This window comes from Tursiops truncatus, chromosome 9 (assembly GCF_011762595.2).
Source record: "Tursiops truncatus isolate mTurTru1 chromosome 9, mTurTru1.mat.Y, whole genome shotgun sequence".
NCBI lineage: Eukaryota > Metazoa > Chordata > Mammalia > Artiodactyla > Delphinidae > Tursiops > Tursiops truncatus.
In genome coordinates this window covers 9,854,668-9,926,756 of record NC_047042.1, presented here as the reverse complement: position 1 = coordinate 9,926,756, position 72,089 = coordinate 9,854,668, and the positions used below count along the sequence as shown (strand labels likewise).

Sequence of the window (72,089 nt, the reverse complement as noted above, 5' to 3'; positions counted from 1 at the left end):
GTTCTATTTTTAATTTCTTGAGGAACTTCCATACTATTTTCCATAACGCTGTATCAACTTACATTTCCGTCAACAGTGCACAAGGGTTCCCTTTTCTCTACATCCTCACCAACACTTGTTATCTCTTATCTTCTTGATAACAGCAATTTAGCAGGAGTGACTGATATCTCATTGTGGTTTTGATTTCTATTTCCTGATGATGAGTGATGTTGAACACCTTTTCAGGTACTTGTTGGCCATTTGTGTGTCTTCTTTGGAAAAGTGTCTTCAAGTCCTTTGCTCATTTTTGGATTGGATTATTTATGTATTTTTTGCTATTGAGTTGTATGAATTCCTTGTATATTTTGGATATTAACTTCTTATCAGATATATATGGTTTTAAAATATTTTTCTCCCATTCTGAAGGTTGCATTTTCATTGGTGGATTGTTTCTTTTGCTGTGCATAGTGATACTTAAAACAAATTCACCGACCCCTGTTGGGGTTGTTAGGGCACCCACAAAGTATTCTGTAAACAGAATAGAAATAAATAAGCATTCACCTGCCTTTTCTCTACATATTATATTTCAGCTGAAGAGGGGAAATTCTTCTGAATAGAAGAATTTCAACTAATGAACACAAGAAGAATGATAGGTTTAGGAAATCACCTGGAATAAGATAGGCAGTTGGGCATAGAGGGTTGGAGCTCAAGAGAGAAATGAACCCTGGCAGTTCACATTTGAAAGTCATTAGGATATGGTGTATGACAAAAGCCTTGGGAATCTGTGGGACTCCAGGATGGACTAAAAGAGAACCAAGACTATAACTGATGGTATTACCTATATGAAGGAATGGGTAGAGGAAAGATAACTAGTGAGGACAACTGAGCTGAATTGGTCAGGGTTGTATGAAGAGAAACATGCAAGAATAGATTAGTGGTACTAAAGTCAAAGGGGAAGGGAAAATGAGAAGTTGAGGGACCACCCTTGTCCTTTAAGGAAATGATGTGGAAATTGTATGGATCACATCCTTCCAGCTAGAACTTAATCTCGTGGCCACATCTTGCTGTAAAGGAGATGTGGTAATGTGGTCTGTTCTGGGCAGCACGTGCCCAGCTAAAATTTGGGGCACCAAAAGCAGGAGAGTAGATATTGGGTTGATTAGTAGTTTCTATCACAGTATTCGATTTAAGGCCAATTATGATCACTGGGTGGATATCTACACCAAACAATTAAAGAAAAAGTGGTAGAAAAATCCATTTTCCCAATGCAAGTGATAGGAGATAGATGCGTTTCCGAATGTGGCTTAAATCAAGATTAAGATTTGAGTTTGGAAAGACAAAGACTAAAGCTAAGAGTTAAATGAACAAAGTCATAAAAATCATGAAGAAGTTAATACTTTACCGCATCCTGACATCCTAGAATTGAGGGGTAACCTTGAACCTTAAAGGAGATCTAGAGTGGAACGGTGGGTGGGGGTGACGGGTAAGGCAGTTAGAAGAACAGCGCCAGAGGAGATTTGCCACAGTCTGGTCTGGAAGGCTGGTTGGATACACAACCAAGAATTTGAAAGCAGAGGGAAGAGCAGAGCGTCTGCCCTCATGACGTCAGCACTCTCACTAGAGCCAAAAGGGAAGTCTGAGTCAGGGGACGGAGGTGCAAGACACAACAGAGGTAGCTAATAGGAGGCATCGTCCTCAAAACTAGTGTATGAACACTTAGTGTTTCTACCTGCCCCAAACTCTTTTCCCTTGCTCTCGATACTGTTCCTGTTTCTTGAGAAAGCCCCCTCCCCTACTCAGTCCACATTCCTTATGTGGCGCATAAGACCTCGTCCTCCCAAATCAAATCATTGCATTCCTCTGGAATAGAGATTGACACAGAGGTGGGTATGTAATCTACTGAGAATCAAGGAATTTATGGAGCTCGAAAAGTAAAGCAGGGGCTCTTAGTCACGGGTCTTGAACTTGGGAGGATATGAAAAACATGCCTTCTATAGCCGTCAGGGAGATTCTGTCTAAACATTGAGCCAACAAGGAGTCGTTGATTGATGTAGACAGAGAAACCAGGCTCTGGAACATTACTCACAGCACTGAGCCTGGCGCTGCCTGAAGCCAATGTTACCTTTGGAAATCTGTTATTGTCACAAGCCAATACACGCTCTTTCTGTTTAAGCCATGGTAGATTGAGTTTTCTCCCACTTTCGACAGAAAAATATCTAATGCTGCTAGACAATTTAAATACATCATATCATTTAATTTCACAATGTGATTCATTGGTATTATTATTCCCATTTTATACAAACGAGGTCACTAAAACTTAGAAAAAATTTGGAAACTGGCACAAGACGCACAGCTCATTGAACCACGTTTCGAACTCATATCTAGTTCCAAACCCTCTACAACAATACAGCTGAGGTCCTCTTACTCATGTAGTCTGCGTGTAAATGACCAATTAATCAAAAGAATCAAGGCAGAGAATTACTTTTAAGTGATATACATAAATGTATATTTGTTGGCCAGTCTTTTCTATAGACTCAAGGCGTTCATTTGAGTATATGACTGATGACTAGAGCTTTATATCATCTTTCTTGCATGAACCACACCAGGCATCATGAAAGATTTGTTTTTAGCAATTTGAGGGCAGAACCCTACATTTTTTTCTTCCAGTAAATTACAGTTGTTTCCCCACATCTAATTCAATAGCAGGTTTTTCAAAGACTCACTTCTATCAAGTCTCTCAAAGCATTCAGCTTACACCTTCTTGCATGAATTCTTTGGTTGACACATTTAATTAAATTACGTAATTACAAGAACTTATAACTGGCATTGGTATACGCAGACTGTAGTAGCTTTGTATGGGCTGCCATCACTAAATATCGCAAACTGAGTGGTTGAGAACAATACAGATTTGTTGTCTCACAATTCTGGAAGCTAGAAGTCTGAAACCAAGGGATCAGCAAGGCCTTAGAGGAGGTATTTTTCCTTGCTTATTACTAGCTTCATATTGTTTGCTGGAAATCTTTGGTGTTCTTGGCTTGTAGACACAATGCTACAATTCTGTCTTTACATGGCCATCTTCTTTCTGTGTACATCTGTCCAAATTTCTCCTTTTCATAAGAACATTGATGATATTGGCTCAGAGCCTACTCTGAGGACCTTATTTTCACTTGAATACCTCTGTTGTTGAGACTCTATCTCCAAATAAGGTCACGTCCTGAGGTACTCGGAGTTAGGACATCAACAGTTGTTTTTTTTGTTTTGTTTTGTTTTGTTTTTGCGGTACACGGGCCTCTCACTGTTGTGGCCTCTCCCGTTGCGGAGCACAGGCTCCGGACGCGCAGGCTCAGCGGCCATGGCTCACGGGCCCAGCCGCTCCGCGGCATGTGGGATCTTCCCAGACTGGAGCACAAACCCGTGTCCCCTGCATCGGCCAGCAGACTCTCAACCACTGTGCCACCAGGGAAGCCCTCAACAGATCTTTTTTAGGGGACACAATTCAACCCATAACAGTCCACCCACTACCCTGATGCTTGCCCAGCTGGTGGGAACAAAAGCGGGTCTGCCATACCAGAGCTGCGAGTATTTAGCATTGCTAATTACATTTTGCAGGGAGAAAAGAAAATGTGGGTCAGCAAAAGGAGTCAATAAAGAAATCCCAAGGTAGGTTACAAAGGAAGACGAAGCGGGTGGAGAGGTAAATTGATGGGGCAGTAGTTGAACCATTTTTCTGGGTAGGCAATTTAAACAGCATTTGAAATCACTGCTTCCTTTTACAGAAAGGTGGTAGGTTTTCCTAAGCAGTATCCTCTGGGAAGGGAGGAGTCCCTCCAAATCTTAAAGGAGATCCAGATGGACACAAGGATTTTTTCTGATATAATGGAAAATATGGTAATCCCTTCCCAGCTGTGTGTTCCCTACATCCAAAATTTTAGAAGATGTAGATCTATTTCTGATGTCCTCAAACGTCTCCTGCCTGTGTATAAATACGGTCACATTTGCACTTACTCTCCGTGTTTTTCTAGCTGACCATTCCTACCTACACATGCAGGACCCTATGCAGTGTCCCCCTCTTCAGGTGGTATCTCAGAGGGGTTCATAACAGGTCAATGCATGCAGGATACTGCAATCTCCTGCCTCTGAGATTCTTCCAAAACTACAACGTCCTCAGAGCAATGCCATCTAGAACTGTTTCTTTCACGTGTTTTCCCAGTACTTTGTATCAACGCCATACAGCATGTACTCAATAAATATTTGTAGAATGATGGACTCCATTATGCCCTTAGATGGCAGAGAGAGTAAGACCCACCAAACATTCCATTTGGTTCCCCATATTTCCTAGCCAGTCATGGAGTTAGATGGAGGCGTGAGACTAATTCTAACCAATGGGTTATATAAGGCCTTAAAAGTGCACTCAGGTGTCCTTGGGGAGAGGGAACTGGAGCTTGGAGCCAATGTGTTTTGATCTGCCCTAAAATGAAGTTATCACAGGTTGGGCTAAGGCTACAGGGACCTTTGTATTGGGAGAGGCTCAGGAAAATATAAAACTGAGTAGTTTAAATAGAGGTTTCTTCTGAAAACTCTAACCACTCTGGTAATCTCAGTGATTCTGCACTTCTGGTAAGGGACCAGAAGTAGAAGTCATTATCTCTTGAGTCTTAAAATCAAATAGGTCTTGACATTTGGATGGAACAAAATGCAGGGGAAAAAAATACCTCTCACTTGCAAACTTTCTCCAATAGAGTAAAATGAATTTACAAGCAACTTGCTGATTCTGTGAAAGAGAGAGATCCTGAAACGGTTCTGACTGGCAAGGAATAAAAAATGGAACCTAACTGAACAGTTCCTATTAGAAGATTTTGAGACATTACATACATGATCTTAATTTCGGACTGGGATTTTTACAAACTCTTTGGAGGGGACCTTCACCAAGGACCTCTCTCCAGAAATTCTCCTGCTCTAGGCAGATGTATTGTAATTCCTTCCTCAGTCCCTACAAATCTGACATTTACCTCCAGCTTCTTCCTGAGAGGATCCCTCTGCCCCTCTAGGCAGCTTTATTGGACTGGAAGCAGGAGGACTGTCTCTTCTGAATGTCCCACACCTGACCGTGGAAAACATGAACGCACCCTATGAACCAACCCTCTGTGTGTGCTGACCAGCTCCAGTAGAGCGTCACACTGCTACCTCTGCCACCCCAGCTGTCCACAGCCTGTCTTTCCCAGGTGAGAGGAGATGACAGTCCAGAGAGTTCTTCAAGTTACTGACACACTTATCAAGTTCCCCAAGTGGTCTTCTGGAAGCCTGGAGGCATGACATGAGGGAAATAGGCTGGCTGCGGCTTCCCTCACACAGGGAGAAGGGGAATTCACAGCACAGCAAGAACTCATCAGAATTTTCCTCACCAAATCATCCCTCCCCTTTTAGTCCTTCTTATATCCTCGGAGATCTGGTCCTAGAATTTCACATCTACGGTATCCTGATGTCTTACTCAAAATCTGTACAAATTGATACAAAATCTGTCATTCATAGGGGGAAAATAAAAGAGCAAAGCGGATGACAGAGAAATGGAGCTGGAGCCCTAACGCAGCTCCTTATTGTTTAATGCTATTTGAGTGCGGGCTTCCTACTACTTGTGGCCTGAGGCAGCCTGCTACTGTCCCCTGCAACCTATCACAAAGTCCTTCAGGTTGGAGAAGGTTACTACTTTGTATCATGGGAAGTTCTTACTCAAGAAAGGAGTAGAAGTCAGGAGTAGGGCAGGTGATAATTAAGGAAGTCAGGAGTAGGGCAGGTGATAATTTTGAATAAGGTGGCAAGGATAGTTCTGAGATGGAATTTGAGCAAAGATCAGGAAATGGGAATTAGCCATGCATTCCAGAGAAGGCCCAGCTAGTGCAAAGGCCCTACAGCAGAAGCCTGCCTGCCTGTTCAAGGAATAGCAAGAAGGCCAGAGTAACTGGGTCAGCCAAGGAGAGGACAGTAGTATTCAGGTTGCAGGAGTGATGGAGGAGCACATCGTCTAGGGACTTGACGGGCGTTGTGAGAGTTCTGGCTTTTACTCTAAATTAAAGGGGAAACCACTGGAAGCTTTGAGCAGAAGAGGGACATGAACTTTCATTTTTTCAAGGTCACCCTGGCTACTGTGTGTGGGGATAAACTACAGGAAGGCCAGGAAGGAGAAGACTTCAATGACTCAGGTGGGAGATGAAAGATGTATGGTAGGAAGTAGTCAGACTGTATATGCTAGGAGACTCTATCCAACAGAATTTCTTGGCCCATGGATGTGGGATGTGAGAGAAAGATGAGTCAAGGATAACACCAGGTTTGGGAGCTGCAAAACTGGAAGGATGGAGTTGGTAATAATATGGGAAGAGTAATTAGGGAAAAGATCAGGGGCACAGATTTTGACGTATTGAAATGTATTTCAGATATCCAAGAGGAGATATTAAGTAGACCACTGATGGAGAAGTATGGAGTTCAGGACACAGGCATGGGCTGGGGATAAAAAATTAAAGTCAAGATAAAAAGACTTGCCTTCTCTCTTCTCACTTAGTTAAGCAGACTTGCCAGGTCATAGGATAAAGGATGAAAACTCTTTGTTGAGGGAAATACCAGTCAACCTAACAGGTCAGAGTCCTGATTCTGGGAAGATAGTGGAGCAGGAAGCACCAAGAATCTGTCTCCCCACCTAGAAAGAAATTATATTGTCAGAATCTGTCTGAGGTAACTATTTAGGAACTCCGAGGTCTGCTGAAGGCTTTCAACTTCCAGGGGAAGATTTGGATGGTCAATAGCGGTTAATTTCAGTCCATTTCAGCTCTTAGCACAGTAGCAGCTACCCATCCCCCATCCCCAGCTGCACGGCAGTCAGCTGTGTACATGTTGCTGGAGCAGCTCACACACAGGTTGCAGGAGTCACGAGCCTGTCCTCCAAATATCTGTGCTCTGATCACTGCCGCTTATGATCACAGAGATGTAGTCAAAGAGGTGGGCAGCCGTTGTCGTTTCACTGCCCTTCATCGTGGTAAGCCCCTCCTCCCCAACTGAAGCGATGTCCAGGGGTTGAAAAGGGCCAATGCCCTTCCCCCCGCCCCTGCCGTTTTGGCTTTTTCCCACTTTGGGAGCCAGACATTAAAGACTAGGACATAAAAAACAACTGCATATAAGGGGGAAAATTGTCATGTGAGCACACATGCCCAGGGAAAGGCTCACGAAAGATCTGGGAAGACCTTAAATTTACACACCTTAGGCTGATCCTCACAACACAGACAACCTACAACAATTAAAAAATAAATAAACAAAAACAACGACAATAAGAGAAATCAGTAAACCCTGGGGAAGGGGGAAGATCTGATTTACAGCATTACTACATTATTAGATTCAAATAATCAAAGTTCTACAGAAAAATCACAAGGCATACAGAGAAACAGAAAAGTATAGCCCATTCAAAGGAAAGAAATCCACAGAAATTGTCCCTGAAAAAGACCTAAAGACAGATATACTAGACAAACCTTTAAAACGACTGTCTTAATGATGCTCAGAGAACTCAAGGAAGATGTGGAAAAAGTCAAGAAAACAATGTGTGAGCAAAATGGAAATACCAATTCACAGAAAGCCTAAAATGCAATAAAATAGAAATTCTCGAGCTGAAAAGTACAATGACTGAAATAAAAAGTTCATGAGAGGGATTCAAAGGCAGATTTTAACATGCAGCAAAAAACAGTGAACTTGACAGGACAATTAAAATTATCAAGTATGAGGAACAGAAAGAAAAAATTGAAACGCAAACATAGCCTAAGGGACATACAGGATAATATCAAGCAGAAGAATATATGTATGTGGGAGTCCAAGAAGAATAATAGAGAGGGAAAGGGGTAGAGAGAATATTTGAAGAAATAATGGTTGAAAACTTCCCAAATTTGTTGAAAGACGTGAATATAAACATCCAAGAAATTCAACAAACTCCAAGTAAAATGAACTCAGAGAAATCCATACCAAGATACGTATAATCAAACTTAGAAAAGCCAAAGAGATCATCTTAAAAGCAGCCAAGAGAGAAGAAAATCATCACATACTAGGGATTGTCAAAAAGGTTATCAGCAAATTTCTCATCAGAAAACTTGGAAGCCAGAAGTGGGCTGATATATTCAAAGTGCTAAAAGAAAAAAAAGATATCAATAAGAATCCTAAATCTGGCAAACACTATCTTCAAAAGTGAGGAAGAAATCAAGACAATCTCAGATAAACAAAAACTGAGGGAGTCTGTAACCATTAGATCTGCCCTGCAAGAAATGCTCAAGGGAGTCCTGTAAGGTGAAATGAGGACACCAGACAGTAACTTGAAGCTGTATGGAGAAATAAAGATCTCAGTAAAGATAAATACAAAGGCAATCATAAAAGCTATATCACTGTAACAATGGTTTGTAACTGCACTTTTTGTTTTCTACATGATTTAAAATAATTATTAGTTTATGTTTTGGGGCACATAATGTATAAAGATATAATTTTCCGACATCAACAACTGAAAGAGGTGGAGATAGAGCTGTAAAGGAGCAGAGTTTTTGTAGTTAAGCTGGTATAAATTAGAATGTTATAACTTTAGGATGTTAAATGTAATCCCCACGGTAGCCACAAAAAAAAAATAGCTATAGACTATACATAAAAGGAAATGATAAAGGAATTTAAACATTTCACTATCAACTAAACACAAAAGCAGATAGTAATGCAGGAAATGAGAGACAGAAGAGCTACAAGGCATATAGAAAACAACTAGCATAATAAGAAAAGAGCCTCGGGACTTCCCTGGTGGTCCAGTGGTTAAGAATCCACTTTCCAATGCAGGGGAAACACGGTCAATCCCTGGTCAGGGAACTAATATCCCACATGCCGCAGGGCAACTAAGCCCATGTGCCACAACTACTGAGCCCACACGCTCTGGAGCCTGCGCACCACAACTAGAGAGCCCACATGCCACAAGTACTGGGCCCGTGTGCTCTGGAGCCCATGTGCCACAACTAGAGAGAAGCCCTCACGCCACAACGAAAGATCCCGCTTGCCACAACGAAGATCCCACGTGCCGCAACTAAGACCCAATGCAGCCAAATAAAGAGATAAAAATCAATATTAAAAAACAAACAACCACTCCCAAACCCAAAAGAGCCTCATTATCAGTAATTACTTTCAATGTAAATAGGTTAAACTCTCCAATCAAAAGACCCAGATTGGCAGAATGGATAAAAAAAAAAAATGATGCAACTATATGCTGTTAACAGGAGATGCACTTGAGATCCAAAAACACAAACACATTGAAAGTGAAAGAATGGGAAAAGATAGTCCATGAAAATAGTAACCAAAAGAGAGCAGATATGGCTGTAATAATATCGACAAAATAGACTTTAAATCAAAAAAGATTATAAGTAACAAAAAGGACATTAAATGTTAATACAAGATTCAGTAAAGCAAGAAGATTTAACAATTATAAACATATACACACCTCGTTACAGAACATCAAAATATATGAAGCAAAAACTGATAAAATTGAAGGGAGAAATAGACAGTTCTACAACAATATCAATAGTTGAAGATTTCAATACCCCGCTCACAATAATGGCTAAAAAAAAAAGGCAGAATATAACTAAGGAAATAGAGGACTTAACACAATAAACCAACTGATCTAATAGTTATACACAGAACACTCTACTCAACAATAGACTACGCCTTCTCAAGTGCACATTGGACATTTTTCAGGATAGACCATATGTTAGGCTGCAAATTAAGTCTCAGTAGGTTTGAAAAGGTAGATATACAAAATATCTTCTCTGACCACAATGGACGTAGTTAGAAATCAATAAAAAAAGAAAACTGGAAAATTCACAAAACTGTGGAAAGTAAACAATATACATTTAAACACCCAATGGAACAAAAAAGAAAATATAAGGGAAATTAGCAAATACTTAGAGATGAATAAAAATGAAAACATTACATACCATAACTTATGGGACTCAGCAAAAGCAGTGCTAAGGGGGAAAATTATAGCTATAAATGCTTACATTAAAAACAAGAAAGATTTCCAATCAGCAACCTAACTTTACAGAAGGAACTGGAAAAAGAAGAACAAACTCAAAGCTAGCAGAAGAGAGGAAACAATAAGGATTAGAGCAGAGATAGATGAAATAGAGAATATAAAAACCATAGAGAAAATCAATGACACCAAAAGTTAGTTCTTTGAAAAGATCAGCAAAATTGGCAAACCTTTAGCTACATGGACTAAGAAAAAGAGAGAAAAGACTCAAACTACTAAAATCAGAAATGAAAGTAGTGACATTACTACTGATTCTACAGAAATAAAAAGGATTGTAAGAGAGTACTATGAACACTTTTACAACAACAAATTGGAGAACCTAAATGAAATGGACAAATTCCTAGAAACACAAAACCTCCCAAGACTAAATCATGAAGAAATAGAAAGTCTGAACAGACCTATAACTAGTAAGGAGATTGAATCAGTAATAAAAACTCTCCCCACAAAGAAATGTCCTGGACCTGATGGCTTCACTGGTGAATCCTACCAACGTTTAAAGAAGAATACTAATTCTTCTCAAATTTGCAAAAAGAAAGAATGAAAGAAAGAATGAAAAGGAGGGAATACTCCCTAACTATGAGTCAACTATTTCCCTGATAACAAAGATAGACAAAGGCACCCTAAAAAAAGAAAACTGCAGATCAATATCCCTTATAAACATTGTTGCAGAAATGCTCACCAAAATACTAGGAAAACAGAATTCAGCAGCATATTGAAAGGATTATACACCATAACCAAGTGGGATGGTTCAACATATGAAAATCAGTCAATGTAATGAAGGGGGAAAACCACATGATCACTCCAATTGATGCAGGAAAAGCATCTGAAAAAATTCAACATCCTTTCATGATAAAAATACTCAACAAACTAGAATAAAAGAAAACTACCTCATCATAATAAAAGCCATTTATGAAGAACTCACAGTGAACATCAGACTCAATGGTGAAAGACTGAAAGCTTTTCCTCTAAGACCAGGAAAAAGGCAAGAGTGCCCACTTTCACCACTTCAATTCAACACAATACTGGAATTCTAGACAGTGCAATTAAGCAAAAAAAAAGAAAGAAAAGTCATCCAAATTGGAAAGGAAGAAGTAAAGTTATTTCTGTTCATGGATTATATGATCTAATATATAGAAAACCCAAATCCACAAAAAAATACTGTTAGAACTAATAAATTTTCAGCAAGGTAGCAAGTTATAAAGCCAACACACAAAAATCAGTTGCATTTTTATACACTGACAATGAGCTATCTGAAAAGAAATTACAAAAACAATATATATAACACCATCAAACTGAATAAAATACTAAGGAATTAACTTAACCAAGGAGGTGAAAGATTTGTACAATAAAAACTACAAAACATTGCTGAAAGAAATTAGATGAGATCGGGTATATTCAGGGTGGTATGGCCATAGACTGAAAGAAATTAAAGAAGACAAATAAATGGAAAAGCATCCCATGTTCATGGAGTGAAAGACTTAATATTGTTAAAATGTCAATAATACCCAAAGTAATCTACAGATTCCAAACAATCCATGTGAAAATTCCAACAATGTTTTTTGCAGAAATAGAAAAACCCACCTTAAAATTAATGTGGAATTTCAAGGGACCCCAAATTGCCAAAACAATCTTGAAAAGGAGCTAAAGCGGAGAAATTTACCCCTGATTTCCTGATTTCAAAACTTATTACAAAGCTACAGTACTCAAAACGGTGTGGTACTGGCATAAAGACAGAGATATTGACCAATGGAATAGAATAGGGAACCGAAAAATAAACCCCTGAATGTTGTCAAATGATTTTTAGCAACAGAGCCAAGGCCATTCAATGGGGAAAGGACAGTCTATTCAACAACTGTTGCTGGAAAAACTGGTTATCCACAATGAAAAAGAATCATAGGGAACTCCCAGGTGGTCCAGTGGTTAGGACTCCATGCTTCCACTGCAAGGGGCACAGGTTCAATCCCTGGTCAGGGAACTAATCCTGCATGCTGTGTGGCGCGGCCAAAAATAAAAAAGAATCATATACAAAAATTAGCTCAAAACGGATCAAGGACCTAAATGTAAGACCTAAAACAATAGAAGAAAACATTTCATGATGTTGGATTTAGTAATGATTCCTTGGACATGACACCAAAGGCAGAGGTAACAAAAGGAAAAATAGACAAACTGCACTTCATGAAAATTTAAAAATTTTGTGCATCAACAGAGTAAAAAGGCAACCCATACAATGGGAGAAAATATTTGCAAATCATATATCTGACAAAAGATTAATATCCAGAATATATAGAGAACTCCTAAAACTTAACGACAAAACTTAACAACCTGATTCAAAATGAGCAAAAGACTTGAATAGATACCGCTCCAGAGAAAAGATACAAATGGCTAATAAGCACATGAAAAGATGCTCAACATCACCAATCATTAGGGAAATGCAAATCAAAACTGCAATGAGATACCACCTTACACCCACTAGGATGGCTACTATCAAAAAAATAGAATATGAGTGTTTGCAAGGACATGGAGAAATTGGGACCCTGGTGTACTACTGGTGGAAATTGGTACAGTCACTATGGAAAACAGTATGGTGTTTCCTCAAGTCATTAAAGACAGAATTACTATATGATCCAGCAATTCCACTTCTGTGCATATACCCCGAAAGTAGGGTCTCAAAGAGATATTTATACACCCATGTTCATAGCAGTATTATTCATAATAACTAAACCATGGAAGCAACTCAAGTGTCCATCAGTGGATGAACGGATAAGCAAAATGTGGATATACATACAATGGAATATTGTTCAGTCTTAAAAAGGAAAGAGATTCTGCAGTATGTTTTCAACATGGATGAACCTTGGGGACATTATGCTAAATGAAATTACCCAGTCAGAAAAAGATACATACTGTATGATCCCACTTATATGAGGTACTTAGAATAGTCAAAATCATAAAGACAGAAAGTAGACTGGTGGTTACCAGGGGCTGGGGGCAAGGAATACGGGGAGTTATTGTTTAATGGGGATAGAGCTTCAATTTCACAAGATGAAAACAGTTACGGGGATGGACAGAGGTGATTTTTGCACGAGGATGTTAACATATTTCATACCACTGAACTGTACACTTAAAAAATGGTTAAGATGGAAATTTTATGTTATGTGTATTTTACGACAGACAGAGAAAGAGAGAGAGAGGCTTCTCTGCCTGTTCCACCACGGCGGGGGCTACTAACCCAAAAAGGATATGGCGGGTTCCACGTGGTGTGAGTGGGGCCGGAGGACTGGGCTGCGATGCGCACCACTGGTGGACAGGGCACACCCGAGCACAGCCCCAGACGCCTCTACAGGCCCGGGAGCACACGCCTAGGGCTCCCCCTCCCCTGTGGACGCGCGCCCTCGGCCCACTCGCGCAGGGACAGGGCAGGAGCTGGGTTGCAGACACTGCCCGGACAAGTTCACAGCCAGTCCTGCGGGTTCCGTAAGCCAGCGGAGTGCTGGGGCCGTGCAGTCCCCGGAGCAGGCGGAAGGCGGAACTCCTCCCCTCACCCCACTCCGCCGCCCCGTTTCTCCTCCTCCTTCCCCGGCTCCCTCCCTCCGCGCCCCCGAGTCCCGCAGCCGGGCAGCCAATCCCAGCCGCGCTCCTGCCCGGCTGCTCAGGGTGGTGGCACGGAGCCCGCAGGCGGCTTGGAGAGCTCGAGCTTTGTGCCCAGCGGCAGGTAAGGTGCGCGGCGGGATCTGGGTCGAGTCGGGCTTTTCTAAAACCGTCAAGCAGGAGCCTGAAAACTGATGCTAGTGCGAGACCCGGCGCGCGCCCCGCTGCCGGGCCCACGAGCCCTCGGCGCCGCCCACCTCGCCCTGCCCGGGCCCGGCGCGGAGCTGGCGTTCTGGAGGCTCCGCTGGCCCGGGGTCCCGACGTGCTCCCCAGGGAGGGCCTGTCTCAAGTAAACAAAGACCAACTACTAAAAACATTATATCTATGTTTCATTTGTAAAATGATGATGGTTTGGGTTTTTATGCAAAGGTATTCGGCTCCTGCTGCTGGCTCGGCCGGAAGGGAATCCGGGAACCCGCCGCGCTGGGGTTGTGCTCCTTGGTAGGAACCCTGCGCAGGTCCCTTAAGCTCTCCTGGCCGCGCTCTCCTCTTTGGAAACTGGAAAATCTTATTATTTCAGATGTTGTTCTGAGGGTTACATGAAGTAAGTGCACTCTTAAAAAAAAAACTAAGGCTGAGCTCGCAGCAACAACAGGGTTACCTAGACACAACTATTTCAAAGTACTGATAACCCTGAATTGTTCCACAAAGGAACTAAGGTAGTTTGCAACAAAATCACGTAGAATAGTAACAAGTCAGCATAGAATAAATATAACCAGATATTGGGAGCAGAGGTAATGTAAGACAGAAAATAAGTCCAGGGGAAAAAAATAAAGTGTGAACTTGCTGTGAAAATGGAAATGTTCTGTATTTAATTAATTTACACTTAAATAGTGTGTCTATATGGAAAACAATATGGAGGTTCCTCAGAGAACTAAAAATAGAATTATCATATGATCCAGCAGTCCCACTCCTGGGCACATACCGGGACAAAACTATAATTCAGAAAGATACGTGCACCCCATGTTCATAGCAGCATTATTTACAATAGCCAAAATGTGGGAACAACCTAAATGCCTATCGACAGGTGAATGGCTAAAGATGCGGTGCATATATACAATGGAATACTACTCAGCCTTAAAAAAGAGTGAGATAATGCCATTTGCAGCAACATGGGTGCAACTAGAGACTATTAGACAAAGTGAAGTTAAGTCAGAAAGAGAAAGACAGATACCATATGATATCACTTATATGTGGAATCTAAAATATGACACGAATGAACCTACCTACAAAACGGAAATAAATTCACAGACATAGAGATCAGACTTATAGTTGCCAAGGGGGACGGGGAGGGGGAGGGATGGACTGGGATTTTGGGGCTGGTAGATGCAAACTATTACATTTAGAATGGATAAACAACAAAGTCCTACTCTACAGCACAGGGAACTATATCCAGTCTCCTGGGATAAACCATAATGGAAAAGAATATTTAGAAAAGGAATGTATTTATGTGTATAACTGAGTCACTTGGCTGTATACCAGAGACTGGCACAACCTTGTAAATCCACTGTACTCCTTCAATTTTTAAGAAGTGTGTGTCTAGTGGCTGCCTTATAGGACATTGCAGGTCTATATTGTTTTTCTACTTGAGTCTCAAATTTGTCTCTAGGAAAGTGAACTTGGTCATTTGCATTGTTCCTGTCATTTGAAACATACGTCCTTCATTCATTCCTCAAATATGAATGGCCTTGGAGGAAGTAGAGCCATTCCTTATAAATAGCTAGAAAGACAGTTTTCTGTACTTCATTATTAGAGCACCCTGATATATTATCATGTGAAAGTTTACTCAGTTGAGGAACTGGGGCTGGGACGGATGGAGTCAGTGAATATGGCATAATTTATAACTTTTTTTTAGAGTTTTGAATAAAAATGTTAACTTACCTTTATAGGAAAATTTAAAATATATAGATACGCAAAAAGAAACAATCACTAAAAATTTCACCACTCAGAGACATAATTGCAGTTAAGATTTTGATGTGTATATTTCCAGACCTTTGCCCCATGTAGCCATTTTATTTTCCTTGGTAGGCCCCAAAGTATCAGCTCCCTCCAAGAAAGGAAAATCCAGTCTGGGGGCAAGGGTCGCTTTTACCTTAACCTTTGGACCTCTCAGGCCAGCACCTGGCCCCATCCAACAAGGTCACCGTCTCCCTAATCCTTCTCTCGTACTTCTGCCAGTGGCCTGGCTTTGGGGCAGTGGTTATAGGCATCTGAGAGAGCATTTCGGAGAAGAGGAAAGTCACAGCTGTGGTTCATTCCGCATGAGGAGTAATCCAGGGTTTCTCATCCTTGGCACTGTTGATATTTGGGGCTGGATAACTTTGTTGGGGGAGGGCCGTCCCGTGTATTAGAAGATGTTTAGCAGCATGAGGGCTCACACGCCCCCCCCCCCCCACTTCTCATCATGACAATCAGCAGTGTTGGTTGAGACCACTTGGGGTAACGGAAATTGCTAAATTATTCATGACGTGCACTAAAGAGGTTCATATTCCAGTTTGCACGTAGGAGAAGGACTGAGATCGAAAGAGAGGCATAGCTTAAGCTAAGGAAGCTGTTTAGTCCTGGCTGTACGATTCACTTACGGTGAGATTTTGGTGGGCAGGTATATCAGTTAGGATGGAAACAGGAAAAAACCACAAAAATGCAAGACACTTTTGAGGGGATTCCATAGAAGAGGGGGTAGGATTTGGGGAACCAGCAAATGACAGTGCGACACCCGGGGAGGACGGCCGGTGGGATGCCATCCCCACGCTGGCCGGAAGGGGCAGGGAAGGGACTGGGATACCAGAGCTTGGAAGTGGGGGCCGGGTGGGTGGGTGGGGGCCGGGTGGGTGGGTGGGAGAACTGGAGGAGGAGCCGCCCTCCAGGGCTGCTGTGGCCCTGGCAGATGCAGACACCGTCAGAGCAGCAGCCCAGCAGATGGGGAATAAGTTCACCAGCCTCTCCCTTTGTTACGAGTCCAAGTTCGTACTGCTCAGCCGCATGACAGGCCACTAAATTGAGAGAGACAGTGTTAGGGCAAGGAGTAGCAGCTTTTTTGGAAAGCCAGCAGACAGAGAAGATGGTGGACTTGTGTCCCAAAGAACCATCTTACCCCCAAGTCAGAATTCAGGCTTCAGAGGGGAGGGGGTGTAGCAGATTGTTGCGGACTTCTTGGTGGGCCAGACCAGGAAGGGAATGTTCTTGCAGCGGTCCAGGTAGGTCTGCTGTAAACCTCCAACAAGAGGAATGTGATTCTCCGTTGTGCAACTTTTTATCTCTGTATGAATGAAAATTGTTATACCTTTAAAGGTCAAGCCTGGGAGGCAGAACCTTGAGAATGTGCTCTCATGTATATTTCAGGCTGTAGGCAACATTCTTTTACAAAGAAGTAGAGCCAGCATAAGGAAGCACAGGCAGCAGAGTGCAAAGGTGAGCGCTAAAGGAATAGATCCAGTATGGAGTCAGGTTTGTTCTTCTCTGTTACACCTTTCCCCTCCTGTACCCACGGAGCTCCTCCTCTGGCCAGTCCCTAGTGGAAGCTGGTGGGTGAAGCAACCCAGGTGATGCAGCCTGGGGAGGTCAGCCAGCTCCCGAGGGGGTGGGAGCAGGGCCGGTGGAGAGCCCCCAGAACCACCAGTAGCGTGTGATCTAAAGTCTTCTGCCTCTGTAGAATGAAAGTTTGAGGGCTCTAACTCTTAAGGGGGAGGAAAAGGAGATAGGCAAAAAATGTTTTTGAAAATTAAAACATATAACACACGCAGGGCACTGCTGCTTCTGACCTCTGACTCTGTTTCAAGCACTAAGGTCAAGTCATGCTGTTTTAGCTACTGCAGGATTTTTTTTTCCAGCTTTACTGAGGTCTAATTGACCAAAAAATTCTGAGATAAACTATACAGTGTGATGATTTGATATACGGATACATTACGAAAGTATTCTCTCCGAGTAAATTAACACACATGTTTACTGGTTTTGGTTTTGGTGAGAACATTTAGGTTCTACTCTCAGCAGATTCCAGTTATTCAAGACAGTGTTATCAACTATAGTTACCATTAGATCCTCAGACCTTATTCATTTTGTAACTAAAAATTTGTGCCCTTTTATCAGCCTCTTCCTATTTCCCCAATACCCCAGCCCCTGGGAACCACTTTTCTAATCTCTGTTTCTGTGAGTTTGGTGTGTTTTTTTTTTTCTTTTAGATTCCACATATAAGTGACACCATGCAGTATTTGTCTTTCTCTGCCTGGCGTATTTCACTTAGCATAATGCCATCCGGGTTCACCCATGTTGTCAAAAATGACAAGATTTCCTTCTTTTTTAAGGCTGAATAATATTCCATATGTTGTCATCCCTTGGTATCTGCAGGGGATTGGTTCCAGGAGCCCCCGTGGATACCAAAATCCTTGGATGCTCAAGTCCCTTATATAAAATGGTACAGTACAGTGAATATAGTTGGTTCTCCCTATCTGTGGATTTCACATCCTCAGATATGGACGGCTGACTGTATATGGGTCACATTTTCTTTTTCCTTTCATCCGTCAACACTTAGCTTGTTTCCAGGTCTTGGCTGTTGTCATAATGCTGCAGTGAACGTGGGAGGACATATATCTCTTCAAGATAATTATTTTCTTCCCTTTGGATATATACCCAGAGGTGGGATTGCTGGATCATACAGTAGTTCCGTTTTTAATTTTTTGAGGAATCTCCATGCTGTCTTCCATAGTGGCTATACCAGTTTCCATTCCCATCCACAGTGCACAGAGGTTCCCTTTTTTCTACACCCTCACCAGCATTTGTTAACTCTTTTCTTTTTGATAATGTCCATCCTAACGTGTGAGGTGATTTCTCTTTATGGTTCTGATTTCAGTTTCTCTCATGATTAATGATGTTGAATGCTGAAAACCTTTTCGTGTACCTGTTGACCCTTTGTATGTCTTTGGAAGAATGCTTATTAAGTTTCTCTGCCCATTTAAAAAAAAATTTTTTTGGCTGCAGTGCGTGGCATGTGGGATCTAGTTCCCCGACCAGGGATCGAACCCATGCCCCCTGCAGTGGAAGTGCAGAGTCTTAAGCACGGGCCGCCAGGGAAGTCCCTCTGTGCATTTTAAAATTGCGTTTGTGGTTTTTGCCATTGAGTTGTATGAGTACCTTGTATATTTTGGATATTAACCCCTTATCAGATATGTGGTTTGCAAATACTTTCTCCCATTCCGTGGCTTCCTTTGCTGTGCAGAAGCTTTTTACTTTCATGTAGTCCGACTTGTTTATTTTTATTTTTGTTGTCTTTGCTTTTGGTGTCAAGTCCAAAAAAATCATCGCCAAGACCAATGTGAAGGAGCTCACCCTTTACGTATTCTTCTAGATTTACAGTCTCAGATCTTAGGTGGCGCCGTACAAACTTTAGGATTGCTTTTTCTGTTTCTGTGAAGAATACCACTGGAATTTTGATAAGGATTGCTTTGAATCTGTAGATCACTTAGGGTAGTGTGGACATTTTAATAATATTCATTCTTCCAATCCATGAGCACAGAATATCTTCTCATTTATTTGGGTCTTTTTCGATTTCTTTCATTCACGTCTTACAGTTTTCATTGTAAAGATCTTTTTTTTTTAATCGAAGTATAGTTGATTTACAATGTTTTGTTGATTTCTGCTGTACAGCAAAGTGATTCAGCTATACATACATATACATTCCTTTTTTCTGTATTCTTTTCCATTATGGCTTATCACAGGATACTGAATACAGTTCCCTGTGCTATCCTTGTTTGGTCCAGCCTTTCTTACCTGTTTTGATGTAGATATTTTCTCATTCACCAGGTATGTGGGAGTCGCTAAGCTAGTTTCTGGATCTCTTTCAGAAAGGATTGCTCCCAGGGTAGCTGTACATTCAGTGTGTCTGTGGCAGAAGGGGAGCTCAGGAGCCCTCTATGTTGCCATTTTGGTCAAATTTACTGCAGGATTTCTTTAAACTTCTTAATCCTGCATATTCCAACTCAGTTGTGCTGTTTGGTGCACTCTTATAAAACATATCTTTGCTGGTGCCTGAATAAATAGTTGGATATTTTCTATATATCTTGTACAGAATGATTTTTCTTGTAGCTTAACTGTTTACTTTTTTTTAATCATCACAGAAACCATATTATAATACCTCAGAGTTTGAAAAGGCCTTACAGTTTCTCACCTGATACCTGAGAATTTGCAGCATCTTAAAATAAAAATTCATGAAAAAAATATATATGTATCAAATTATCATAGGTACAGATTAAACTTATAGGATGTTATCTGTCAATTACATCTCTATAAAGCTGGAAGAGAGCGGCATAGGAAAAGAAAATAGGCACAAAACAGCAGAAAAGCATCATATGCTCAGTGTGGAGCATAACATGATTTATGCAGTTAACATCAAGGTCACAAATAACACACTGTGAAATCTTGCTTATAAAAAAAAAATCTTGACTGATCTGCTAAGGAAAGAAAATATTCTTTCTAGCGAGCTTTTCAATTGTTAAAGACAAAAGTTACATTTACAGGGATTCCTTCTGGGTGGAAGATTTATATTCCTTTGGCCCCCACCACACACACTTGTCATTTGTGCTGTGCTCGGATGTTCCAGCAGTTTGTCGTTTCCAAAAGCACTTGGCCAGAAAGAACTAGTCTTTCAGCAACAGGAGACCAAGGTTTGGACCTGGACTTTCTGGGGGATCAGTGCCTAACGACATGTATGGGCCCCCCTGGAATGTCCTGGTCTCACCCCACTTTTAAAATTTAGTTGCACTGCAGTTGCATTGTTTGCAATTATTTGAGTTAATAAGCTGCTCTTTTAAAGAAGGGACACACCCTGGTAAGCCTAAATACAGGATACCAGATGTTCATTCCTTAGTAAGAGTGCTTTGACTCCTGGTATAACCTTTCTCTTCTGTTATATCAAGCACACTCTCAGTAAAAGGCAAAAGGTTTTGAAATGGCCACGAGGAGGAACAGAAGGTACATGGGGCAGGTGGGAGGGGCTTGAAAGTTGGGGTGGGAAGGACAGTGGCTTCTGTTTGGAGACAGTGCCGCGGAGAGCTTCACCTGTCCAGCACTGTTGTGCCTGGCGTCTCAGGGCAGCAGCTTTACTAGCTCTGATAACCTGAGCTTTGTCCTAGTTCACGTGTGTCTGTCTGCCCCTGAGAGAACCAGAAGAGAAGCTAATAACCTCCAGTTAACCAAGCAAAACAAGGAAGACAGCTAAAGCAAAGGAGAAGAAAATAATAGAAGTGAGTTAAAATTTATGGCGAATCAGCACCGGAAGAGTGTGTAGGGGTCATTTAACTTTGTCTGAGCTCATCCCCCCCGACCCCCAGCTTTTTCAAGGTGCAGGAACCAAGTTGCTCAGAGACCATGTGCCCTGGCCTCTGTCACAGAGCTAGTGGGTACCCAGGCCAGGTTTAGAACTAGTCTCTTTTTTAAAAAATTTGTTTTATTGAAATATAGTTGATTTACAATGTTGTGTTAATTTCAACTGTACAGCAAAGTGGTTTAGTTATACATGTATGCACATTCTTTTTCATATTCTTTTCCATTATGGTTTATCACAGGATATCGAATATAGTTCCCTGTACAGTAGCACTGTGTTTTTTATCCATTCCATGTATGCTAGTTTGTATCTGCTAACCCCAAACTCCCAATCCATCCCTCCCCTACACCCTCTTCCCCTTGGCAACCACAAGTCTGTTCTCTATGTCTGTGAGTCTGTTTCTACTTCGTAGATAAGTTCCTTTGTGTCACACTTTAGATTCCACATATAAGTGATATCATATGGTATTTGTCTTTCTCTTTTGAACTTACTTCACTTAGTATGATAATCTCTAGGTCCATTTCCCAGAGGGTAGCTTGTCTGCTGCAGGAGATACGGGGGAAGGAGAAACCTATTTAAAAACGCTTTAAACAGGTTATTTATGCAAAAGTGTTGACTTTTTTCCTTCAACTTTCTAGTGAACCACTGCAGCCTGAGCTGTTGTTTGTAATTATGCAGTAATTCAGGAACTAACTCGAGATTCTTCTTTTTTCTTTAAGTGGCTTCCCCTAGAGAGGCACACCATATATTTCTGGGTGGGAAGGCTGAATCCTAATTTAATTTACAAATTTGATGCAATCATAGGCACAGTTCCTATGGAAATTTTTTTTTTCTTTAACTTGACAGCTGTTCTAAACTTCATCTAGAAGTCTGAGCAAGCAAGACTAGATAAGAATACTGAACAAGTTAGTGAGAGAACTTGAACTACCAGATAGCAAAACATATTGTAAAGCTACAGTAAACAACATATTACAGGCACGGGAAGCCGGGTCAGTGGCACAGCCCAGAAGGTGAAAGAAAGAATAACCATATGCATAAGAATTTAAGTATGAGCCATTGGGGGAAAGAATGAAAGAGTCAGTAAATGATGTGAGAACAACTCAACTATTTGGGAAGATTACAGGAGAGTCTTATATCATGCCATATACCAAAATATAATTTAGATTAAAACTAAACATGTAAATAAAGGGAAAAAAAGTTAAAAAATCTAAGTGAAAATTAAAATGTATATGTCTTTCTAAACATAACACTAAAAGTCAGAAACTTAAAGCCTTTTAGGCTTTTAAATATTATTAAAAATATTTTCAATATTGTTAAAAATATTAAACCCTTGAAATAAAAAAAAAAAAAGTAAATCTTCTTGCACCCCAATGTTTATTGCAGCACTATTTACAATAGCCAAGACATAGAAGCAGCCTAAATGTCTACCAACGGAGGAATGGATAAAGAAGATGTGGTACATGTATACAATGTAATATTACTCAGCCATTAAAAAGAACAAAATAATGCCATTTGCAGCAACATGGATGGACCTAGAGATTATCATACAAAGTGAAGTTAGTCAGAGAAAGACAAATATTATATGGTATCACTCATATGTGGAAGCTAATTTAAAAATGATACAAATGAAATAATTTATAAAACAGAAACAGACTCACAAATTTCTAAAACAAACTTAACGGTTACCAAACGTCGGGGGAGGGATAAGTTAGGAGTTTGGGATTAACATACACACACTACTGTATATAAAATAGGTAACCAACAAGAGCCTACTGTACAGCACAGGGAACTCCACTCAGTATTCTGTAATGACCTATATAGGTAAAGAATCGAAAAGAGAATGAATATTTGTATGGGTATAACTGAACCACTTTGCTGTACACCTGAAACAAATACAACATTGTAAATCAACTCTACGCCAATAAAAATAAATAAATAAAAATAAAATACACTAGAGTACAGGGGAAAAAAGTAAATCTTCTTGTTATAGGGTTAGGTCTTAGATCTTTTCTTTTCTTTTTCTTTTTTTTTTTTTTGCGGTATGCTGCCCTCTCACCGTTGTGGCCTCTCCCGTTGCGGAGCACAGGCTCCGGACGCGCAGGCTCAGCGGCCATGGCCCACGGGCCCAGCTGCTCCGCGGCATGTGGGATCTTCCCGGACCGGGGCACGAACCCGTGTCCCCTGCATCGGCAGGCGGACTCTCAACCACCAGGGAAGCCCTAGTCTTAGATCTTTTAGAATGTATTAACTGTAGAATAAAGTTCTCCCTGGGTTCTGTTCAGACTTTAATGGGTCTTGGCAGGACAGTGGGGAGGAAGGGAGAGATGTGTGATGGGCAGGGAGGGTGCTGAAAGGTGGCCTGGGGTTGCTGCCTACCCCAACAGTGCCATCTTATTACAAGGGAAGTTGAAAGCTGGAGAAGGAGTATGGAAAGAATCCTGGCCAGGATACCCCTGTTGAACGTGCTTTATAAGTAATAATGCAATTCACCCTTGGTAATTGACCGCTGGTGCCTAAGGTGGTAAGGTTTCTAGGTGGGGTCCTTTCTCAACCATGTGCATCTCTGCAAATTGGTTTGTTTTGTTTTGCATTCCCCAGATTCTGTGGGAAAGGTAGTAAAGTTCATAAGTAATGTTTTATTGACTTTTTATAGGAAACCTTTTCTGGAAGTTGTTATTAGAAAGGGAAGGCAAGCAACAGTAATGTTTCTACAAGAACAAAGGACTCAGGGCAATTTAGTGATTTCTCCTGTGGGGACTGGAGACAGAATTGGAAAGCAGTGGTTATTACAAGATACTGAATATATCAAGAAGAAGATGTGGCACATATATACAATGGAATATTACTCAGCCATAAAAAGAAACGAAATTGAGCTATTTGTAATGAGGTGGATAGACCTAGAGTCTGTCATACAGAGTGAAGTAAGTCAGAAAGAGAAAGACAAATACCATATGCTAACACATATATATGGAATTTAAGGGGAAAAAATGTCATGAAGAACCTAGGGGTAAGACAGGAATAAAGACACAGACCTACTGGAGAACGGACTTGAGGATATGGGGCGGGGGAAGGGTGAGCTGTGACAAAGCGAGAGAGAGGCATGGACATATATACACTACCAAACGTAAGGTAGATAGCTAGTGGGAAGCAGCCGCATAGCACAGGGATATCAGCTCGGTGCTTTGTGACCGCCTGGAGGGGTGGGATAGGGAGGGTGGGAGGGAGGGAGACACAGAGGGAAGAGATATGGGAACATATGTATATGTATAACTGATTCACTTTGTTATAAAGCAGAAACTAACACACCATTGTAAAGCAATTATACCCCAATAAAGATGTTAAAAAATAAAAAAAAAATAAAATTAAAAAAAAAAAGAGTTCCCTGTGTTCTATAGGAGGTCCTTGGTTAATCTATTTTACATATAGGAGTGTGTATCTGTTGATCCCAAACTCCTCATTTATCCCTCCCCACCCATTTCCCCTTTGGTAACCATAAGTTTGTTTTCTGTGTCCGTGAGTCTATTTCTGTTTTGTAAATTAGTTCATTTGTATACTTTAGATTCCACATATAAGTGTGATATCTTATGATATTTGTCTCTCTCTCTCTCTCTGACTTACTTCACTTAGTATGATCATCTCTAGGTCCATCCATGTTGCTGCAAATGGCATTCTTTCTTTTTTATGGCTGAGTAATATTCCATTGTATCTATATGTACCACATCTTCTTTATCCATTCATCTGTCGATGGATGTTTAGGTTGCTTCTGTGGCTTGGCTGTTATTTATATATATATATATCACATCTATGTATAATATATATATAATATGTATGTATATGTGTATATATAACTAAATCACTTTGCTTTACACCTGAAACTAACACAGCATTGTAAATTAACTGTACTGCAATTAAAAGGTTAAATCTTGAAAAACACATTTTTAATTAAAGAAAAATGGGAAGCAGTGGAATTGCTTGCTTACATTTGGAATTTTAATAGATGTTGCTAAACTGCCGTCTGTAGAGATGATACCTACCTATAGTTCCCCAGTAATAGGTAGGAGTTCCCTGGTGGTCCAGTGGTTAGGACTCTGAGCTTTCACTGCCGGGGCCTGGGTTCATTCCCTGGTTGGGGGACTAAGCTGTGCGGCAAGGCCAAAAAAAAAAAAATCAGAGATATTTGACCAACATGTGGCAAATGTTTTTTTGTGTGACAGGGCATCTAGGTAAAGTCATTTCACAACTGAGGTTGAGCACTGTTTTAAGAGTCACCAGATTTTCCTTTTTTGGGAATCAGAGAGCATTTTAGAGCTGGAAGAGACCTTAGAGATGAGGTCCAGCCATTCAGCCTACACATGGAGAACCTCTTTGGCTGTGGTCACCTGGTTGGTCCGTGACTGAAGCCAGACCAAACCCTAGGTCTTTTATTTACCATAAAAGCTCTCCGGGTGTGTGTAAGACAGCCCTGGAAAGGTCTCTGGGGCAGTCTGGGTTTGGCTCCATAGCCAGGAAGCTGGAAGTTACAGCACAGGGCCACAGCACCGTGACTGTAAGGCCAAGTGCTTTAACCCACCCTGAACTTCAGACCCCTCATCTGTAAAATGGAGTCAATATTAGCCTTTTTGCCAAGGTTTCGAGGATTAGGGTTCATGTAGATAAAGCAGCTGACACAAGTTGTCTCACAGTTGTTACCATCTTCCTCATATTTCGTTATCTGACTTCCCCACCCCACATGTAAGGGACACATAACACTACATTCTTTTTGTTTTGTTTTGTTTCATTAGCACATGGCCAGACCCATTTGTTACACGTTGTCTCTGGCTCTTCCCATGCCTCTTTCTTTTTTTCTCTTTTTAAATAAATTTGTTTATTTATTTATTTTTGGCTGTGTTGGGTCTTCGTTGCTGCACCCGGGTTTTCTCTAGTCGTGGCGAGCGGGGGCTCCTCTTCGTTGCAGTGCGTGGGCTTCTCATTGCGGGGGCTTCTCTTGTTGTGGAGCACGGGCTCTAGGCGCTCGGGCTTCAGTAGTTGTGGCTCGCGGGATCTAGAGCACAGGCTCAGTAGTTGTGGCACACGGGCTTAGTTGCTCCGCGGCATGTGGGATCTTCCCGGACCAGGGCTCGAACCCGTGTGTCCTGCGTTGGCAGGTGGATTCTTAACCACTGAGCCACCAGGGAAGCCCTGCATCATTCTTTTAAGTATACAGAAGCATCCCTTCTAGTATGAGAGATGCCAGCCCTTGGGGGTTGGCAGTATTCTTTAGAGAAACATTACTGGTGTGATGTCCCCAGGGGGGCCAGCGACCACCTGCCGGTGTCAGATCAGACACCGGCCTGGGTGTCCTCACTGGAGGGCACAAGGTGGTGAAGGCATTTGGGGAAGATGGGGCCAATGGGACAGGAAGTGGGGGGAGAAGGGGGGTGGCCAGGGAGAGTGTCGGCAGGGAGTTTGGGGAGGTCCCACCAAGGTCCTGAACCTCTGCTTTTGTCTTCGCAGCTCCTGCAGAAAGGGACCAAGATGAACGCAGAGGTGAGTCCTCCAAAAGGACCCGTTTAAGGATGCTTTTTTCTGCAGTGTCCCTCATTTCTCCTTCACAGAGTGTCTCCTTTCCTCCAGAGTTTTCGGAAACATCAGCACAAACTTGAAAACATGTCCCCTCCTTCCTGCCACCACACATGGCTCCCGGTGATATGGGAAGAATTAGGCCCCTCTGAGTTCTTATCTGTGTCAGTCCAGCTTCAGTTAGATTAAGATTTATCTGCTTCAGTTAATCCTGAAACAACACTCATGGGTTAGGGGTAGAGTGGGCTGGGCCCTGGGGGCTGCTGGGCCCTGGAGGCTGCTGGGCCCTTGTGTTATTCTGGGGACACTTAACTCTGCTTACAAGGACCTTTCTCTGCATCGTCTCCCTGTCACCTCACTTCCACTGAACCTGTTCTTCGATCCAAGGAGATGCCTAGTCTCTTTGTCCCTCTGATTTTTCCTGACCAATCAGCCCCTCCTGCTCTCACTCCCTTCCAGGTCCAGCGTAGATCGTGGGGTCCATCTCTTCAACTGCTATTGTGCTCACATCTCCAACTCCTTTTCCGCTTGTCCCCTTGATGCCCCATGGCCAGCCCAGAGGCTGTCCCCACAGGATGGTGGTCTTGGGTGAGAGGCACAGCTTCATGCTGTTTGCGGCTGGCAGAGGTCTTAAAACCTCATCTGGGTGCTCAGCACACCCACCGGGCCCCCTCCGTAGCCCCAGGCAGCTCTCTTGCCCTTTGCCCGAAACAACCAGGTCTGGTCTTCCTCACTCTTCCCAGCTCCCTCCTCACTCTTAGCACGTGGGTAACCTTTTACTTTACGGAGAAAAACTGGAACCATCAGCCATCATCTCTCTCAATTTCGGACTTCCTGTTTGGCTTGTTCCTTTTTTCATAGTGGAAGGGATGCTTGTCAGTGACAGAGCTCCAGGCTGCGAGTACAGGAAAACACAGTTTAATGCGGTTTTTAGCCTGGAAGTTCAGATGCAGGGCAGGCTTCAGGGCGGGTTGATCCAGTGGCTCAGCCACATCTTATCAAGGATGTCCAGGATCTTTGCATCTCTCTACTCTCATCCAAGTGTTGGCTTCATCCTCGAAGTAGTGCCCCTCAGGGTTCTAGGATGGCTGCCGGCAGGGGCTGGGACTACATGCTTCCTCATTCGCTCTGAGCGGGAGAAAGACATGGCTTTCTGCAGCTCTCCCAGAAAAGTGGGAACCTTCTTTCCTGAAGCCTCCACCAAACTCCTGCTTAGGTCTTGCTGGCCAGAACCAGGTCACATGCCCATTCCTGGACTAATGACTGTGTCAGAGGAGCCAGGATTTTGCCAACTGGCTTAGACTAATCAGTCCCACCTGGTGCTGCTTCCCCCTCTACCCCAGGGCTGGATCTGGGAAGAAGGAGGGCGAGTGGACACTGGGAAAGGACCCGTTGCATCCCGTCCCAGACATTTCTGGTGAAAGCGTATTGACTGAAAAACACGCACACCTAAAAGTTGAGAATTATGTTTTATTCTGCTGACTTACGGAGGACTTAACCCCGGGATATAGCCTCTCGGGAAACTCTGAGGGACTGCTCCAAAGAGGTAAGGGACAAGCCAGGATATATAGGGTTTTTTGCCCCCCAAAAAAACCCCAGGCAATTGGAACATCAAAAGATTACTGTTAAAGGAAAACAGACATCTCAAGTTAATGAAGTTATCACTTTTCTATGTATGGGAAGATGCGAGAGTCTAGGCTTCTTGAAATCATTCCTTTGATAGGCACCTTAGCTATCTAGGGTGCCTAAGAGCAGTAGCCTGCTCTCTCCCATCCTGAGTCCCCTCAGGATGCACCTCGGGGGCAGCTGCAGTGGCTGAGGGCTTGATGGCCTCAACAGCCTTTCTTTACTGAAATGTCCACACTCTGAATTGCAGACTCTGCCGCCTGTTCAGACCCTGTACCACCTCCCTGATTACCTCCTGGACCAGCGGCACTGTTGGGCTCATTTCTACTCGATCTTTCCCATCAGTATTTCCAACTGCTTTAGTTTTTACTTTCTTCAGAACAAAGCAACACATGAGGTCTTGTCGAGCTACCGTAACCCTATTTTTCTCATTCCCTTCAGAAACTCATCTTTAATAGTAGTTTTTTGATATAATTCAAAAAGGTACGTGCACCCCTATGTTCATAGCACTATTCACAGTAAACAACCTAAATGTCCATTGACAGAGGAATGGATAAAGAAGATGTGGTGCATATATACAATGGAATACTACGCGGCCATAAAAAAGAATGAAATAAGGCCATTTGCAGCAACATGGATACAACTAGAGATTATCATACTAAGTGAAGTAAGTCAGAAAGAGAAAGACCAATAGCATATGATATCACTTACATGTGGAATCCAAAATATGGCACAGAGGAACCTATCTACAGAACAGAAACAGACTCACAGACATAGAGAACAGACTTGTGGTTGCCAAGGGGGAGGGGTGGTGAGGGAGGGCTGGACTGGGAGTGTGGGATGAGCAGACGCAAACTATTATCTCTGGAATGGATAAACATAAACAACAAGGTCCTACTGTATAGCACAGGGAACTCGTCAATATCCTGTGGTAAACCGTAATGGAAAAGACTATAAAAAAAGAATGTAGATATGTGTAAAACAAAAAAAATAGCTTTTAAAGAGTTTAGTTTTGTAATAATGTCAATACACAGACCTAGTACAAAACTCAAAAGGTATATACAAGACGTTAAATAGTCAAAAGCGAGTCTCCCGGGTACCCCATCCCCCCAGCCTCCTCCACCCCAGGGCTGGCCTCTGTTAACCATTTTCTGGGGCCTCTGCCGCCTTATCTGAAGGCCCTGTAACTCACTCTAATTCTCATGTTCTTGGAAGTTGTGAAAAAAAAGAGTAAAAACTTAGCATTAACATTAAGCTCATAGAACCTGGCCTGGTTAAGAATTCTATCAATCATCAGCCACCCCTTCTGTTCTATAATTTTGACCTTTCCTTTGGTGCTTTTTTTTTTTTTTTTTTTTTCGGTACGCGGGCCTCTCACTGTTGTGGCCTCTCCCGTTGCGGAGCACAGGCTCCGGATGCGCAGGCTCAGCGGCCATGGCTCACGGGCCCAGCCCCTCCGCGGCACGTGGGATCTTCCCGGACCGGGGCACGAACCCGCGTCCCCTGCATCGGCAGGCGGACTCTCAACCACTGCGCCACCAGGGAAGCCCCCATCCATTTACTTTTAATCTATATGTGTCTTTATATCTAAAGTGGACTTCTTGTAGACAACATATAGTTAAGTCTTGTTTTTTAATCCACTCTGACAATCTTTATCTTTTAACTGATGCATTTAGACCATTAACATTCAAAGTGATTATTGATGTAGGTGAATTAATATTTGTTACTGTTTTCTATTCATTGCCTTTGTTCTTTGGTCCTGTTTTTCTCTCCCACTCTTTTTCTGCCTTTTGTGATTTAAATTGAGCGTGTTATATGATTCCATTTTCTCTTTTTTCTTAGCATATTGGCTATACTTCCTTTTTTTATTGGTTGCTCTAGGGCTTGCAATATACATTTACAACTAATCCAAGTCCACTTTCAAATAATAACTATACCATTTTACAGATAGTGTGAGTACTGTAAAATAACATAATAATTCCATTCCTCCTTCTTGTCCTATGTATGTATCACTGCTGTTACACATTTCACTTATGTATAAGCACACATAAGCATATAAATACATACATAAAGTATATACATAAGCGTAAATAATTGAATACTTTGTTGCTGTTATTATTTTATTGTTATTTAGATCAATTAAGAATAAGAAAAATAAAGTTTTTATTTGACCTTCACTTAATCCTTCTTCCTTTCTTTAGGTAGACCTGAGTTTCTGACCTGTATTATTTTTCTTCCTCTCTAAAGAACTCCTTTTAACATTTCCTGCAAGATAGGTCTACAGGCAACAAACTCCCTCAAATTTTTGTTTGTCTGAGAAAGTCTTTATTTCTTCTTCACTCTGGAAGGATAATTTCACAGGGTACAGAATTCTAGGTTGGTAGTTTTTTTTCTCTCAACACTTTAAATATTTCACTCCACTCTCCTCTTGCTTGCATGGTTTTTGAGGAGAAGTTGGATGTAATTCTTATCTTTGTTCTTCTGTACGTAAGGTTGATTCCCTCTGGCTTTTGTTTTTTTTCTCCTTTTTTTGGCTGCATCACACGGCATATAGGATTCTAGTTCCCTAATCAAATTTGCGCCCCGTGCAGTGGGAGCATGGAGTCTTCAACACTGGACCACCAGGGAAGTCCCGTCTCTCTGGCTTCTTTCAGGATTTTTTTCTTTATCTTTGCTTTTCTGTAATTTGAAAATGATATGCCTATCATCATTTTGCGGGGGGTGGGGGGGGGTATTTATCCTGTATGGTGTTCTCTGAACTTCCTGGACCTGTGGTTTGGTGTCTGACATTCATTTGGGGAAATTCTTAGTCATTACTGTTTCGAGTATTTCTTGTGTTCTTTTCTCTCTTCTCTTTCTGGTGTTCCCATTACATGTATGTTACACCATGTGTAGTTGTCCCACAGTCCTTGGATATTCGCTTCATTTATTCAGTCTCTGTTCTCTTTGCTCTTCAGTTTAGGGGGTTACTATTGAGATATCCTCAATTTCAGAGGATATCTTTCCTCTTTCCTCATTCTTTCCTCAGCCATGTCTACTCTGCTAATAAGCCCATAAAAGGCGTTCTTTGTTTCTGTTACATTGTGTTTGATCTCTAGCATTTCTTCTTCATTCTGTCTTAGAATTTGCGTCTCTCTGCTTACATTGCCCATCTGTTCTTGTATGTTGTCTGCTTTATCCATTAGACCCTTAGCATAGTAATCATAGTTGTTTTAGATTCCCAGTCTGGTAAATCCAACACTCCTGTTAGGTCTGGTTCCGATACTGCTCTGTCTCTTCAAATTGTGTTTTTTGTCTTTTGCTATGGTTTGTCATTTTTTTCTTGATCGCCAGACATGATGTATCATGTAAAAGGAGCTGCTGTAAATGGGCCTTTAGTCATGTGGTGGTGAGATACAGGGGAAGGGGAAGCATTCTCTGCTCCCGTGATCAGGTCTCAGTCTTATAGTGAGCCTGTGCCTCTGGACTGCAAACCACACAAGTATTTCTCAGTTGTTTCTTTTCTTCTTCCCCTCTTAGGTGGGAGAGTATGGCTAGAGTGGGCTAGAGTTGGGTGTTTCCCTTCTCCCAAATGGAATTCTAGAGTAGTCTGGAGTTTTGTACAGTGGACCCTTACACAACACCGGGGTTAGAGATGCTGACCCTCTGTGCAGTTGAAAATCTGCCTGTAACTTACCGTCGGCCCTCCATATACACAGCTCTGCACCCACAGATTCAACCAGCCGCAGCTGTGTAGTACTGTAATATTTACTTTTTAAAAAAATCCATGTGTAAGTGGACCTGCACTGTTCAAATGCATGTTGTTCAAGGGTCAACTGTTTTTCCCTTCCCTGCAGTCAGTTAGGGTCTGATAATTCCCCAGCATGTTAGGGTCTGGTTAGCTAGTTTCCTGCGAGGGCAGGCCTCATTAGGAAGAACGGGCACGCTCTGGTATATTTCAGTGGTGCTTTTTCCCCACTCCTGCTGGAAGCACAGGGGGAAACATCTCCAGTATTTACTGTGGGAACCTGGTCAAGCTCTTGGAGGTAAATCTCACAAAAATGAGAGGGTCTCCCTATGACTGGGTCCCCCTGGATTTTTTAGGTCTCCAAGTTGTCCACACTGAGCCCCCAGCAGCTCACCCATTACAGTTCAGGCTTTCCTACTGGTTCTGGCGTCTGGTTCCTGTGGTCGTTTCTACTCTTGAACCTCTGCTCTGCTAAGTTATTCTCTTCATTAGTCCCTCTGTTTCTCCAGTCTTGGGGGCAGTGGTTTGCCTTGTGTCCTCACCTCTCTTACGGATCCTGGAAGACTTAGTTTTAGTTAGTTTTTCAGTCTGTTTAGCTGTTTACCCATTATCAGGATGGAGTGGCAACTTCCAAGCTCCTTCCATGTGCAGTGGGAAACCAGAAGCCCTCACCTCTTTGATTTGCAGTTTCCTTTCAGAACATGCCTTGAAGAAGCCTCATGTCAGATGAGCAGGTGCAGGTAAAATGGTCTCTCTAGCAAAGTCATTTTTCTCAAAAACAAAGTTCTTTCCCACAGAGGAACTCAACTGTTAATATGTCAGCATTTTCACCCATATCTTGTCCCTTTGTGTCAGTTTTGCAAAGGAATGTTGTGTAAACCAAACTCAGAAGCACTTTCAGTCTGACACCATGCCAGCCAGGTTTTGTACACAAGTTTGTGTGTATTGTTAATTACTAAAATAGAAAAAGTAACTTGGCTTCTTACAGTTCATGAAGCTGTTTCTTAACCTCATGGCTCTTTTAAAGCTAATAGAAACTTATGTTCCTGGTTCTTTTCTGGAATGTAGTAATTTAGTAGTTAATCTTAGGAATACTGTATATATTCAGCCTCTTAAGGAGATTGCTTGTTTCCTTTTTTGGGTGAAAGAAGAAACAAATATTTGATCAGGCGTGTGTGTTTGGGCTGTTACAGTACAGATTTCTCTAAAGACTGTCTTTCTGCTTTTCGTATATGAGACTGTCCACAATTAAAAGTAAAAGGGTAAACTTGTAACCCAGAAGGTACTAACAGGGCTAAATGGCCTGTTGTCAGTTGGGCATTGTGGCCTCTCCTTCCCACACTCTCCCTGACTCAAGGAAGACAAGCCTGGAACTGCACTGCCCACTGGTCCATTTCATGTGTGACGTTGGCCAGTTGGAAGCAGACTTGGGAGATGTGGAAGGCCGAAGAAAGAGAGACTGTTATTGAGAGAGCACAGTTGCTTCTTCCCAGCTGCAGGCTGAAAAAGGCCGCAGATGCTTTCCCCGAGGTCTTGGCGTCCAGGCAAGCTCTTGAGAATGACTTGCTTCAGTACGGCAGGGAGATGGTCAGTGATGGCTTCTCTGGCTTTAGCTCCCCAGTGGTGGCAATGGTCATGTAACCCAGAGGTCCCCAACCCCGGGGCCGCAGACCAGTACTGGTCCACGGCCTGTTAGGAACCGGGCCACACAACAGGAGGTGAGTGGTGGGCAGACGAGTGAGTGACGCTTCATCTGCTGCTCCCCATCGCTCCCCATCGCTCCCCATCATTCCCCATCACTCCCCATCACTTCCACATCACTTCCCATCACTCCCCATCACTCCCCATCGCTCTCCTGTCACTCCCCATCGCTCCCTATCACTTCCCATCACTCCCCCATCGCTCCCCATCACTCCCCATCGCTTCCCCATTGCTTCCGCATCGCTCCCCCATCGCTCCCCCATCACTCCCCATCACTTCCCCATCGCTCCCCATTGCTCCCCCATCACTTCCCCATCACTCCCCATCACTCCCCATCACTTCCCTGTCACTCCCCCATCACTCCCCATCGCTCCCCCATCATTCCCCCATCACTCCCCATCGCTCCCCCATCACTCCCCCATCACTCCCCATCGCTCCCCATCACTCCCCCATCACTCCCTATTGCTCCCCCATCACTCTTCATCGCTCCCCATCATTCCCCATCACTTGCATTACTGCCTGAACCACTCCCACCCACTGTCCATGGAAAAACTGTCTTCCATGAAACCAGTCCCTGGTGCCAAAAAGGTTGGGGACCGCTGATATAAGCCTCTAATTCCCCACGTTAAAACTCTGTGCTTAGAACACATTGAATGCTTTCTCTTTTCCAGACTGAATCCTGACTGGTACCTTGAGGGGTTTATGAGTAACCTGACTGGTACCTTGAGGGGGTTATGAGTAAGTTGTGGAACAACAGTAGTACAAAGTCTGGGAGAGAGGAGGTGGAAGTAACCTGTTGGAAGGTTCTCATGTGTGAAATGGTACGATGTTACCTTAAGGCGGGCTGTGCTAAGTAAAATATGTATCATATAAAGGCCTTAATAAACCACTAAAATTGTTACAGCTACTAGCCACCGGGTGAGGTTAAATGGAATCATTGGCAATACTTTATTCATCTGAAAAGAAGTCAGAAGAAGAGGGAAAGAAGCACAGATTGGACAGATAGAAGACAACAAGACAGTAGATTGGAGCCCAACCATATCCGTAATCATAGGGTAAATTGTTTAAACACTTCACTGAAAGGCAGAGATTGTTAGACTGAATAAAAAGCGAGACCTGACAATACGCTGCCTACAGGAAACTCACTTCAGATATGAAAGCACACATTGGTTAAAAGTGAGGGGTTGGGAAAAAAAATGTACTATGCTGACACAAATCAGCGGAAACTGGGAGTAGATTGATGATATCAGACAAAATAAATTTCAGGGCAAAAAATACTACCAGGAATAAAAGTGGTCATTTCAGAATGATAAAGTGGTTAATTCATCAAGACACCATAACCACCCTAAAAATTTATATTCCTGACAATAGAGCTTTGAAATACATCAGTCAGAAAGTGATAGAACTGTAAAGAGAAATACACAAATCTACAATTATATTCAGAGATTCTAGTACCGATCAATGATTGATAGAACAAGTAGACAGAAAATCAGTAAGTATATAGAAGACTTGAATAACATCATCTACCAACTTGATCTAACAGACCTATGGGACAGTCCAGCCAACAACAGTAGAATACACGTTCTTTTTAAGTGTGCTCAAAACATTTACCAAGACAGACCATATTCTGGATCATAAAACATGTTTTTAAAAATTTAAGGGTTCAGGGCTTCCCTGGTGGCGCAGTAGTTGAGAGTCCGCCTGCCTATGCAGGGGACACGGGTTCGTGCCCCGGTCCGGGAAGATCCCACATGCCACGGAGCGGCTGTGCCCGTGGGCCATGGCCGCTGAGCCTGCGCGTCCGGAGCCTGTGCTCCACAACAGGAGAGGCCACAACAGTGAGAGGCCCGCGTACCGCAAAAACAAACAACAAACAAACAAAAAATTGAAGGGTTCAAATCATTTAAAGGATGTTCTCTGACTGATATTTCTCTGGAATTAAATGAGAAACCCGTAGTAGAAAAATATCTGGAAAATCCTTAAACATCTGGAACTAAATAACATACTTCTGAATAATCCACTGACCAAAGAGTTCATCACAAGGGAAATTAGACAGTATCGTTAACTGAATGAAAATGAAATCACGACACTTCCCAGTTTGTGGGGTGCAGCTCAAGCACTGCCGTCACTTACAGGGAAGTTTATAGCACTAATGTCTGTTTTTGAAAAGAAGAAAGTTTTTGAATGAATAACTTAAATTCCCAACCTCAGAGTTTTTTTTAAAAAGAGCATATTAAACCCAAAACAAGCAGAAAATCTGAAGTAATAAGGATAAGAGCAGAAATCAACGCAATAAGGAAACAAAAAACAATCAAGAAAATCGGTGAAACCTAAAGAGAGTCTTTGGGGGTTTTTTTGAGATCATTAGAATCGATAAAACTCTAGCCAGGCTGCTCAGGGAAAAAGAGAGAGAAGACACAAATTACCAATATCAGAAATGAGACAGAGGACATTACTGCAGATTCTACAGAGAGTTAAAGAATAATAAGAGAATACTGTGGATACCTTTATGGCTAGGAAAGAGTAATTTAGATGAAAGAGTAATTTAGATGAAATGGGCATATTCCTTGAAAGACTCAGACTTCCTAAGCACTTTGAAAAAGAAGTGGCAACCTGAATGTATATATATTCCAACTATACCTATTAAATAAATAGTCTCTGTAGTTGAAACCTTTCCACAGAGAGGAATTCTGGATTGAAGAAGCAGGCTGCTCTGATGTGAACTGGTTATAGAGAGAGGCATTTGTCAGGAACTTCAGGTGGCGTCTAAGAGCTTTCCATCCCACGACCATAAGGAACTGAATTCTGCGGACAACCACGTGAGCGTGGAAGAGAACCCTGGGCTCTGGATGGGGACGTAACCTGCCAGCTCCTGACTGCAGCCTAGGAAGACCCTGGGCAGAGGACTCCGTTAAGCCACATTCAGATTCCAGACCCTCAGCAACTGTGAGATAATAAATTTGACAAAGGATCAGAGCGCTCTACTTGGGCAGACTCCTTCCTGATCATTTGCCACCGAAAGATGATCAGAAAACAAAATGAGTGGCATATGGTTTATCGTTTGTGTATGTTTCGTGAACTCATCCCAGTACTCCAAACCCAGTGCCAATAGAGAAAGCCACGAGACGCCAGCCTCCAGCAGCAACTCCAGTCCAAATGATTCAAGATCAGCCCCGCCTTCATTCAGTCAAGAAATCGTGTCTAGAGCTGCCAGTTCTTCCTCAGAAAGACTGAGACAACACACGCTTCCACAAGCACAGATGGATTCCCATACAGTTACCTGTTTCCACACGTAATACAAAGAAACGTAGACAACCGGTTTCTCGGGCAAACTGTTCCAGCTAGACTGCCAGTGTATCTTGCTTTTAGTCCATTGCAGGTACTATGGTGGCAAACATGTGTATGCTCATTAGTAATATGTGATATTTTGTACAATGTCAAGCTGCCGTTTCAGCTCAGGCCACATTGAACGCCAACCCAGCCCAAACTACTGCTTCATAGCCTCTACGTTGGCACATGTTCCTGGAGAATAATCACCACTGGCTCCAAACTCAGCGGTCCAAGAAGGCTAACCCCTGAACGAGAATGCTAAACAAAGATGTCAGTTTGAGGCCGGCTGGATTGGATGTACAGGTCCTCACGAGCTGCAGTTCTCTTTAGCATTGTGTATTTCTTTTCTTCCTTTAGTCAATTTATACGGTAATGGGAGCCACAGAAAGCTGGAGGATTTCCTGTTAGGCATGAGGAGGTCAGCCGCAGGCTCCCTGCAATAGTGCCAAGTTAAGGATGATGGGAAACAAGTAAACAATCTAAAACTTCTAGAAGTGGGTCATTTTATGGATGATGGGCTTGGCGATGAGGGTGGGAGTGGGGAAGGTGCAGGTGAAGAAGCCAGTGCAATTCAAAGACCTGGATTAATGGTTTCGGCTTGATCTTATCACCGCCTTCTTTACTTCACTAATGCCAGAGGGCCGCCCCCTGTCAAGAGTTAGGCTTGAAAAACCATGCCAGCTGGAAAGGAGGGTTTGACTTTAGGAAAATGTTTAAACAGTAGTGGAATTTAAAAGTATATATGAGGGCTTCCCTGGTGGCGCCGTGGTTGAGAGTCCGCCTGCCGATGCAGGGGACCTGGGTTCGTGCCCTGGTCCGGGAAGATCCCACATGCCGCGGAGCGGCTGGGCCCGTGAGCCATGGCCGCTGAGCCTGCATGTCCGGAGCCTGTGCTCCGCAACGGCAGAGGCCACAACAGTGAGAGGCCCGCGTACCAAAGGAAAAAAAAAAGTATATATGAGTATAAAACCTTTTTATTATCATGAGATTTTTTTCCTTTAAGCTCATACGTATGAATATTGTAAGCACAAATGGATTACTAATTGTATGATTAAAAAAAAGAGACTAACAGAACATAGTGTTACAATATTGGTCTTCCAGATTTTATTCATTTCAACTATGTATATTTTCCCAAGACAGACATATTTGTGGGTCTTACTTCTTTAAAGAGCTGCTTCATATATAAATTTCTATAGTTGTAGATTGACCGTTCAGTATGTAATTTAATATGTTATCTATTTTCTATGAATTATTCTGAAAGTTTCAAATGAATGCTCTCACAGTGTTTAGTAAAGAATGTTATTTACCTAAAATGCGCTAGTAGCAACTGGCCCAGCCTTAAAGCCAAGAAACTCACCAGTAATCTTAACTTTATTGGATAAAGGAAACCTATTTTAAGGGCGTGTATTCCATCAGTTGGAATTCATACCGTAAAGAAAAAGCAGTTCTTTAGTAGAATTAACAGTCATATAAACTGTTCTATACAGGCAGTAAAAAGGGAATACTTTCATAGAATCAGAAATACTAGAAATAATTTGGCATTACAAGAAAAGAGAATTACAGACCAGTAACTCTCATGAACACAGATGCAACCATTTTTAATAAGATTTTAGCAAATAGAATCAACAGCATATATACAGGATAATACATTATGACCACGTGAGGTTTATCCTGGGAATGAAAGGTGTCACTATATCAACAGACTTTAAGAAAAAAATCACACAATCATCTCAATAGACATAGAAAAAGCACTTGACAAAATTAGACCATTTATGCCTTTAAAAATATAAGCAAAATATGAATAAAAGGAAATATCCACATCCTGATAAAGCGTACCTACAAAAAATTCTACAGCTAAGATAATAATTCTTGGTGAAAAGACCAAATGCTGTCCTCTAAGATTAAAACGTGAGCAAGAATGTCTGCTCTTGGGGCTTCCCTGGTGGCGCAGTGGTTGAGAGTCTGCCTGCCAATGCAGGGGACACGGGTTCGATCCCTGGCCTGGGAGGATCCCACATGCCACAGAGCAACTGAGCCTGCGCTCTGGAGCCTGCGGGCCACAACTGCTGAGCCCGCCAGCCACGGCTGCTGGGGCCCGTGCACCTGGAGCCCGTGCTCTGCAACAAGAGAAGCCACGACAATAAGAGGCGCACACACAGCAACGGAGACCCAACACAGCCAAAAATAAAAACAGGTAGATAAGTAAATTTATTAAAAAAAAAAAAGAATGTCTGCTCTTGCTACTCCTATTCAAAATCATACTGGAGTCCCACCCAGTGCAATCAGGCAAGAAAAATGAATAAAACACATACAGATTGGAAAGGAAGAAGTAAAACCGTCTCTGTTCACATCTGACTCTGTGGTCTATGCGGAAATCTAATGGAATCTACAAAAAAGCCGCTAGAAGTAGTAAGTGAGTTCAGCAAGGTTACAAGATGCCAAGTCGGTACACAGAAATCAACTGTATGTCTGTATACTCACAATGAACAACTGGAAATGGAGGGTTAAAAAAATACTATTTATAATAGCACTAAAAATCCTTAAAAAAACAAGTATAAATCTCACAAAATATGTGCTAAATCCATATACTGAAAATGACAAAATGAAAGAAGTCAAAGACCTAAATAAATGGGGAGATGTACCACATTCATGGATTAGAAGATTCATTATTGTGAAAATGTTGGGTTTTTTCTCAAACTGATCCATATATTCAACATAATACCATTCAGAATCCTGGCAGGAATTTTTATTTTATTTTATTTTATTTTATTTATTTAATAATTGACAAACTGAGTCTAAAATGTATATGTAAAGGCAGGAGAACTATAATTTTGGAAAAGAAAAAGTTGGTGGATTCACAGTAATGGACTCCATACTTACCATAAAACTATAGGGATCAAGACAGTTTCCTTTTGTACAAAGGCACAAAGGCATTTCAATAGAAAAAGGATGGTCTTTCTCAATAAGTCATATTGGAACAGTTGGATATCATATGGGGAAAAAAAAAAAAAGAAACTTGATGGCTTCCAGAGAAGAAGGCACATGAGCTGGGTTTAAAGTCCTGGTACATTTAAATACAGGGCTGGCATAGCCCTGCCTAGTTGTAGATAGCTGATACAGCCTGTGGAATGAATACATACACTAGAAGCTGCCTCTCTGCTCTAAAAAAATGTTTTTAAGAAACTGATTCATACCTTACCCCATGTGGAAAAATTAATTCAGAACATAAACTATAAAAGTAACTAAGGACTTCCTTGGTGGTGCAGTGGTTAAGAATCCGCCTGCCAGTGCAGGGGACATGGGTTCGACCTCTGGTCTGGGAAGATCCCACATGCTGCGGAGCAACAAAGCCCATGTGCCACAACTACTGAGCCTGCGCTCTAGAGCCCACAAGCCACAGCTACCAAAGCCTGCGTGCCCTAGAGCCCACATACTGCAACTACCGAGCCCTTGCGCCACAACTACTGAAGCCCGCACACTCTAAGGCCTGCATGCCACGACTGCTGAGCCCACGTGCTACAACTACTGAAGCCCGCGTGCCTAGAGCCCATGCTCTGCAACAAGAGAAGCCACCACAGTGAGAAGCCCGTGCACCACAACGAAGAGTAGCCCCCACTCGCCACAACTAGAGAAAGCCCGTGTGCAGCAACAAAAACCCAACGCGGCCAAAAAAGAAAGAAAAAAGTAACTAAAACTAAAGTAAGCTAAAACTGTGAATCTTAAACTATAAAATGTCTAAAAGAAAACATAGAAGAAAATGTTTGTGACATTGCAGTAGCCAGAAGAATGATCCATTAAAAAATTTTTTTGATAAGTTGACTTCATCAAAATTAAGAACTTGAGCTCCTAAAAAGTCACTCTTAAGAAAATGAAAAGACAAACTACAGACTAGGAAAAGTTGTTTGCAAATTACGTATCTGACAAATGAATTGTATCAAAAATATATAAAGAACTCTAAAAACTCAATAATAAGAAAATAAACAACCCAATAAAAAGTGGCAAAAGATTTGAACAGACACTTGACCAGCAAAGATTTATAGACGGCAAATAAGCACACGAAACAGTGCTCAACATCACTAGTCGTTAGGGAAATGCAAATAGAAACCTCAGTGAGAGACCACAACACGCCTGTCATAATGGCTAAAACAAAAAGGAGAAAACCTGATAATACCAGGTGCTGGTGAGAATGCAGAACAGCTGGACCTCTCAGACATCAGTGGCGAGAATGCAAAACAGTATAGGTGTAAAGGTATACTTTGGAAAAACTCAGTTTGCCAGTTTCTCATGAAGTTAAGCCTACACTTGCCATATGACACAGCAAACTCATACCCAGGTATTTACCCAAGTTTGAGAACTGTGCTGACACAAAAAGTAGGACGTGACTATCTATAGCGGCTTTATTCATAATTGAATTACGAATTCATTTGAACTGGAAGCATCAGAAATGTCCTTCAACTGCGAAGTGGATAAACAAGCAATCATGACTAGTACTTAGTAATAAAAAGAAATGATGGATACATGCAACAACATAGGTGAAAAATGCATTGTGCTAGGCAGAAGATAGACTCAGACTACATAGCGTCTGATTTCATTTATATGACATTCTAGAAAAGGCAAAACTCTTGGGATGGTAAACAAATCAGTGGTTGCCTGGGGTTGGGTAGGGGTTGACTACAAAGGGGCGCAGGTAATTTTGGAGGGGGTGATAGAACTGTTCTGTATCCTTTGTTATTTTTTTTAATTGGAGTATAGTTGATTTACATTGTTTTAGTTTCACGTGTACGGCAGAGTGAATCAGTTATACATATGCATGTATCCACTCTTTTTTTTATTTAGATTCTTCTCCCATATAGGCCATTATAGAGTGTTGAGTAGAGTTCCCTGTGCTATACAGTAGGTCCTTATTAGTTATCTATTTTATATATAGTAGTGTGCATATGTCAGTCCCAATCTCCCAATTTATCCCTCCCCACCCTTATCCCCTAGTAACCATAAATCTTTTTTCTACATCTGTGACCCTACTTCTGTTTTGTAAATAAGTTCATTTGTTCTATATCTTGACTGTGGTAGGTATATGAGTTTATGTTGGTCAAAACTCATAGAACTGTACACTAAAATGGGTGGGTTTTATTATATGCCAAAAAAAAAAAATCTGATAGTATCAGGAAAAGCTTCATAAAGTGTAAGATGCCCAAGTCTTAAAAGCTTTGAAGGTGTGGACAGTGGGGAGAAGCTCGTTCCAGGCAAGGGGAACAGGATTTGCAAAGACTTAGAGGGAGCAAACAGTCGTGTTTGTTCTGTGTACTTTGAAGTTGTTTGGAAGGTCAGAAGCCTAAAGTTACACAGTGGGGGAGTTGACCAGAAGGCGTTGCTGGAGAAGCAGGCTGGAGCTGAGTTGTGAAAGGCGTTATGTGTTTGGTAAAGAATGTGGACTTGGATTTTTTTTTTCCCCTTTAGTTGGTGTCCTACAAACTGTCTTACAGTTTGGGCTGCTGTAATAAAGTACCACAGAAATTTCTCTCTCGCAGATTGGGGTCTGGAAGCCTGAGATCAGGTTGAGATCTGGCGGGAGGGGTACCCTTCTGGGCTGCAGACTACGGACTCCTCAGCCCGTCCTCACATAAGCGGAGAGCAGGGAGAGGAGGCATGCTCTCTCGTGACTCTTAGAAGGGCACCAACCCCATTCATGCAGGCTCCACCCTCATGACTTCATCTCATCCTAATTACCTCCCCAAAGCCCTATCTCCTACTACCATTATATTGAGGGACAGAGTTCCCACTTCTGGGGGGGGGACATAATCATTCAGTCTGTAACAGCTGGGAAAATGAAGGGCTTTAATCGGGGTGGGGGGGACTTAGTTTTCGTCTGAAGCATCTCCTCTGGCAGGCCTGGGGACCACACATGGGAAGGGTGAGACCAGGTGGTGATTTGTCACGTCGTCAGGCAGGAGGCAAACAAGTCCTGGGCCAAGACTAGAGCAGTGGACGCACGAAGAGGGGTGGGAAATGGTGACACCCAGATGACAAAGGTGAAAGAAAGGGGCTAGATGCTAGCGGCTGGGGAGACAATGGAGTTTCTATGCTTGGAGACATCCAAGAAGAACTAGGTTTGAAGGATGTGTAGAGATAATTTTTATCAGTTTGGATTATAGTGAGTTGCTGTATAACTTGAAAAAGTCGACTTGATTTTTCATTATAATACTGTATGCAGCCAGCCTCCAGCAGTGTACCTGAATAATGAGTAAGCTGCCACAGTAGGGTGGGAGTGACACTGGTTGGAACCCAGAAAGCCATAGTGAGGAGTCTGAGTAAGGTGACTGTAGCTGGTACCCATGGGCCCTGTCTGCCCACATCTCACTGAGCAGCTGTGGCCTCTGAGTGACTCCCCACTGTATCAGATTCGCACATCCACTGGAGGAGGGATTCGGGGAGGACAGAGGTGCCAAACTAGGACTGGGTATGGCTTAAAGAGGAAGATCTCTCATCCTGGGGGAGGTGGCAGTAGAAGTGGAGAGCCTTTTCCGTGGACGACACAGGTCAGAGCACGCACAGAAATGTTCTGGGGGGAGCTGACTCCTCTCCGAGCCTGCGTTTCAGGGAGCGTCTCATCCCCGCCCTTACCTGCTGCAGCTTCCTGTGTGCTCTGGGTTGGCTCCTTGCTTGTCTGGACCCTGACTGGTCCTGCCCGCATGTCTTTGTTTCGCTGCGCTTTGCTAGACGCCTGGACCGTTTTTAAACCCCACCTTGACCCCTTGTGTTTCAGCCCGAGAGGAAGTTCGGCGTGGTGGTGGTAGGCATCGGCAGAGCTGGCTCCGTGCGGATCCGGGACTTGCAGAATCCACACGCTTCCTCGGCCTACCTGAACCTGATGGGCTTCGTGTCCAGGTGGCTTGCTTTGCTTTGTGCCTTGTAATTCACGGCAAGCCCGGTGAGACGGGTTAGGCCTTGGGCCGCGCATCTCCTCCAGACCCAGGAGAGAGCGAGCCAGCTCCAGGGTCATTCCAGGGAACCGTGCAGGATCAGCCCCACAGGATTACAAGTTTGGACAGGTCTGGGAGCTGAAGAGTAACTAGACCTGCAGCTGGGATGTACAGTGAGTCAGCCCAGCGTACCCGAATAGTGAGCGTGACCACCCTCAGCTCCTCCGTAGAGGGGACCGCCGTCAGACATAGGGGAGATGAACACAGGGCCTGACGGTTACTGAAGGGGCACAGTGAACACATGGGGGTTGTCCTGAATGAAGGCTTTAGGTTGATACATCAGTTACCATGTAACTGTCACATCAGTTACCATGACAGCCATCCATGCAGGGCCCTGGGCTTTCCAAGCCTGACCAACTATTTGACGTAGATGTCAACCCACTTGACAGATAAAGAAGCTGAGCTGGGCTTCCCTGGTGGCGCAGTGGTTGAGAGTCCGCCTGCCGATGCAGGGGACACGGGTTCGTGCCCCGGTCCGGGAGGATCCCACGTGCTGCGGAGCGGCTGGGCCCGTGAGCCGTGGCCGCTGAGCCTGCGCGTCTGGAGCCTGTGCTCCACGACAGGAGGGGCCACAACAGTGAGAGGCCCGCGTAACGCAAAAAAAAAAAAAAAAAAAGCTGAGCCACAGAGAGGTTAAGTAATTTGCCTGAGGTCACACAGCTGGAAAAATCTAAGAACTAGATGTCAGCGCAGGTCTATCTGATTCCAAAGCCCATCTTTTAAACACCATGTGTTCTTTTCCCCTTTGATAATTCTGAGCCCCGCTTTTAAGGAGTATCACTTTTCTCCTGTAACTCAAAACCAAACTTTTCAGCGCGTTTCTTCTTCCCTGCCCCACCCTCAGCTCCTTCCTCCACCCGACCACTTCCTCACAAACACACCATTCACCAGACTAACGCCCTGTAACATCATTTATCAATAGTCATTGGGAACTAGAGGTAGGCCCTGTGTCGGCAGGTGATGCGGTAGAGGGCAAGTCAGGCACGTGTCTGCTTCCTAGTGCTTTAGAGAAATCAACTAAATGTCAATATTTAAACAGAGCGTAAGTAACTATCCTGACGGTCCATGTAGAAGTTCTTTCAAATTTTAATTTATGGGACCTGCTTTCTTCCAGTTTGCCTCTCTCAAAACCTGGCCTTTCCTTAAGGATTTAAAGTGGCCACACTAAGGTGACCCAGAAGTGCTGGGAATCTGCCCTTGGTCAGTCTTCCCCTCCCAGTAAGGTTCTAAGGGAGGGCTTCCCTGGTGGCACAGTGATTAAGAATCCGCCTGCCAATGCAGGGGACACAGGCTCGAGGCCTGGTCTGGGAAGATCCCACATGCCACGGCGCAACTAAGCCCACGCGCCACAACTACTGAGCCTACGCTCTAGGGCCCGCGAGCCACAACTACTGAGCCCGTGCACCTAGAGCCTGTGCTCTGCAGCAAAAGAAGCCACCGCAGTGGGAAGCTCGCACACCACAACAAAGAGTAGCCCCTGCTCGCCACAACTAGAGGAAGCCCACGGGCAGCAACAAAGACCCAACGCATCCAAAAATAAATAAATAAATTAATTAATTTTTAAAAAAAGATTCTAAGGGAGCAGCACAAATGGGAGGCTTGACATTACGATTCGCCGGCACCGTTCTCCTGCTGCTCCCGTGCCTGCGGCTGGGACCGTGCACGACACGGGCTCCGGGCTGAAATGGGGCCTCTGCTCCCCCTGCAGCCCCGCCCTCGGCTCCCCCTGCAGCCCCGCCCTCGGCAGCTGGCGCCGAGACTCTGCAGCGGGAATGCCCAACCTACCCAGGTCCCTCGGGAGGACGGCCAGCTCCCCTCCATCCCTGCTTTACCACAGCCCTGCTGTTACTACACTGTCCCCTTCTCACGGGCCCTGTTCCTCACGACCTACCTAAGTCCTGTCACCTCCCCGGGAAGCCTCTCCTGAAACCCTGAAACTTGGGGTTCCTTGCCTTCCTTGACGCTTTCACCTGTGCCCCCGGCTCGGCATTCCTCCTGTTACTCTCGTGTTCTTGTTATAGGTGTGTACGTGTCTTCCTCCCTCTAGCTGACTGAGCTCACTGGAAGTCCGTTCCCCACATACTCCCTACGGGGAAGGCACACAGGAGACAAGCGGGGAGCATTGGTCACACTGAGCCGTGTAGGTCGGTGGTCCCCACAGGAAGAAGCCCGCCGCCATGTCCTTCCGCAGCCACGCTTCCCCAGAGGCGCTCTGGCTCCTGCTCGGGTGGAGCTGTGAGCTGGCCCGAGCCTCCCGCCGGCTGCCCCATCTCCTCTGTGGCAGCCGCCGTTGGAGGACTGCTGCTCTCCAGCCTCTGCTCTGGGGCAGCGCGCAGACAGCCAGGGCTCCCAGCTCTCCGGAGGCGGGGGTCCTTCTGCATGTGTAGGAGCCGGGACACTCAGCTCCTGTCCTGCCTCTGCTGCTGGTTAGCCGTGGAGCCCCTGCCTCTCGGGGCTTTGTCAGCTCGGCTGTAAATGAGGCAGTGATGCCCACCTTCCACTTGACCATCACAGGCCATGAAGGAGCTTGAAATCACACGGCCGTCTGCCCCTTAAAGGTGTTAAGTGTCTTGGATTTGGATTAGGTTAGGCAGTCCTGGTGTTTGGCCAAGTGCTTGAAGTTGGCAGTGACCGTGGAGATCGTGTCTAATGAGATTACAGGAGATCAGTTTTTTTTTTTTTGCGGTACGCGGGCCTCTCACTGCTGTGGCCTCTCCCGTTGCGGAGCACAGGCTCCGGACGCGCAGGCTCAGCGGCCACGGCTCACGGGCCCAGCCGCTCCACAGCATGTGGGATTCTCCCGGACCGCGGCACGAACCCGCGTCCCCTGCATCGGCAGGCGGACTCTCAACCACTGCGCCACCAGGGAAGCCCGAGATCAGTTCTTTTTATCTTAGAGATGAAGTAATGCAAAGACTCCCGTGTCATGTGGGCTGTTAGCGGTGGTGTCGGCACTCGATGGCAGGTCCCCGACTTCACCCCAGAGGCCGTGTTTCTCACTGCGCACTGAAAAATGCCCTGGAAGTGGGAGGCAGGAAGTTCATTGCTTCATTTCCAAAAGTCGATCACCAGGACGTTGTTGGGGGATGGGGAGAAGGATGGCGCTCATGTGTTCTCAGCCGATGTTCTGCCTACTCTGAGCTCCACTTGTCTGTTCCTCTCAAATAGACGAGAGCTGGGGAGCACTGATGGGGTGCCGCAGATTTCTTTGGAAGATGCTCTTTCCAGTCAAGAGGTTGAGGTTGCTTATATCTGCAGTGAGAGCTCCAGCCACGAGGACTACATCAGGTGGGTGTTCAAGTCCTTGCGTTGCACAGTAGTGCGGGACGTTAAAGATGCCTGGGCAGGCTGACTTCTAGCAAAGGGGTCTTAATTATTGATGGGAAGAACTACATTGGATCCATGACCTTTAAAAATTGTCAGAATTTGAACTCTCACTCTGGGTTATAAATGTATAAGGACATGAAAAATATTGTAGAACTAATATTTATTTAGTACACCATAACTTAAAACATTAGAAACATTAACAATTAAAGTATCTTATTTCTTCGTAAAAAACTTACTGAGTGTGGTTTGAACAGTGCCTGCCTTTTTCTGGTGGTTTAACTTAGCCACCATCTTTTCTGTGCCTTGGAGAATTGCCATAGTCCTTTCAGTTTCCAACATTTTGTTCTTTGCCCTTTCAACAACATGAAATCTCTGAGAAGGTCTCTAGGAGTTGCTTTAATAGGAAGAGTTTTGGCCACGAGATGAGTAAGGAGATAGTGGTGGCATCAGAGTGGGGAGATCGCATTATTCGTAGAGCAGGAGATGTGACGTGTTCCCCAGCCCCACCTTTGAATGCAGAGCCTAGAGCCCCCCAAGCATTTGGTAGGACTGAGCCTGGAAGGAGAAGCCGCACTCAGGACCTGGCAGTTGACAAGGCAGGGCCAGCCGCCCCCAGAATCTCAGCTTCCCTTCTGGATCCTTACATCAAACTACAGCTGCTTCCACCATGCCGTTCCCCAGAGTCAGCTGCCCCCTGTTTATTGGGCCCACTCTGAGTGTGGACAGAAACACCTTTCTGTGGTTCCCCTTAAACTTCTGTGGCACCAGAGGGTATGTCCTTAACAAAGTGATCATGTAATTCCCATGCTTATCAATGTTTGTTTCCAAGAATATCTAGAGAATAAAAGCCAGACTTCTGAGCACAGCACTCTGCATCCTTTACATCAGGCTCCCAGCCACTCGTAGGACCTAGTTTTCCCTCCACTCCCTGTAGCCCACTCCCCTGCCATGCTGAAATGCTGAAATTCACACCACGTCCCAGTGGACAACGCCCCATAAACACCCAATCCCCTGCATATGCTGCTCAGAGTGAAACATCCTCATCCCCTGGCACCTGGAAAATGCCTGTTGATACTTCAAGACCCAGTTCAGAGCCTTAGTGAGATCTTTTCCGATTGCCTCAGGCACAGCTGGCTGCCGTGGGTTTTTATTTGTAGCTGTCACGTGGTAATAGGCAATTTCCCTGCTAACATGGCTGTATTTCTCCTCCAGAGTAACTGGTACATAGTAGCTGGTTGAATACGTGAGTAGACGAATGGGTGAGTGTTCAGATGAACACACGACTAGAAAGCTTTTCTCTTACCGCTTAGTAGAAAATCACGTGAGATGCAGTTCATCCGCCTCCCCCTCTGGCCCTGACTCTCACCCGTGTCGTGACACATTTACATGGAGACGTTTGTGCATTTATAACATTCTGTTCTGTCATGCAGGGCACTTAAGTGAAGTTTAACTGAAGTGCATTTTCTCTGTATTTACCCCTTTTTCCCAAAGACAGTTCCTAAACGCTGGCAAGCACGTCCTTGTGGAATATCCCATGACACTGTCTTGGGCAGCAGCTAAGGAACTGTGGGCACTGGCTGAGCAGAAAGGTGACGTATGTTCTGTGCATAGAGCACAGACCCTCTTCCTAAGGATTCCTGCCTCTAAGATTTCTGTGGTACCATCTTTATGCCTTTAAAACTTAACCCCATGTCAGATATGTTACTGGTCCCATGGGCTCCCACACCACCACCCCACACCCCATACTGCAGGCACATAAAGGGGGCATGTGTGGCGGGCCCACAGGGCAGAGGGATGGGTGGGGATTTGCAAACGTTTGTTCAAGACTTAGCTTCTTTTACTCTAATGAAAAGTATGAATTAGCTTCCACCTATGCTGGTGTTATAGATTATATATTATTAATATTTATATATTATTTTATAAGATATATAATTATATTTCATTTTGGTTTTATTCATGTGATAGTTGTATTGCTAATGGAAAAATGCCCAGATCAGGGTAATTGATTGTCTTATGTGCATAGTTTTAGTTTTCATTGTTTCTCAAGAGGAACACTGTTTATTACATATTTATTATATGCCAGGAACTTGAAAACTCTGCTAAACACTTCATATGTTATTTTGCTTAATTCTCTTAGAAATCCTTGGAGGTAGGTATTTTCTCTAGCTTATGTATAGGAATCCATGGCTCAGAGAAGTTAAGAAATTGTGCCAGAAATGGGGCACAGCCTTTAAAAATTACAAATCTCTATATTGTATACCTGTGACTTACGTAATATTGTACATCTACTATACTTGCAAAATAAATTTTTGTGCCAGGTCACAAAGCTAGTAATATGACCACTAAACGGGAGATGGCGCTTTGGTTTCAATCTCTCTGGGTTCTGAAGTCCACATTCATTCCTCTGAGCCATGCCGCCCTCCGGAGATTTTTCTGTTTTTATGGTAACTGGACAAGTCCCTCTACGGAGGCAATTAGAACTAACTAGAATGTTTTAGGGATTCATGGAGCTAGTTAAATGAAGTTGAAGTCAAAAACTCTCTCCGCTTCAACACTTGCTATTTTAAATCTTTAAAATATGAACAAAGTATGGTGAACAATTATAATGAAAATCACCAAAGAAAGCACCTTGTCCTTATCACCAGCGTAGACGGGTCACACTGCTGAAACTCTTGATTGCCTTTCTCTAGTACTAGGCCGTGCTGCTGGAGGACAGAGCCCATCTTTCCTCTCTGTAGCCCCAGCAGCTAAAGCTAAACACCGCCCAGATAGGCCTTCAGTAGGTGTTCGTCGAATGAAAAGATGGATGAATGACTACTGAAGTGAGCAAAAGGTTGGGGAGCTCTGGGGCCATCACCTTTGTATAGTGTTTCTTATGGCACAAACGTCCCTGGACAGAGTGCAAGATGCCAGAGATTTCTTGCTAATTGCAAAGGAAAAAATGTCCTTTTACAATGAAGAGTTCTACTGTTACCAGCCTAACCAAGTGATTGCTCGTATGGGTAAGTATGACATCACAAGCCGTCTGGTGGGATGTGCGTAGCATAAATCCTGTAACTGAGATTTTAACCAAACTTCTCACAAGAAATACAGGGATGAAGGAACAAATTAAATGACTCCAAAAAAGAGTAAGTGAACTAGAATGTGGAACACTTTACAAGATAACAAACTAAGTGGCTTCAGGAAGATAATGTCCTGTGCATAGTGACTTCCTTCCAAAGAGCACAAGATGGAAAGAAGGGGGAAAAGAGTTAACTCTACACTAGAGAAACCAAACACTACGCCTCAGCGAGATGATTGAGGTCAGTGTGAACAGTGATAAGTCGTGTTAATAGGATGTACTTGTTGACTGAAAACAAGTAGACTGCCAGTTATTTCTCCAGCAAAGATGAGTTTATTCAGAATCAGCAGAGAATTATAATTCAAGGTCTGCAACCGTGGCGAGCCACGTGCAAATCCCTGCACAGCAAGGGCAGGGGAACACTTTTATAGGGAAAAGGAAGTTTGTGGGGGGAATCGTAAGCAAAGAGTCCATGGCTTTTCATTGGCTGAGTCCTTGCCAGGACAGAAGAGGAGTCGTCGTCTTCCTGTTGGGCTCTACTATCATCGCAGGGTATGGGAGCTCCCTGTTCTGGTCTCCCAACTCTTATTTAATGGAGGTTTCTGTTTATTAATGTCTTTTGTACGCTTAATATAATGTGATGAGAATGGCCCATTACTTCTGTAGTTTTCCTGTCCAAAACCCATAACCCCAGTCTAACCATGAGAAAAACATCAGAAAAATCCCAGCTGAGGGGCATCCTACAAAATACCTAAACAATACTCTTCAGAACTATCAAGGTCATTAAAAAACAAGGAAATTTTGAGGAACTTTCTAACCTAAGAAGGGCCTCAGAAGACATGACGACGAAACGTAAGTGAAACACAAAGAGCACATTAGGTTAAAACTATAGAAAACGGAATCAAATATGGACTTACTTTTTTAAAAATGAGAAACTTGTTATATTGGATCCTGGTATTAGCTCCTTAAGCAAGCAGAATCTGGATGGCTTGCTTACAGATCATGAATGGATTTGAAAAAAGAGAAAAGCCCTGAACACCAAGAGTGACCTTTGTTCTCTAGACAAGTGACCTTTGTTCTCTAGACAAGTATTCATAACTCATACTAGAACATCCATTAAGCAGCGTTTACATGACACTTATCACTATGTACGAGATAGTGTCCTTGATAATAGGGGATAACAAGAAGATGACCCTTGCCCTTGAGGAGCCCACAGTGTCAAATGGTCACAACTAGCAGTATTAACTTAATCTGCTGAAAGTGAACTGAAACAGTAATTATAGCAATTACATGGTAGCACAGGAAGGAATGATCTTATTCAACTCAGCATACCTAATGTTATATCATTTGGACGGCAAGAGTTATGGATAATTTGGGAGTGATGTCAGCAAGGTGGTGGAATAAGAAGCCTCAGAACCTCATTCCCCACAGAGTCACCAACTTAACAACAATATATAGACCAAAATACCTTAGCAAGTACTCCAGAAATCAGTTAAGTGGTTGCAGTTCCCCCAGGCAAGCACAGAGCCAAGAAGAGCTGCATTGAAGTGGGTAAGAAAATTCATTGCATTTGCTCACCATAGCCCTTCCCCTTCTAATTCTTAGTTTAGAAGAATCCAAGCGGGGGGGAAAGGAAAGAGTGGAACATGTGTCCAATGTTCTGGCTTTTCAAGGGCTGCTTGAAGGACTGATTTCTGTCTCTCCTGACTGGGAATGCTGAAGGAAACAGGAGTAGACACTGGATGCCAGGGTCAGGGCAGCTAAGAACGAAGCAAGCACTGTAGTTTGTTATAGCACCAGGGAGACTGCAGTACTCTGAACAGACGCCACAGGGAGCAAGAGATTCCAGGTTCTTGAGAACAGGGGCAAACCTCTTTAACTTGGAAATTACATGCCCAAAGAAGATACATCTCCAGAAAAGGTTTGAGTGGCCTCCAGAATTTCTGGCCTGGCTGACTGGTGAAGGTCTTCCCCTGTACAAAGCAAGTCTATAAAGACTGGGAGAGGTGGCTGTTTTTTCAAATATTCAAATCTCAGTACAGGCATATCTTGGAGATATTGAGGGTTCAGTTCCAGACCACAGCAATAAATTGAATATTACAGTAAAGTGAGTCAAATGAATTTTTTGGTTTCCCAGTGCATATAAAAGTTATGTTTACACTGTACTATAGTCTATTAAGTGTGCAATATCATTATGTTAAAAAACAATGTACATACCTTAATTTTAAAATACTTCAGTATTAAAAAATGCTAACCATCCTCTGACAAGGCAGGGTTGTCACAAACCTTCAACTAGTAAAAAATGCAATATCTGCACAGTGCAATAAAGCGAAGTGTAATAGAACGAGGTTTGCCTGTAAATGATCACAAGGAATACAAAGAAACAGGGAAATACAGCCCACTCAAAGGAATGAAATAAATCTGCAGAAACCAACCTTAAAGAAATGGAGATCCAAGAATTACCAAAATAACTAACTGTCTAAAAGATGCTCAGTCAGCTAAAACAAAACATAGACAAGTAAGTGAAATCAGGATAACAGTGCATGAACAAAATGAAAATATAGCAACAAAGAAATGTAAACTATACAAAAGAACCAAACAAATTCTTGAGCTGAAGAATAAAATAACTGAGTTGAAAAATTCACAAGAAGGGTTCAACAGCAAATTTGATCAAGCAGAAGAGAAAGAACTGGCAAACTTGAAGATGGGTCATTTGAAATTTGAGTCAAAGGAGCAAAAAAAAAAAAAAAAGAATGAAGAAAAGTGAAAAAGGGACCTCCCTGGCAGTCCAGTGGTTAAGACTCCACACTTCCACTGCAGGGGGCGCAGGTTCGATCCCTGGTTGGGGAAACTAAAATCCCGCATGCCACGTGGTGTGGCCAAAAAAAGAAAAAAATGAATAAAACTTAAGAGACTTAAAGGACACCATCAAGCAGATCATTATATGCATTATGCAAGTCAGAGAAGGAGACGAGAGAGAGAAAGGGACAGAGAGCTTATGTGAAGAAACTATGGCCGAAAACTTCCTAAATTGGGGGGAGGAAATTCAAGACAATGAACTCCAACTAGAATAAATCCAGAGACCCACACCAAGACACACTGTTATAATGACAACTTGGAATAGAAAGAAACTACTTCATCATAATAAAGGCCATATATAAAAAGTCCACAGCCGATATCATACTAAACGGTAAAACACTGAAAGCTTTTCCTCCAAGATCAGGAAACAAGATAAGGATGACCACTTCACCACTTCTATTCAGCATAGTACTGGAAGTTGCAGCCAGAGCAGGTAGGCAAGAAAAAGAATACTAGGCACCTAAATTAGAAAGTATAATCCCCCCAAACAAAAACAAATTTTAAAAAGTTACACATAATTTGGACATATCACTAGAGTTTAAATATTTAATGTAAAGGAGAAACATTTTAAGATATATTAAAAGCTCTCCACAGAAAGAGAAAATAAATTTATGTTGTATTGCTTCTGTTTGTAAGGGGCAGAATTATAGAGATGGGGAGCTCATCCTCATATAAGAAAGAGTTTTCTAAGAACCATAACTGTTCCGACATATTGACCCAGGATGCCATAGAAAACAGTCCCAGCACTGGTTATCATATAGCTGACTAGTGCTTGGTTAAGCGTACTTTTTGCATTTTCAAATATCAGAAATGGAATGGAAAATCATATTTTTGTTTTCATGGGCACATGTAAAATGAATCACTGTTGGCTCAGGGCAGTGCATGGCCTGCTGTTCCTCTGTTTCTTCTCAGAATCAGTGTTTCTCCAGCCCCATCTGTCACCCCGCCAATCAGATGGGATAGCTTGCCAAGTCTGACACATTTAATAACAAGTGAGACAATTTTTTCTAGCATTTGTATTAATGGTTAAACTAGTTACAAAGGAAGACCTACCTCTATGACACAAGAAGTTCTGAGAAACGTCTTATTTCTTTTACAAAAGCAGCTCTGAATAGGCCAACACCAAAGCCATTGAAGAAACTGAATAATAATTCTGGTACTCATTTCACTAAATTAATTACCTTAAGTCCTTATCCTTTTGTAAATTGAGATATAATTTCCTTATGATAAATTCAGAGATTTTAAGTGCAGAGTTAAATGAATTTTGACAGAGTATATACCCATGTAATTATTACTCCAGCCAAGATACAGAACATTTTTATTACTCTAGAAAATTCCCTAGTGCCCCTTTCCTGTCGGTGACTTGTCCTCTCAGTGACATCGATTACCTACTACCAGACTTCCCTGCAGATTATCTCTCAGCTAGGATCTGAGACCGTTCCTGTATTGCTCAATCATCAGTATAAACATCATGTCACATATATGCAAGGAAAAAAAAAAGCAAGTGAAACAAAATGATAACAGAGATTAGCTGGTAGAATTCTGGGCGGTTATATTTTTTTCTTTATACTCTTCCACATTTTCTCAATTTTCTTCAATGACATGAATTCATGTTTACACTTTAAAACTAAAAATAAATATAATTTTGTTTCTACCATATGATCACAACCATGAAAAATAATTCACAGCAGAATGACAAGAAAGAAGGAAATATACCAATATATCTTAGTAGTGGTTCTTTCTGGTAAATAGGATCATGGGTATTTTTATTTCTTCTAATTTTCCCCCCAAATTTAAACACACTTATTTATTATTTCTGAGATACACAAAACACCCTATTTCAGAAGATGAGGCCAGAAAATGGTTCTTTGAGAATTTCGTAATATACTGCTTATGTCAGAAAGCTGCTGAAATCATGTTTGAGGAAATAAATGAGTCGAGAATTCAAGTCTATTAATTGCAAGTTGCCGTTTCATTTTCTCCTTAGAAGTTATATCTTATTTCATAATCCATGACTGATTCTGGCTTGCTGTCATATTTTTGGTGCTATAACTATTTATTTGGTTTGTTTTTTTTTTTTTTTTGAAATAACCTCAAACTTATAGAAGAGTTGTGAATACAGTACAGAGGACTCTTTTTTCTTGAGAATCATTTGAGAGTAAATTGCCAACCTCATCCCCCAATAATTTCATGCGTATATCCTGCAAATAAAAACAGTCTCTAGATAACCACATACAACCATCAAAATCAGGAACTGTTACCACGACACATTTTAACCAAGCTCACAAAAATCAAAGACAAAGAGAGAACTTTGAAAGCAGTGAGAGGAAAAAGACTCATCACACACAAGGGAATCCTGATAAGGCTGTGAGCAGATTCTTCAGCAGAAATCTTGCAGGCCAGGAGAGAGTAGGCTGATACATTCAGTGTGCTCAAAGAAAAATATCAAATGAGAATAATTTATCCAGGAAAATTGTTCTTCAGAAATGAAGGAGAAATAAAGACTTTCCCAGACAAATAAAAGGAGAAAGAATTTATCGCCACTGGACCTGCCTGAAAGGATGTTAACTAGTAACAAGAAAATATATGAAAGCGTGAAATTCAGTGCTAAATGTAAATACTGGGTTGGCCAAAACGTTCGTTCGTGTTTTCTGTAACATCTTATGGAAAAACCCAAACAAACTTTTTTGGCCAACCCAATATATAGTCAAATTCAAAATACTCTATTACTGCAGTGGTGGTGTGTAGATCACTTTGAACTCTAGTATATAGGTTAAAAGACAAAAGTATTAAAAGTAACTATAGCTACAATATTTTGTTAATGGATACATAAGATTAAAATACATAAATTGGGACACCAATAACATAAATTGTTGGGGGGAGGCAAGTAAATATGTAGAATTTTTAAATGCAATTGAAGTTACGTTACTGTCCGCTTAAAATGGACTGTTATAACTATAAGATGTATTATGAAAGGCTCATGGTACTGTTAGTACCACCAAGGAAAAAAATGATAAAGAGAAAAGAATCAAAGGATACCATAACCAAAAACCATCAACTCATAAAGAAAGACAGTGAGGGACTTCCCTGGTGGCGCAGTGGTTGAGAATCCACCTGCCAATGCAGGGAACACGGGTTCAAGCCCTGGTCCGGGAAGATCCCACATGCCACAGAGCATCTAAGCCCGTGTGCCACAACTACTGAGCTTGTGCTCTGGAGCCTGTGAGCCACAACTACTGAGCCCACGTGCCACAACTACTGAAGCCTGTGCATCTAGAGCCTGTGCTCTACAACAAGAAAAGCCACCGCAATGAGAAGCCTGCGCACTGCAACAAAGAGTAGCCCCTGCTCGTCACTAGAGGAAGCCCGCACGCAGCAACAAAAACCCAATGCAGCCAAAAATAAATAAATAATTTTAAAAAAATTAAAAGAAAGACAGTGAGAGGAAGAAAGGAACTATAAAACAATCAGAAAGCAGGTAACAAAATGGCAATACGTTCTTACCTATCAATAATCACTCTAAATGTAAGTAGTTAAATTCTCCAATTAAAAGACAAAGAATAGCTCAATTCATAAATAAGACTCAACTATATGCTGCCTACAAAAGACTCACACTTTAAGGACACTCATAGGCCAAAAGTGGAGGGATGAAAAAATATTCCATGTGGATGGAAAAATACTCTGTGCAAATGGAAACCAAAGGAGAGCAGGTGTAGCATATCACACAAAACAGACTTAAAGTCAAAAGCTGTAACTAGAGAAAAAGAAGGTCATTATATAATAAAGGGATCAATTCCTTCAGAGGATATAAAAATTATAAATATGTATGCTCCCAATATTGGAGTACCTAAACAGATCTGAAGATAAAAATAGGCAGCAATGCAATAATAATAGGGGACTTCAATGCCCTGCTCTCAACAGTGGATAAAATATCCAAACAGAAGTACATTATGAACTAATGAATTTGAACTACACTTTAGACCAAGTTGCGTTACAGACGTATACAGAACATTCCAACCAATAGCAACAGGACACACATTCTTCTCAAATGCACATGGAACATTCTCCAGGACACATCATATGTTAGGTCAGAAAACAAATTTAATAAGATTAAAATCTTATTAAGTATCTTTTTTGACTACATGGTATAAAATTAGAAGTCAATAATGGGAGGAAAGCTGGAAAATTCACCTATATATGGATTAAACAACACATTCTGAAAAAACAATGGATCAAGGGTAAATGTTTTAAAATTTTTGAGGTGAATGAAAATAGAAACACAAATACAGAAATTGATGGGATTCAGCAAAAGCATTTCTAAGAGAGTAGTTTACAGTGATAAACACCTACATTAAGAAAAAAGAAAGAACTCAAACAACCTAACTTTATGTCTCAAGGAAATAGAAAAGGAAGAACAAACTTAGTTGATGGGGAGAAATAATAAAGATTAGAGCAGAAATAGAGACTAGAAAGACAGTAGAAAAGATCAATGAAACTAAGTTGGCTTTTTGAAAAGATAAAATTGACAAATCTTCAGCTAGACTTACCAAGAAAAAAGGGAAATGACTCAAATTAATAAAATTATAAATGAGGGAAGAGACATTGTAACTGATACCACAGAAATACAAAGAATCATAAGAGACTATGAACAATTTATGCCACCAGATTAGATAATTTAGGAGAAATGGATAAATTCCTAGAAACATACAACTTACCATGACTGAATCATGAAGTAAAAGAAAAACTGAGCAGACCAATAACACTCAAGGGGATTAGGAGATCGAATAAGTCATCAAAAACCTCCAAACATATAAAATCCAGATGGCTTCACAGGTGAATTCTACCAAACATTTAAAGAAGAATTAATAACAATCCTTCTCAAACTCTTTCAAAAACTTGAAGAGGAAGGAACACTTTCTAACTCATATTTTATGAGGCCAACATTACCCTGATACCAAACCAAACAAAGACACTACAAGAAAAGAAAATTACAGGCTGCTATCCATGATGAACATAGATGCAAAAATCTGCATTAAATTCAAGAGCACATTAAAAGGATCATACACTATGATCTAGTGGGATTGGTCCCTGGGTTGCAAAGATGGCTCAACATATGTAAATCAATAAATGTGATATACTACATTAACAAAATGAAAAATAAATATATAATCATCTCAATAGATGCAGAAAAAGCACTTGACAGAGTTCAACATCCATTTGTGATAAAATCTCTCAACAGATTAGGTGTAGAAGGAATGTTTCTCAACACAACAAAGATGATACAGAGAACCCCACAGCTAACATCATAATCAATAGTGAAAAGTTAAAAGCCTCTTCTGTGAGATCAGGAACAAGACAAGGATGCCCATAATTACCACTGTGTGCTATTTAACATAGTAAACTGTAAGCTGAAGCCAGAGTAATTAGGCAAGAATAATAAATAAAAGGCATCCAAATTAGAAAGAAAATTAAAATTGTCTTTTTGCAGGTGACATGATCTTATATGTAGAAAACCCTGAAGACTCCACTGAAAATTGTTAGAACTAATAAATTCAGTTAAGTTACAGAATACAAAATTACCATACAGAAATCAGTTGCATTTTTATATACCAACAACAAAGTATCTGAAAGAGAAATTAAGAAAGAAATCTCATTTACAGTACCATCAAAAGCAATAAAATACTTAGGAATAAATTTAACAAAGGAGGTGAAAGACATGTACACTGAAAACTATAAGACATTGATGAAAGAGATTCAGGAAGACATGAATAATGGATAGATACCCTGTGTTCTTGAATTGGAAGGACTTGTATTGTTAAAATGTCCATACTACCCAAAGCAATCTACAGATTCAGTGTAGTCCATATCAAAATTCCAATGGCATTTTACACAGAAATAGAAAAAACTACCCCAAAATTTGTATGGAACCACAAAAGACTTTAAATTAAAAAAAGCATTCCTGAGATGAAAAACAAAGCTAGAGGCATCACACCACCTGATTTCAACCTATATTACAAAGCTATAGTAATCCAAACAGTGTGGTACTGACATAAAAACAGGCACATAGATCATTGGAACAGAATAAAGAGCAGGGCATATACCTATGCATATATAGTCTGCTGATTTTTGACACCAAGAACACACAGTGGGAAAAGGATAGTCTTCAATCAGTGGTTCTGGGAAAACTGGATGGCCACGTGCAAAAGAATGAAACTGGACCCCTGTCTTACACCATTCACAAAAATTATCTTGAGATGTATCAAGGACAAATAGAGCTGTTCAGAAAAAAGGGACTTACCTGAAACTGTGAAACTCTTAGAAGAAAACACAGGGAAAAACTCTTGACATGTATCAAGGACAAATAGAGCTGTTCAGAAAAAAGGGACTTACCTGAAACTGTAAAACTCTTAGAAGAAAACACAGGGAAAAATTCTTGACATTTGTCTTGGCAGTGATTTCTTGGGTAAGACACCAAGCATACAGGAAATGAAAGCTGAAATAAACAAATAGGTCTGCATCAAACCAAAGAGCCTCCACACAGCAAAGGAAACAATCAATAAATTGATACTTTACAGAAGAGGGAAAGTATTTGCAAGCTGTGTATCTGATTAGGGGTTAATATCCGAAGTATAAAGAACTCAGAAAACTAATAGCCAAAAAGCAAATACTCCAATTAGAAAATGGGCAGAGGAACTGAATACACATATTTCCAAAGAAGACATTCAGATGGCCAACAGATATATGAAAAGTTGCTCAACATCATTAATCATCAGGGAAATGCAAATCAAAACCACGAGATATCACCTCACACCTGTTAGAATTGGCTGTCATCAAAAAGACGAGAGACAAGTGTTGGCGAGGATACGGAGAAAAGAGAACTCTGGTGCACTGTTGGTGAGAATATCAGTTGGTGCAGACACTATGGAAAAGACTGTGGTGGGTCTTCAAAAAAGTAAAAATAGGACTATCACATGATTCAGCAGTCCCACTCCTGGGTATATATCCAGAGGAATCGAAATCAGTATATCGAAGAGATACATGTATACCCATTCTCATCGCAGCAATATGCACAATAACCAAGAGATGGAAACAACCTAAATGTTCTTCCAGAGATGAAAAGGATAACGAAAAGTGTGGCTAATATATACAGTGGAATATTATTCAGCCGGGAGAGAAGGAAACCCTGCCATTTGCTACAACATGAATGAACCTGGAGGGCATTACGCTAAGTGAAATAAGTCAGAGAAATACAAATACTGTATGGTTTCACTTAGAGCGGAATCTAAAAAGAAAAAAAAAAAAGCCTGTTTCATAGAAACAGAGATTTGAATGGCCGTTGCCTTGGGCTGGGGGAAGGGGAAATAGGGCAATATAGATCAAACGGTACAAATTTTCAATTATAAGAAGTTCCAAGGATCTGATGTACAACATGGTTGTTATAGTTAATGATATGGAATTGTATACTTGAAAGTTGCTGAGAGTAGGTCTTAAGCATTCTTAACACACACACAGAGTGAACTGTCAGGTGATGGATGTGTTAAGTGTCTTGACCTTGATCATCATTCCACGATGCATATGTACGTCAAAACAGCACATTGTACACTTTAAATATATAGTTATATCTGTCCATTACCCCTCTATTTTATTTTTAAATAACTTTTTCATAAAATTCATTAGGATTTTGGTAAAAGTGGAAATAAATGTGTGTGTTCAATCAGCCATCTTGAATCCAAAGCATGGACATAGCATTTTTGAGCAAATTAAAAAAAAATTTTTTTAATATATATATTTTTTATCAAAGTATAGTTGATTTACAATGTTGTGTTAGGTTCAGTTGTACAGCCAAGTGATTCAGTTATACATACATTCTCAATTTTTAAAAATGAAAAAAATACGAGGAAATTAATGGGATTTAGAATGACTGCCTTTTTTTTTTTTTTTAAACCCCATCCTTGTCGTGACAGGGAAAGTCCTGCATGAGGAGCACGTTGAACTCTTGATGGAGGAGTTTGCATTCCTGAAAAAAGAAGTGGTGGGGAAGGACCTGCTGAAAGGGTCTCTCCTCTTCACAGGTCAGCCCTTGGTGGGATCACAGGTCATATGTAACTGGTGAGGCTGGTGGAGGGTTACTGGGTTCTGAGCTCTCTAGGATGTGAGCTTGGATTCATTTCTGCTAAAGACGTTCTGACTGAGGGCCCATTTAATTTTCCCACGCACCCACAGACAATAAAAATAATCTATTTTTCTTCTTTCCTCAAATGAGATCTGATTGCTCAGTGGGCCTTGGGGAAGACGTGTTACAAATCTCAAGCACATTTACGCTTTTGGCCCAATCGATTAGGTAGAATTTTCTCTCATGAAATCTTGATGAGTTGGAGATGATTTTTCCACAGGAGGTTAAAAATGAAAGCTCTCTTTGCTAGAGGACCGAGAAGGTTCTTGGAGAAGAGAACATGTTTATACTTCTCTGTGGAGCACATAGAATATGCATAGACCCTTTCTTCCTCCAACATGTTATCAGGACATTGGCTGTGGCCAAGATATTTGATCTACTATATATTCAGCTATTTACTTCATGTTGGTCATTCTTTGAGCACCTCCATTAGCAGAAGGAAATGAACAGCCTGGAGCCTCAAGGTCTGCAGTCTCCTTTGGGTGGACTCCTTGGATTTGTCTCCACCCTAAGGCATCTGGGTCACCTTTCCTGAGGGCTTTCTTTACAGAAACAAAACCGACATTGTCATGTGGTAAAACCATTCATCTGTTCGTGAGTTTCCAGAAAATATACGGTAGTGGAATCTCATTTCAAAATCCATTTTCAGGGACTTCCCTGGCGGTACAATGGTTAGGACTCCGAGGTTCCACTGTGGTGAGGGCATGGGCTCAACCCCTGGTTGGGGAACTAAGATCCTGCATGCCGTGCAGTGCAGCCAAAAAAAAAAAAAAAAAATAGAATGGCACAAAATCCATCTTCATCCTTTAAAATGATGATATAATGAGAGTTGTGGAGACAATAATAACCGTTAATCTGCACAAGGAACTGGGCTACGTATGTGACATTATTTCATGTTAGTTCATATAATCCTAGAAAGTGGGTATTTATTACCCCCATTATACAGATTTTTTTAAATGAAGCTCAGAGAAGTGAGTAGCTTCACAAAGTTGACCCAACAGTTGTGTGGCCGAGGCAGACAGATGGGAGCTCAGACTTGTAGCAGCTGTTCGGTCCTCTGCAAAGCACAGGAGCAGACAGGAACCAGCCCAGAGGGAGCTGCCTTTCCTTTGTAAGTTTCATACTTAGGTCCTAGTGATTTGAAACCATGTTGTCTATGAAACTTACAATCTTTGTTTTCTTTATCTTTTTATTTACTTTGCTTGTTTTCTTTAGAACATACTCATAATTATTAGTTGTTTTAAGTCAGTATCAAAGTTTTAAGAAATCTTTGGTTTAAAGAGCAGTGTAACAGATATGAAGTCTTATAAATCTAGGTTATGTTTAAAATTTAGGCTGGGATGAGAGGGGAGCAGTATCTTGACCAGATTTCTCATACAGATACTCATTGCAATATGCTGTTGTACACGAGATTATGAAGACTGAGAAAACACTTAACGCTGTATCAATTTTCTTGATACTGACTTTATAGGAATTACTGCTTTCTCCACAGCTATCACAATTCCTTCACTCCCTTATCACTTACACAGACAGTTATATGGTATTTATAGGAATATAGGCTTGAGGGACTAAAATACGTTAATTCTTTTACTTCTTTAAGTCACTAACTGAAGGGGATATATGTTTATATATGTGTGTGTGTGTGTGTGTGTGTATACACACACACACACACACGTTAGAAGCCTAAAACATTTTTATTACCCTGTGGGCCAGATGGACTGCAATTTCTAGTGAAATATTTTATGTTACCAACAAAGTGAATTTAAGAAACAGGAAAAAAGGGAGACGTTTTTATGAAAGTCTCCATCAGAATTAGTCATCTTGCGCAGCCCCGTCACAAGGCAGGTTGTGTGTCCTGATCACCCAGCCACATCTGTGCGCTCCCTGTCACATCCCCCATGCCCCCCAGCTGTCAGCCCCGCCCCTCCAGTGCCCGCCATGTCTGTGATTCCCCACAGCTAGCCCGCTGGAAGAAGAACGGTTTGGCTTCCCCGCATTCAGTGGCATCTCTCGCCTGACCTGGCTGGTCTCCCTCTTTGGGGAGCTTTCTCTCGTGTCCGCCACTTTGGAAGAGAGAAAAGAAGATCAGTATATGAAGATGACCGTGTGCTTAGAGACGGAGAACAAAAGGTAGGTCACGAGAAGCTGCGAGGAGAAGGCAACATAAGGACATCCTCGTGTGTTCACAAGGGAGATATGGGGGACCCAGGGGCCTAGACCCGCACCTTCGACTCCAGAAGGGCCATCTGCTTATGCCAGTGGAACAGGTGCTGGGATTTCACTTACACTGCCTCATGCCATCCTCCCAGCAGCCCCGTGAGGTTAAGAGAAGCTTACAGACTTGAGCAGGTTGTCTAAGCCAAGTCTTTTTAAACATAAGGAGCCTCTGTGAGTCATTTGCCCACACAGTTTCTTAAGTTATAGCTGCCTTCCAACAACCTAGTGGAACAGAGCAGAACCTCAGCAGAGGATGGGGAGGAGGGCAGACATGACCTTGAAAGGTCACAGTAAAAGGACCAGCAAGACCAGGATCACTGCTTGAATCCCGGTTGTACTAGTATTTGCTAACATTTCCTGAGTTCCTACCATGTGCCAGGGCCTAGTCCTTTCATAAGGATTTTCTCATATAATCTTTATACCAACTCTCCGGAGTGGGCATTATTATGATTATGATCACCTAGGAAACTATGAGGCTCAGAGAGGTTAAGAAACTTGCTAAGGGCACACAGCTAACAAGTGATTGTGTGAGAATCGCGCTCAGGCAGCCTGTCTTTGGTCCCCAGATGGTCACACCTCCACAGAAATGCACAGGAAGGGCACGAGAAGGGAATCGTACTGAAAACATGCCAGGCCTTGTCTTTAATTTGTCCTGTAGTCCTCACCTGTCCACGAGGTTGGGTATTATTAGCCTCAGGTCCCAGATTATCCAGGAAAACCCGGTGCAGTTTACTCCCAAGCCCGTGTTCTTCCCATTTTACCAGCAGTTTTCAAACTTTGTTAAAAAAAAAAAAAAAAAAAGCATTAGAACACCTTTTCAACCCAAATCTATATAGAAGAGGTACACGTTTCAAGCCTCCTGTTGAAGCCAGTTGGTAGGAGTGGTACCAGAGCCAGGCGTGCCCTACCCCCCATGCCCTCGTCCTCCAGGGCAAATGCTTTAAGTTTTTAGGGCCACAAGATGAGGAAGTTATTCTGTCCACATCTCTCCTGACGGCTCCCCTTTTATGTACTTCAGATCTTTTCCTCCTAACCACTCACCCCACACTCTAATGTAGGTCTGGGTGAGCTGATTGGCTGAAGGGGAGGCCTCCTTTACCCAGGTTGGAGGTACCCCTGAGCTTCCTACAGCACCCAAAACAATCTTTAGTGACCTGCTTGGGTCCCTTTCTTGCAACTCCGCACTCACACCGTTAGCCGTATTACGGCCCGAGCCTCTAGAGGCGGAGAACGAACAAACCAAAGGTAGTTCCCCTTCGTTCCTTAGCCACGCTGATCTAGCCTGCCCACGCCGGGCCTGCCCCACTGCAGCCCACGGGGAGAGGAAGAGGGAATCCGAGGAATGGAGACGAGAAGGCCAGGGACCCCGATGCCTGCCCGGCATTGAACCCTTTCCCTATTCGCCCTGAAAACGCCATTACTTAGCATGGCAGCCCAACCAGATTGCCTGTCCTTGACCCTGACTCTCCCTGTAGTATAAGAAGAAGGAGGGGAAAGCAAAGAGAAGTAGCCAGAGCAAGTCCTCTCATTCCTGGGACTTCGTTCCCAGAAGGAAGGAAGGAAAACTCTATATTGTGTATATGTGTAAAGAGGTTGAATGGAGGTTATCCATATTAAAGTTGGAAAGAGCTTGAATATTTGGCAATAATGAAATATTGAATGAATTATATAATCAGTTGTCCCAATAATATGCAGATAAAAATAATATAGTATCTGTAGGATCATAACATTTTTAAATAAACATAATTAAAAATTAGTTATACTTTAGGATTTATATTCCATATACATATAGGCAAATATTTGAAAGGATTGTCTCAAACTGAAGATTATTTAGGCAAAAGAATTATGGATTTTTTTTCCATTGAAAGTCCTTAAATCAATGCTGTATTGTTTTTAGAATATATTTTTGAAGAGCAGATTTTATATTTTTCCTGTCACATTATTCAGTGAAGCGTCTAACTTTAGATCAAATCTGCTTAGGTTTCTCTTTTTCATTAAGCAGATAACACAGCTTTTATCTAAAGACAGAAAAGATAAATCCAGAAAAAGAAGACGCTTTAGAAGAGCGGGGTCTGTCCTATTTGAATTGTAGATTTTTGTGAGTACTGACCTTGGCCTGAGGGGCAAATGTGAAGTGGAAACAGGTGCCTGTGAGTGGGCAGGCAGCATCTGGTCTTGGCATGTGCCTGGAGTCATAGATCTCTTGGAAAATGTGATGAAAGAACGCTAAGAATTCTTTCCCATAAAAATGCACATACACTTGGAAACAACAGTTTGCACAGGATCTCAGGTCTGGATCTTCCAGAAGGATCCGGTGAGATTCAGGATAAAGACTCCTAAATAACAAACTGATACACCAAAATCTTTGAACTCCCCTGCCTGGTGGCAAAATTGAACAAAGGACCTTTGGGCAGTAAAGTTGCCAACAGTCACCCATGGCGTCTGGGAGGATGGTGGAGGTTGGGATGCAGCAGCTGCAGGGAAAACAGGCACAAAACGAGGACCTGGCACTGGGCACTCAGGTGCCAGCCCGCATCCGCGCGCCCCTGTGAAACTAATCTTGTGCCTCTTGCTTCCACAGCCCGTTGACGTGGATTGAAGAGAAGGCGCCTGGCCTAAAGCGAAACAGACATTTAAGCTTCCATTTCAAGTCTGGGTCCCTGGAGAATATGCCCAACGTAGGCGTCAATAAGAATATTTTCCTGAAGGATCAAAATATATTTGTCCAGAAACTCCTGGGCCAGTTCTCTGAAGAGGAGCTGGCTGCCGAGAAGAAACGCATCCTGCACTGCCTGTGGCTGGCGGGAGAGATCCAGAAACACTGCCGCCCGAAGAAGTGAAGGGAGGGGGCAACACGGCCCTGCCCAGACGAGACCTGAGCCTGATTTTTATCAAGAGTTGACCTTCGTCTCTGTTCTTACCATTAAACGTGTCTTGGGTAAACAGGATTCGCTTATTGTCACGAGCCGTGTTGGGAGTGATACTTGGGTAGGGGCACACGTGGTAGGGATGGAAAAAGAACCAACCTTGGTGGAGCGGCACGGGATGCTTTAGATGTCCAGTTTCATTCATCCTTCCCAACGGCCCTGTCGGATGAGTATTATTACCAGGCTTGTTTTCCTTAGTATATTGAAAAAATCTTGTTTGAAGTTACCCAGCTAGTAAATGGCAGAACCAGCCTTTAAATCCCCCACTCATGCGCTAAATCACCGCAAAACAGTGCCTGGAACCCTCCTTCCTGCCGCCTTAAGGAATTTTATTTCCCCCTCCACAGACTCTCACTAGACGACCGTGCCTGGTGCTGGGGATCCTAAAAATGAATAAGACGCAGCCGCTGCCCTCAGTAACTCACAGTGTCAGAAGGGAAGCAAGTCACACAAACTGGTCATTGTAACATTGGAGGTTCAGGCTGTCCCTGGCTATCCGGAGAAGGGTTCAGGGAAGATGTGCAAACCAGGTCCTGATGATGAAGAGACAGCTGTGTGAAGGTCAAAGAAGGGCTTCCCTGGCAGGGGGGCAGTATGAACAGAGAGAAGTAAGAAGCAGCCTGGCCAGTGCCCTGGGACAGTGTCGCTGAAGCGCTGGGTCTGGAGTGGGGAGTCCCAGAGAGGCAGATCTGATGGTGGGGGGCCTTGAAGGCCAGGTGAAGAGCTGGGGTGTTGTTTATCAGGCTGTGCAGAGGCACCAAAGGGTGTTGTTTAACATGTCGGGGGCGTGGGGGGCGTGGTCATGTTTCTGACTCAGGTAGAGCACTCAGAAGGCTGCCTGGAGAGGAGACCAGAGACCCAGGACACAGCCAGGGAAGCCACGTGTGTTTGCACTTGGGGTCTTGTGCTTGTCTGGACTCGTGGCTCATGTCTGGTCCAATCTGCTTGAGTCCCAGGAAGCTGCCCTTTCGTTTCACTGGTGGTCCTGCTGCATCTTCTTCTGAGCTTGGGTTAGATTTCTTGCTTCTGTAAATGTCTCCCTCTTGGTTTTTTCCCTGCTCCCCACTTGCTATTATGAGCCCTAACTAGTTTGGAAACCATGAGATGGAGGCAAACTCCGTTCTCTACCTGTGTTTCTATTATTCCATCATCAGAGTATCTCCTGGTAAAGCAGGAAAGTATATTAAACCTGAAAAAATTCCATAAGGTTATTCTTTCATTCGCCATGTAAAATAATTTGTAATAAATATTGGTCCATTCGTTCTCTTGTTTTATTATCACATCAAGTGTCCCTCAAGGCCAGGAAATATTGTATGCTCTGTGTTTTTGTATGTTCCACAGTATCCAGCATGAGATAAATGTTACATATTCAATGATTAAAACAGAGTGCAATAGTCACTCCCATTTGGGCTTGATAACTGTTGTTTCAAAATATTGGCCCTATTTGATATTAGAAGTAAGATAAAATAGTGGAAATAACTACTGCAGAGCAGAATAAAGAAAAAAGAATGAAAAGAACTGAGGACAGGCTCAGAGACATCTGGGACAACATTAAACGCACCAACATTCGAATTATAGGGGTTCCAGAAGAAGAAGAGAAAAAGAAAGGGACTGAGAAAATATTTGAAGAGATTATAGTTGAAAACTTCCCTAATATGGGAGAGGAAATAGTTAATCAAGTCCAGGAAGCACAGAGAGTCCCATACAGGATAAATCCAAGGAGAAACATGCCAAGAGACATATTAATCAAACTGTCAAAAATTAAATACAAAGAAAGCATATTAAAAGCAGCAAGGGAAAAACAACAAATAACACATAAGGGAATCCCCATAAGGTTAACAGCTGATCTCTCAGCAGAAACCCTACAAGCCAGAAGGGAGTGGCAGGACATACTGAGAGTGATGAAGGAGAAAAACCTGCAGCCAAGACTACTCTACCCAGCAAGGATCTCATTCAGATTTGATGGAGAAATTAAAACCTTTACAGACAAGCAAAAGCTGAGAGAGTTCAGCACCACCAAACCAGCTTTACAACAAATGCTAAAGGAACTTCTCTAGACAAAAAACACGAGAAGGAAAAGACCTACAATAACGAACCCAAAACAATTTAGAAAATGGGAATAGGAATATACATATCGATAATTACCTTAAATGTGAATGGACTAAATGCTCCCACCAAAAGACACAGATTGGCTGAATGGATACAAAAACAAGACCCTTATATATGCTGTCTACAAGAGACCCACTTCAGACCTAGAGACACATACGGACTGAAAGTAAGGGGATGGAAAAAGATATTCCATGCAAATGTAAACCAAAAGAAAGCTGGAGTAGCAATTCTCATATCAGACAAAATAGACTTTAAAATAAGGACTATTAAAAGAGACAAAGAAGGACACTACATAATGATCAAGGGATCGATCAAAGAAGAAGATATAACAATTGTAAATATTTATGCACCCAACATAGGAGCACCTCAATACATAAGGCAAATACTAACAGCCATAAAAGGGGAAATCGACAGTAACACATTCATAGTAGGGGACTTAAACACCCCACTTTCACCAATGGACAGATCATCCAAAATGAAAATAAATAAGGAAACACAAGCTTTAAATGATACATTAAACAAGATGGACTTAATTGATATTTATAGGACACTCCATCCAAAAACAACAGAATACACATTTTTCTCAAGTGCTCATGGAACATTCTCCAGGATAGATCATATCTTGGGTCACAAATCAAGCCTTGGTAAATTTTAAAAAATTGAAATTGTATCAAGTATCTTTTCTGACCACAACGCCATGAGACTAGATATCAATTACAGGAAAAGATCTGTAAAAATACAAACACATGGAGGCTAAACAATACACTACTTAATAATGAAGTGATCACTGAAGAAATCAAAGAGGAAATAAAAAAATACCTAGAAACAAATGACAATGGAGACACAACAACCCAAAACCTATGGGATGCAGCAAAAGCAGTTCTAAGGGGGAAGTTTATAGCAACACAAGCCCACCTTAAGAAGCAGGAAACATCTCGAATAAACAACCTAACCTTGCACCTCAAGCAATTAGAGAAAGAAGAACAAAAAACCCCCAAAGTTAGCAGAAGGAAAGAAGTCATAAAAATCAGACCAGAAATAAATGAAAAAGAAATGAAGGATACAATAGCAAAGATCAATAAAACTAAAAGCTTGTTCTTTGAGAAGCTAAACAAAATAGATAAACCACTAGCCAGACTCATCAAGAAAAAAAGGGAGAAGACTCAAATCAATAGAATTAGAAATGAAAAAGGAGAGGTAACAACTGACACTGCAGAAATAAAAAAGATCATGAGAGATTACTACAAGCAACTCTATGCCAATAGGATGGACAACCTGGATGAAATGGACAAATTCTTAGAAATGCACAACCTGCCAAGACTGAATCAGGAAGAAATAGAAAATATGAACAGACCAATCACAGGAACTGAAATTGAAACTGTGATTAAAAATCTTCCAACAAACAAAAGCCCAGGACCAGATGGCTTCACAGGCGAATTATATCAAACATTTAGAGAAGAGCTAATACCTATCCTTCTCAAACTCTTCCAAAATATAGCAGAGGGAGGAACACTCCCAAATTCCTTCTACGAGGCCACCATCACCTTGATACCAAAACCAGACAAGGATGTCACAAAGAAAGAAAACTACAGGCCAATATCACTGATGAACATAGATGCAAAAATCCTCAACAAAATACTAGTAAACAGAATCCAACAGCACATTAAAAGGATAATACACCATGATCAAGTGGGGTTTATTCCAGGAATGCAAGGATTCTTCAATATACGCAAATCTATCAATGTGATAAACCATATTAACAAACTGAAGGAGAAAAACCATATGATCATCTCAATAGATGCAGAGAAAGCTTTTGACAAAATTCAACACCCATTTATGATAAAAACCCTGCAGAAAGTAGGCATAGAGGGAACTTTCCTCAACATAATAAAGGCCATATATGACAAACCCACAGCCAACATCATCCTCAATGGTGAAAAACTGAAAGCATTTCTACTAAGATCAGGAACAAGACAAGGTTGCCCACTCTCACCACTCTTATTCAACATAGTTTTGGAAGTTTTAGCCACAGCAATCAGAGAAGAAAAGGAAATAAAAGGAATCCAAATCGGAAAAGAAGAAGTAAAGCTGTCACTGTTTGCAGATGACATGATCCTATACATAGAGAATCCTAATGATGCTACCAGAAAACTACTAGAGCTAATCAATGAATTTGGTAAAGTAGCAGGATACAAAATTAATGCACAGAAATCTCTGGCATTCCTATACACTAATGAAGAAAAATCTGAAAGTGAAATCAAGAAAACACTCCCATTTACCATTGCAACAAAAAGAATAAAATATCTAGGAATAAACCTACCTAAGGAGACAAAAGACCTGTATGCAGAAAATTATAAGACACTGATGAAAGAAATTAAAGATGATACAAATAGATGGAGAGATATACCATGTTCTTGGATTGGAAGAATCAACATTGTGAAAATGACTCTACTACCCAAAGCAATCTATAGATTCAATGCAATCCCTATCAAACTACCACTGGCATTTTTCACAGAACTAGAACAAAAAATTTTGCAATCTGTATGGAAACACAAAAGACCCCGAATAGCCAAAGCAATCTTGAGAACGAAAAAAGGAGCTGGAGGAATCAGGCTCCCTGACTTCAGACTATACTACAAAGCTATAGTAATCAAGACAGTATGGTACTGGCACAAAAACAGAAAGATAGATCAATGGAACAGGATAGAAAGCCCAGAGATAAACCCATGCACATATGGACACCTTATCTTTGATAAAGGTGGCAGGAATGTACAGTGGAGAAAGTACAGGTACATGGACAGGTACATGTAAAGTATGAGATTAGATCACTCCCTAACACCATACACAAAAATAAGCTCAAAGTGGATTAAAGACCTAAATGTAAGGCCAGAAACTATCAAACTCTTAGAGGAAAACATAGGCAGAACACTCTATGACATAAATCACAGCAAGATCCTTTCCGACCCACCTCCTAGAGTAATGGAAATAAAAACAAAAATAAACAAATGGGACCTAATGAAACTTCAAAGCTTTTGCACAGCAAAGGAAACCATAAACAAGACCAAAAGACAACCCTCAGAATGGGAGAAAATATTTGCAAATGAAGCAACTGACAAAGGATTACTCTCCAATATTTACAAGCAGCTCATGCAGCTCAATAACAAAAAAACAAACAACCCAATCCAAAAATGAGCAGAAGACCTAAATAGACATTTCTCCAAAGAAGATATACAGACTGCCAACAAACACATGAAAGAATGCTCAACATCATTAATCATTAGAGAAATGCAAATCAAAACTACAATGAGATATCATCTCACACCATCATCAAAAAATCTACAAACAATAAATGCTGGAGAGGGTGTGAAGAAAAGGGAACACTCTTGCACTGCTGGTGGGAATGTGAATTGGTTCAGCCCCTATGGAGAACAGTATGGAGGTTCCTTAAAAAACTACAAATAGAACTACCATAT

At 42.1% G+C, this 72,089-nt stretch overlaps 1 protein-coding gene and 1 pseudogene across 3 annotated transcripts; both read left to right on the top strand.

Annotated features, from left to right (window-relative positions):
- The first annotated feature begins 13,449 nt into the window (after window positions 1-13,449).
- BLVRA (biliverdin reductase A) lies at window positions 13,450-66,528 on the top strand. 3 transcript variants are annotated; one of them, XM_073809533.1, is made up of 9 exons: window positions 13,540-13,769; window positions 17,048-17,116; window positions 26,514-26,546; window positions 43,727-43,848; window positions 47,112-47,231; window positions 48,762-48,859; window positions 61,155-61,262; window positions 63,322-63,493; window positions 66,162-66,528. In XM_073809533.1, the coding sequence occupies exons 3-9, from the start codon at window positions 26,535-26,537 to the stop codon at window positions 66,418-66,420; spliced, it is 891 nt and encodes a 296-aa protein (XP_073665634.1). In that variant the 5' UTR covers window positions 13,540-13,769; window positions 17,048-17,116; window positions 26,514-26,534; the 3' UTR covers window positions 66,421-66,528. The 3 variants fall into 3 exon arrangements, with proteins under 3 accessions (XP_073665633.1, XP_073665634.1, XP_019796242.1); XM_073809532.1 differs by lacking the exon at window positions 17,048-17,116 and having other exon boundaries at window positions 13,450-13,774; XM_019940683.3 differs by lacking the exon at window positions 17,048-17,116 and having other exon boundaries at window positions 13,638-13,769.
- LOC141279504 (homocysteine-responsive endoplasmic reticulum-resident ubiquitin-like domain member 2 protein pseudogene) lies at window positions 30,922-43,720 on the top strand (annotated as a pseudogene).
- Window positions 66,529-72,089: the final 5,561 nt, after the last annotated feature.

Excerpts from the sequence above, each read along its gene's own strand:
- BLVRA (XM_073809532.1), top strand. Across the intron at positions 43,849-47,111 it reads CTGATGGGCTTCGTGTCCAG|ACGAGAGCTGGGGAGCACTG; the intron begins GTGGCTTGCTTT and ends CCTCTCAAATAG. Across the intron at positions 61,263-63,321 it reads AGGGTCTCTCCTCTTCACAG|CTAGCCCGCTGGAAGAAGAA; the intron begins GTCAGCCCTTGG and ends GATTCCCCACAG.